The sequence below is a fragment of the Salvia splendens genome, chromosome 14 (genome assembly GCF_004379255.2).
Source record: "Salvia splendens isolate huo1 chromosome 14, SspV2, whole genome shotgun sequence".
Lineage (NCBI taxonomy): Eukaryota > Viridiplantae > Streptophyta > Magnoliopsida > Lamiales > Lamiaceae > Salvia > Salvia splendens.
Window position 1 is genome coordinate 28,737,734 of NC_056045.1, and position 72,089 is coordinate 28,809,822.

General features: G+C 39.0%; 2 protein-coding genes and 1 long non-coding RNA gene across 6 annotated transcripts; 1 reads left to right on the forward strand and 2 right to left on the reverse strand.

The window, feature by feature from the left end:
- Window positions 1-25,349: 25,349 nt before the first annotated feature.
- On the reverse strand, window positions 25,350-26,562 carry LOC121765134. 2 transcript variants are annotated; one of them, XR_006042735.1, is made up of 2 exons: window positions 26,424-26,562; window positions 25,350-25,793 (listed from the first exon to the last, which is right to left on the reverse strand). It is a non-coding gene; the product is annotated as an uncharacterized LOC121765134 (long non-coding RNA). The 2 variants fall into 2 exon arrangements; XR_006042736.1 differs by having other exon boundaries at window positions 25,350-25,796.
- Window positions 25,812-30,699, forward strand: LOC121765133 (receptor-like protein 35). 2 transcript variants are annotated; one of them, XM_042161168.1, is made up of 6 exons: window positions 25,813-27,058; window positions 27,944-28,087; window positions 28,180-28,323; window positions 28,405-28,620; window positions 28,695-28,838; window positions 28,916-30,699. In XM_042161168.1, the coding sequence occupies exons 1-6, from the start codon at window positions 26,452-26,454 to the stop codon at window positions 30,085-30,087; spliced, it is 2,427 nt and encodes an 808-aa protein (XP_042017102.1). In that variant the 5' UTR covers window positions 25,813-26,451; the 3' UTR covers window positions 30,088-30,699. The 2 variants fall into 2 exon arrangements, with proteins under 2 accessions (XP_042017101.1, XP_042017102.1); XM_042161167.1 differs by having other exon boundaries at window positions 25,812-27,058; window positions 28,180-28,620.
- Window positions 30,700-60,935: 30,236 nt separating this feature from the next.
- LOC121763979 (receptor-like protein 19) lies at window positions 60,936-64,749 on the reverse strand. Of its 2 annotated transcripts, XM_042160070.1 has the most exons (6): window positions 64,099-64,749; window positions 63,723-63,866; window positions 63,261-63,404; window positions 62,892-63,104; window positions 62,418-62,561; window positions 60,936-62,351 (listed from the first exon to the last, which is right to left on the reverse strand). In XM_042160070.1, exons 1-6 carry the CDS (start codon window positions 64,733-64,735, stop codon window positions 60,994-60,996), a joined length of 2,640 nt encoding a protein of 879 aa, XP_042016004.1. In that variant the 5' UTR covers window positions 64,736-64,749; the 3' UTR covers window positions 60,936-60,993. The 2 variants fall into 2 exon arrangements, with proteins under 2 accessions (XP_042016004.1, XP_042016005.1); XM_042160071.1 differs by lacking the exon at window positions 63,261-63,404.
- Window positions 64,750-72,089: the final 7,340 nt, after the last annotated feature.

Genomic DNA, 72,089 nt, shown 5'->3' on the forward strand with positions numbered 1-72,089 from the left:
ACAGTTATGTCATCCATACCAGTGACTCGAGTTTTACGTTTATTAAAGAAATATCACGAGTATCACCAAAAACAGTTTCATAGCCCGGCCAGGCAAAACAATCTCCCCACTTTCTCATCAATCAATCAATCACATCCTCTTACCATAGTGCGACGAAAGTGTGGCCACACTATTCGCCCACGAGACCGGCCGACTTGCAAGGACGGCTCCCGATCTTTCAGTGTACACAGCCTGATAGGGTTTGCGGCCCTACTCAGACCCGAATTCGTTTATCATAGCCCTATAGCCTAATGGAGCGAACTCACAAACTAGGCATCAAGCACAATCTCAACATAGCTCTATAGCCTAACGGAGCAAGCTCAAACGAACTAGGCATCAAGCGCAATCTCAACATCAAAACAATCATGGCATGACATAACACTTTAAACCACCCTTATAACACCACATCATATTTTTGAAAGCGTAAAAGAGTTTAGTAAAAGAAAGCCCACCTCGTTCGCTTAACAATTCACAATCCAACTTATGGCAACTCTCGTTCCTCGAGTTCACGAATACACAATCACCCTTGTCAACGACAACACAAGTCAGTCTTCCACAAAATCATATTACCATGCATGTCCTATCGTTTCTCTCTCATCGTTTTTCTCAATTTACCCAACCCAACGTTCGTCACAAAGATGGAAAAACACACCATAATATATTTCAACGTATCTCACGTGATCATATCATTAAACACGTTCGTTGGACATACATGCATCATATAATACTTTTAAACTTGAAAATAAGTGTCATTTTATCAAGGCAGAAAACTGGCAGAACTGCGCGACCGTGTTGTAAAAATCACTAAAAATTCACCCGACCTCAAAAGATGCTAAATTTTGGTCACAATACAGAGGACACATTCAAGTTCATCCATGAAAATTTTCACACCGAAATCACGTCATTTAGTCAGTCATATCACATATTGAACTCTCTGGTCGGAACATACAATTTCTGACAGTATTGCGCAGTTCATTTGAAAAATTCACCATAAATTCATACGATGCCCAAAAAGGCTGAAAATTTAACACAACTCAGAAGACACTTCAAATTTTCGTATAATTTAAGAATCACATCGATCGGAGGTCATTTGGTTAGTCAAACAGAAAACGAAACATTCATGGCGAGAACTCACGTTTCTGGCAGATTTGCGCAGTCAACTTCAAGAATTTATTAAAACTTCATTTTTCGATAAAACGGGCTGAAATTCACACGAGACACAGAAAACACCTTGAAGTTTACTCAGTAAAAATTTCATGTCAAAATTCGATCGTTTCATAGGTCAATTACACATCAGAAACCGCTGTTCGAACGTCACAGATTTCAGGCTCACAAATTCGAATTTAGGGTTTCTTCTTCATTCATCTAAGTACAAATTTTTCATGCTTATAATACACAATCATGCTTAAAAAGGTTCTCATAATCATGTTTGCACATAAACTCACATCATTCACCAAAGATTCAAAACAAACTTCACATAAACTCATTCAAAATCGCATATTCATCAAAGTTCTCATGCAAACACAAATTCCCACCGATTAATTTTGCGATCTATGATTCCTACACTCACTATATGCATGTAGGAAATCAAGAACAAGGTTTCAATGGAGAAGATGAGGAAAAGATTTTAGTTATACCTTCTTGAATCAAAAATCAAACGGTAGAAGCAAGTATTGACGCGATTCGTCGGGAACTCTTGAAAATCCAACTCCAATGGATGCAAGAACAAGGATGGAAGGAATTTTGGAGAGGATGAAGAGAGGGAGGAGAGGGAAAAGAGGCGTGTATTATAGGGAAAGAAAGAATCAAATCCTAATTAAAATAGGATATGGAGAGATTTGACAAGATATGGTTGGATTTATATAAGGAAGATAAACACAAAGATTTAATTAAATCCACAAAACAAATCCATCTCCTAATAAATAGAAGGGTTTCGAAAATTTCACAAGGAAAAAGGAAAGGGTCCGAAAAGAATTCGAATAAAGTGGCTGACACAAATATGCATGATCCTATTTAATTAAATTCACACACTGGAAATTTAATCACATTATTTCACATAACTGACAACAACTATTTCACATAATTAACTCAACACATAGAAATTAAATTTCATAAAAGCATTTCCCATTCAACATCCACATCAATAAAATAAAATAAGTCACAAATATTCGGGGTGTTACATCCTTCCCCTCTTAACAGAAATTTCGTCCCGAAATTTGGTCGTCTCACATAGCTAATTCGGGGTACTTTCACACATAACACATACCTAGGACATCATGCCAATCATGCTCATGTTCCACATAATCATACCATCACATTATCATATTCACACATAACTTTCATACACATGCATTCTCTTGCCAATACACCCTTACCATATCATCATCAATTTCATATTCTTTCAATAACTTAAAACATACCTCACTTTCTTGTGGTTGAGCGTGATGCTTCGGATGTTGAGCCTTCGTGACACTTTTAGTCTAGGGGTACAAATCTAGACTTAATCTGAAAGAAGACTCTCGGACCAGAGCGAAAGAACGAAGCTCTGATACCACTTTGTCACGACCGTCCTCACTAAGGATAGTAAAGACGGGGAAATCGTGACTAGGGAAGGGACGAAGGAGCAGGGAAGAAGAAAGGGAAAGCAATGAAATACAATATCTTAAACAAAGCTTCAAAAGAAGAGTTTTAATCAATTAAATAATGAAGCAGCGGGTTAATATCCCAAGGTAAATAATGTCAAAAGTAGTGTGGGGCAAAACGATAGACTTTAACAAGAACGATTTGAAACACGGCAGCGGAAAAACAAGTATCAAAGGAGAGTCAAGGATGACGCCCATGTATGAAGACACGACGCATCCGGAAATTCCTAAAGCTCACTCAACATCCGCCGCAACATCACCACTCAACCTGCACATAAAGAAAACATATGCAGGGCTGAGTACTTGTTGTACTCAATGGGCTCATGCCGAAAACATTTTATAACAGTTATGTCATCCATACCAGTGACTCGAGTTTTACGTTTATTAAAGAAATATCACGAGTATCACCAAAAACAGTTTCATAGCCCGGCCAGGCAAAACAATCTCCCCACTTTCTCATCAATCAATCAATCACATCCTCTTACCATAGTGCGACGAAAGTGTGGCCACACTATTCGCCCACGAGACCGGCCGACTTGCAAGGACGGCTCCCGATCTTTCAGTGTACACAGCCTGATAGGGTTTGCGGCCCTACTCAGACCCGAATTCGTTTATCATAGCCCTATAGCCTAATGGAGCGAACTCACAAACTAGGCATCAAGCACAATCTCAACATAGCTCTATAGCCTAACGGAGCAAGCTCAAACGAACTAGGCATCAAGCGCAATCTCAACATCAAAACAATCATGGCATGACATAACACTTTAAACCACCCTTATAACACCACATCATATTTTTGAAAGCGTAAAAGAGTTTAGTAAAAGAAAGCCCACCTCGTTCGCTTAACAATTCACAATCCAACTTATGGCAACTCTCGTTCCTCGAGTTCACGAATACACAATCACCCTTGTCAACGACAACACAAGTCAGTCTTCCACAAAATCATATTACCATGCATGTCCTATCGTTTCTCTCTCATCGTTTTTCTCAATTTACCCAACCCAACGTTCGTCACAAAGATGGAAAAACACACCATAATATATTTCAACGTATCTCACGTGATCATATCATTAAACACGTTCGTTGGACATACATGCATCATATAATACTTTTAAACTTGAAAATAAGTGTCATTTTATCAAGGCAGAAAACTGGCAGAACTGCGCGACCGTGTTGTAAAAATCACTAAAAATTCACCCGACCTCAAAAGATGCTAAATTTTGGTCACAATACAGAGGACACATTCAAGTTCATCCATGAAAATTTTCACACCGAAATCACGTCATTTAGTCAGTCATATCACATATTGAACTCTCTGGTCGGAACATACAATTTCTGACAGTATTGCGCAGTTCATTTGAAAAATTCACCATAAATTCATACGATGCCCAAAAAGGCTGAAAATTTAACACAACTCAGAAGACACTTCAAATTTTCGTATAATTTAAGAATCACATCGATCGGAGGTCATTTGGTTAGTCAAACAGAAAACGAAACATTCATGGCGAGAACTCACGTTTCTGGCAGATTTGCGCAGTCAACTTCAAGAATTTATTAAAACTTCATTTTTCGATAAAACGGGCTGAAATTCACACGAGACACAGAAAACACCTTGAAGTTTACTCAGTAAAAATTTCATGTCAAAATTCGATCGTTTCATAGGTCAATTACACATCAGAAACCGCTGTTCGAACGTCACAGATTTCAGGCTCACAAATTCGAATTTAGGGTTTCTTCTTCATTCATCTAAGTACAAATTTTTCATGCTTATAATACACAATCATGCTTAAAAAGGTTCTCATAATCATGTTTGCACATAAACTCACATCATTCACCAAAGATTCAAAACAAACTTCACATAAACTCATTCAAAATCGCATATTCATCAAAGTTCTCATGCAAACACAAATTCCCACCGATTAATTTTGCGATCTATGATTCCTACACTCACTATATGCATGTAGGAAATCAAGAACAAGGTTTCAATGGAGAAGATGAGGAAAAGATTTTAGTTATACCTTCTTGAATCAAAAATCAAACGGTAGAAGCAAGTATTGACGCGATTCGTCGGGAACTCTTGAAAATCCAACTCCAATGGATGCAAGAACAAGGATGGAAGGAATTTTGGAGAGGATGAAGAGAGGGAGGAGAGGGAAAAGAGGCGTGTATTATAGGGAAAGAAAGAATCAAATCCTAATTAAAATAGGATATGGAGAGATTTGACAAGATATGGTTGGATTTATATAAGGAAGATAAACACAAAGATTTAATTAAATCCACAAAACAAATCCATCTCCTAATAAATAGAAGGGTTTCGAAAATTTCACAAGGAAAAAGGAAAGGGTCCGAAAAGAATTCGAATAAAGTGGCTGACACAAATATGCATGATCCTATTTAATTAAATTCACACACTGGAAATTTAATCACATTATTTCACATAACTGACAACAACTATTTCACATAATTAACTCAACACATAGAAATTAAATTTCATAAAAGCATTTCCCATTCAACATCCACATCAATAAAATAAAATAAGTCACAAATATTCGGGGTGTTACAATGCAACACTATTTCAATCTTAAATTACCTGGAAATACTAATAGCCCTCAGTATTGGAAATATAAAAAAAGTCAGAGGATAGTTTTAAAATTTCCTATTGTAGTGTGACTTTAAATAACAAACCAAACATGTGTTATTAAGGGCTATAGATAACATACCATCAATTCAAACACCATAAATGAAAATGGAAAACCAAGAAAAGCATTATTACAAAATGATTGCGTTCTTATCTAAATGAAAGATAAATTCCAATTCAAACACACCCCCTACGTACATAATTGAATTGTTAGTTAATTTAATAAAGCAAGTTAAATAAACTTTTGGAGAGAAAAACTTACTATAAATAAGATAAAAATAATTTTTGGTAAACTATCAAAATCGACAAATATGACTATTATTTTTTGTGGATGGATGTAGTGCTTGAAAAATTTTAAGCTCTCCTAAACATGCGACTGAACCAACCTAAAAACAAGAACAAGTTGCATTCGAACAGTGGCGGAGCCAGGTGGTGCCAGCCCACCACCGTCCAGAGTGCCACCGGAAAGCTCCTTTCATCGGCCTTCAACCCCACAATATCCATGGCTGAGCAAGAAATGAGAAGTGAGGCAGCGGTGACATCTGAAATATGGCAGCGGAATGGAGGTGGCCACCGTGAATGAAGAGAGGGAAAAAAGAAGCTGCTCAGTTTTTTGTTTACCAAGATAAAAGAAATGGGATACTGGACAATGAGATAGAATGAGATACAACAAAGAAGAACTCACTTTGATACGAGATATATCTTTCATATCTCCCATATAGTAGTCGGTTAAGATTAGATATTATTGTTAAGATATGCGTATGATATTATTAGATATTATCGTATCCCACATATTATAAATATGTGTGGAACCTTTCATATTATTCATTCATGAAATAGAATATTATTCACGCAGCTTTTCTCTTCTTCTTCAATCTTCAATATCAAACCCTAGTTCTTGTCGTTGTTGATCGTCGGGCAAAAGATTCTCGCGACTTCACGGAGGAACCCTAATTCTTATCGTGTGCGATCGACGGGCAAATGATTCCCGCGACCTCACGGAGGAGTTAATCCGAAGTTAAGGAGATTATCCTTAACAACTGGTGCTTTCATTGAGAGCTCACTTTCTATTTTTCCTATATTTACCTAGTATTTTAAAGAACTTAGCTGCAACACCCTATTGTTAAAATAGCTGCATATCCTCATTATCTCTAATTTTAAAATAGACTTTTTATTTTTTTATTTGTATTAGTATCAAATTAGCCAAGCAAAAATTTGTTGATATCTATTTTAGTAAATTTAGATTTTGAACAATTGTATGTAAAATACTTTATTATATTTCAACAAATCAACTTGTACTTTTAGTTAAACACATACTTTAATAATGATAATATAAAGTAATATTTCTTGATTTTTTCTATATTTAGTTCTATAATTTAACATTCCAACGTTATTATTTATATCAGAATTATTTTTAAAATTTTTCCTCAAACTATTGAAATTATACTCTCTCGTGTCAATTCAGTTCAGCCGTATTACCTTTTGAACGTCCTAATTAAGCTTAGTTATTTTTTCTAGCAAAAAATAAAATATATATCTCTCCTATTAATTCTCATTTCGTCTTCTAATTTACTCTCTTATCTCTCATACTTTATTTTCTCTCTTATTTTATTTTATCTTTATTTAACACAACTTTATAATCTTCGCGCCCAGAAAAATGACTCAATCTAGTTGGGACCAAGGGAGTGATATATTTTTATTTTAATATTATAGTACTAGGGGAGCGTTATTCTCCTATTCATCCCTTAGATCCTTTATTCTTCTTAATATGAGCCGTTAGATCTCATTCATCAACGGTCCAGATGATCTGCATTATTACACTATAATGGTGCATTATTAGTCGGTGTGCATTATTCAACTGAAAATCTGCATTATTACACTATAATGGTGCATTATTAGTCGGTGTGCATTATTCAACGGAAAATCTGCATTATTAAATGACACGTGGCACCAATCTAACCGTCGGATGACAAAATCGTGGGGCTGAGATCAAGAAGGAAAAAGGAGGAAAGATACAAAAAGGAAATGAATACATCCCTATAGTACTATTTATATGTTTGGTTCGAGCCACGGTATTCAATTCTTTTATCAGTCATTACATTGAAAGGTTTAATTTCACTACATAAAAACTAGATCTTTTGTTACACCGAAAATATGACTACTAGAAAAATTACCAACACCCTTAACATGGGGTGCATAGTCCTAGAAAATGAGTGCATAGAGTTTTTATTCTTCTAGAGAAGAGAGAAAAATAGTGAGAAAGTGGTGCATGAATTGTTCACTAAAAAATAAATGGTAAGTGTCTTTTCTTCTTATTGTTAGCTAGACGTCTCCCCCATTCTAAGAAGAGTTGCGTTGCGTCCTTCCTTCGTCGTTCATACCAACAGGCAACAGACATGAGACACTGTTAAGGGTATTGATCCCTCAACAAGAATCAGCGATAGGAGAAGTCGCGAGGACGTAGAACCTCGACGATCAACCGGCGAATTGGGATACTTGAACGAAAAGAAAGCAAGAAAAATTAAGGCAAATTGGTTATTTCATAAATTGGCAAGAGCGAAATAACAAGCCTTTTTATACTAAGGACCCTAGGGTTGATTCGACCTACGATTCGGGAAAGAATCAACAAAGAAAACCCGAAAAGGAGCTTATAATTATGCTCGACCCAAAATAATAGTTAATTACCTAAACGTAATAATTCTAATTGCAAAAGGAAAGAAATAACATAACTAAATAACTAAACAAAATCAGCAAGGAAATCTGGCTTCTTCCGTTGACGTCGAGGCCGCGAAGGTCTCTCCTTCGCCGGCTGTTCCTGGCTCTCGGACTCTCGGGTGTCGAACGAGCCCACACCATCCTTCTCTAACTCTTCGGCTCGTCTAACTCTGCAGGTATCGTGGATCGCGTATCAACTCCCCCCCCCATAAGACGTTCCTTGCCCCCAAGGAGGTATGGAAAACGCCTCGTGATCACCTCCATTGGCTCCCAAGTTGGATTCTCTCCATTGTCGTCAGCCCATTGCAACAATCCTTCACCGATCGCCTCTCCATCACGCCACACGGTGCGCTGATCCAGCAAACGTTCCGGCCTGGCCACCGGTCTGCCCCTCGCAAAAACCGCCGGTAGTTCCACCCCCACGTAGGTAGTGTCCTCCACATAATTCCGCAGCAAACTAACGTGAAAAACATTGTGGACTCTACTCCCTGCCGGCAACGACAGTCGATATGCCACCGGGCCAATACGCTCCAGAATCTCAAACGGCCCGTAGTACCTCCGTGACAACTTAGAAGAGAGTGGCTTAGCCACCGAAAACTGGCGGTACAGCTGCAGCTTCAGCAAGACCCGCTCGCCAACTTCGAACTCCACATCCCTACGGTGTTTATTTGCTGACGCTCGCATCCGTTGCTGCGCCTTCTCCAAATTCTTTCGTAGGACCACCAACAGCTCCCCCCGTTGACGAATACTGATAGCCACATCCGGCGGGGTTCGCGCCGACGGCGGAGCAACAATCAATGGCGGCGGTTCACGCCCATACAAAGCCATGAAGGGGGACACTCCCAAACCTTCGTGATGGAAGCAGTTGAGGGCCAATTCCGCCCACGGCAAAAAATTTGCCCACTTATTGGGGCGATCAGTAGTAAACGCCCTTAGATATTGCTCTAATCCCCTGTTGCGAACCTCGGTTTGCCCATCCGATTGTGGATGATAAGCCGTTGTGAAGTGTAGCTTGGTGCCACTCAATCGTAACATTTCCTCCCAAACATCATTCAGAAACACGGAGTCACGATCAGACACCAAGGTCTTGGGGAACCAATGATGCTTCACGACCGTATCAATAAACAAATTCGCCACCCTCAAGGCGTTGAAGCTCGTTGGAAGAGGCGCAAAATGGGCATATTTAGACAGACGGTCGACAACCACCATAATAGTAGTGAAGCCATGAGACTGGGGGAGGCCAACAATAAAGTCCATAGAAACGTCCTCCCAAACCTGCGACGGAATTGGTAAAGGCTGTAGCAATCCCGCAGGCTCTTGCCTGGAGTATTTAGTCGTTTGGCATACAAAACAGGCCTCTACAAATAACTTCACATCCTTTCTCATCTCTTTCCAATAAAAAGCCGCCGCCAATCGACGGAACGTTCTCTCCACACCAGGATGACCCGCGGATGGACTACTATGATGTTCCCACAACAAAGTCGCCCGAATTTTAGGATCCGCGCCCACAAGGATACGGCGCTGAAAATAAATAAGCCCGTTCGCCAACGTATAGCGTCTATCCGCCGTGCCGGCCAAAATCTGCTCCTTGAGCTCCGTTAAATCCGACCCCGAGGCGGTGTCAACCCGCAATAAGTCGAGGATGTCGGGCATAGGGTGGCAAAGCGACAGTAAGCTCGCCGTGTCCGCCGCAGTCGCTGCCGCTGCCGGGTCCTCCCACGCCGCCGGAGCTTCGAAAACAGGCGACGCACCATCACCCTCCATATCCCGGCGCGATAAGGCATCGGCGACCTGGTTAGATGCACCGGTCTTGTATTCAATCCGAAACTTGTACCCCATTAACTTCCGGGCATACAATTGTTGGTTAGGAGTCTGAATGACTTGTTGTAGAAGCTCCTTAAGACTCTTCTGGTCACTTCGGATGACGAACTCCCGTCCCAAAAGGTATTGACGCCACTTCTGAACTGTTTCCACTATCGCATAAAGTTCCTTATGATACGTCGAAGTTATACGCCGACGAGGCCCCAATTTCTTACTAAAAAATGCCAGAGGGTGGTTATCCTGCAATAGTACCGCGCCCACCCCAAAGTCAGAGGCGTCCGTTTCAAGAAAAAATGTCTGGGTAAAGTCGGGCAACTGGAATACCGGGGCGGAAACCATTGCCGTCTTAAGGCGGGAGAAACTCTCGGTTGCTGCCTCCGACCAGGCAAAAGAATCTTTCTTTAGGAGGTTAGTCAGAGGGCTCGCGATGACGGCGTAATGAGCGATAAACCGGCGGTAGTACCCTGTGAGACCCAGAAATCCTCTCAACTGCTTGACTGTTGTCGGCGTGGGCCAAGCCATCATGGCCTCAATTTTACTCGGGTATGCCTTTAGTTGCCCGTCAGATATCAAGTGCCCCAGATAATCAACTGTAGAGCTGCAAAACGTACACTTCGACAACTTAACAAAGAATTGGTGAGTATGCAAGATAGATAGTACCTCGCGCAAGTGTTGGGCGTTGGCTTCCAGAGAGGGACTGTAAATAAGTATATCGTCAAAAAAGACAATGACGAACTTGCGCAAGATCGGGCGGAAAATAGCATTCATTGCTGAGTGAAAGGTCGAAGGCGCATTTGTCAACCCAAACGGCATCACCAAGAACTCAAAGTGGCCATCATGAGTACGGAAAGCCGTCTTGTAAACGTCGCCGGTATGCATTCGAATCTGATGGTACCCCGAACGTAAATCCAATTTTGTAAAACAACGCGCTGCCCCTAGCTCATCGAATAATTCGTCCGCAGTTGGAATCGGGAAGTGATCGGGTACAGTTGCAGTATTCAGGGCACGATAGTCTATACAGAAGCGGAAGGGTCCATCCTTCTTCCGTATCAGCAATACTGGCGAGGAAAAAGAACTCTGGCTCGGCCGGATAATGCCGGACTCTAACATCTCGCGAACCTGGCGCTCGATCTCGTTCTTTTGGAAGTATGGATACCGATATGGCCGCACATTCACCGGTTTTGAATCCGAACGGAGGTGGATCCGGTGGTCACAGAACCGCGGGGGGGGGGGCATCCCTGAAGGCAGAGAGAAAACCGAGGCATGGGCCTCCAACACCGCGTGGATGGAGTCCGGCAAATTCGCCGGAAAAATGGGCGGGTCAGCCGCCCCTGGCCGGTCAGAACCCGGAGGAATCCCCACCACCTCGAAGAGGTCAGCCTCCCCGTGTAAACGCATCAGAGCAGCAAAAGTCCGAACGGACACCTCGCGAGGCATCTGCGAATCAATCTTGAGGCACACCTGTTTCCCGTCACGGACAAATTCGAGCGTTCCGTGTTCAAAATCATTTGTAACCCGTCGCAGGGACCTCAACCAAGCCATCCCCAATATCACATCCGGTCCATGCACCGGCAAAATGTGTAAATCCACCAAGAAAACCTGGTTCTGAATGACCAACCGGGTATTAATGCTCGCGTGGGAGCAAATGATCGACTCCCCACTGCCTACATAAACTCTGAACGGCCGAACCTGCCTCAGAGGTAACGCCAATCTCTCCGCAATTCGGGGATGTAAAAAATCGTGGGTGCTCCCTGTGTGGACCAAGACCAACACTGGCGACGCCCCAATGGAACCATGTAACTCAATAGACTCAGCACGGTATTTACCGTCTAACGCATAAATATGGGAGATATCTGTGGTGATGATATCCGCTGCCTCGGGCGGCTCAGGCTGGCCGTCCTCGTCGTTCTCCGAATCCTCATCGACCCCCATGTATGCCAAAAAGGTTTTGTTGCACACGTGAGATGGGGTATACTTCTCTGGGCAGTACCAACATAAATTCTTCTTAGTGCGATCTGCTTTTTCCGCCGCAGACAGACGTATCACCGGAAGGCGGGCGTACGGCGAAGACTTCAATTGATTTGGTTTTGTTGCGCTGGTTGCATCAGGCTGCCCCACCGGGGTACTGCCTGTCACAAGGCGCTGTTCTCGCGGGACCCACTGGCGGCGCTGAAATCCGGGCGACTGCGTCGGGCGTTCACTACACCCATCATACTCCACTGCCAACGCCATCGCCGACGCCACCGAGGACGGGTATTGATGCTTGACTTGGTTCTTCACTGGCTGCTGCAAGCCCTCCACATAGATGGGTACAAGAGTCGATTCTGGCACCCCGCGCACGCGGTTCAACATGCTCTCAAACTTGTCGTTGTAGTCCGCAAGTGACCCAGTCTGTGTCAACTTCGCAATTAACCCAATGAAGTTCTGAAAGCATAGCGGGTCGAAGCGACGACGAACATCCTCCAGGAAATCAGGCCATAACACACAATTATTATTCGCTTGATAATTGAAGATCCAATCCGCGGCGGGAGGGTCAAAGAGCATCACGACATAATGTAAACGTTGATCAACGGGAAGCATCAAGTGGTCAAAATAGAACTGGACTCGAGAAATCCAGCTAGGCGCGTCCGTCCCATTAAAACGCGGGGGTTTCATCTTTATCAAACGGCTCGGGTCCGTTGACGACGAACCCTTGTTCTGTCGCAGCGTCGGATTGGACCAGCAAGACGGCATAGCGGGCTGGGCCATCGGTTGTTGAAACATCGGCTGTTGAGGCTGCTGATTGGGGAATTCCCAACACGATAACTGTCCCAATTGCGCTGGCGTCTGATGTGGAACAAAAATCCCCGGCATGGTCGGTTGGGTCGACGGCGATGAGATGAGCGGTTTGGGAGGGGTCGGTTCCCACGGTCTGCGCTGCTGCTTGGGCGCGGCGAACCCTGGTGGCTGCGAAAACCCTAGGGGTTGTGAAAACCCTAGCGGCTGAGACGCCGGTGGTGACGGTAACCAGGCGGTGCTGGGGGTCCCGGCAGTGAAGAGGAGCCACCCTGTGAATACTCCGATCGCCCATATGGCGGCGCGGCATCCGGCCGCAGCGGCGGCCCTTGCGGCGTGACCGCCTTGACCACCATATTCAAGCTCGTCTCTACCCGGCCCATCATGACGATCATAAGTTCCATGGCGATTGCCATAGGGTCCAGCGTGTCCGTCCTAGGCTGCGCAGTCGACGGCATCGCCTGCGTTGGCAGCGGCGGTGAGACAGGGACTCCCTCCGATCGAACCACAAATCCGGAAGTAGACATGAGTTCAGATGAAAGCACCAGTTGTTAAGGGTATTGATCCCTCAACAAGAATCAGCGATAGGAGAAGTCGCGAGGACGTAGAACCTCGACGATCAACCGGCGAATTGGGATACTTGAACGAAAAGAAAGCAAGAAAAATTAAGGCAAATTGGTTATTTCATAAATTGGCAAAAGCGAAATAACAAGCCTTTTTATACTAAGGACCCTAGGGTTGATTCGACCTACGATTCGGGAAAGAATCAACAAAGAAAACCCGAAAAGGAGCTTATAATTATGCTCGACCCAAAATAATAGTTAATTACCTAAACGTAATAATTCTAATTGCAAAAGGAAAGAAATAACATAACTAAATAACTAAACAAAATCAGCAAGGAAATCTGGCTTCTTCCGTTGACGTCGAGGCCGCGAAGGTCTCTCCTTCGCCGGCTGTTCCTGGCTCTCGGACTCTCGGGTGTCGAACGAGCCCACACCATCCTTCTCTAACTCCTTCGGCTCGTCTAACTCTGCAGGTATCGTGGATCGCGTATCAGACACCTATTCCCACTTTAAAATTTGGAGTATTGACCATAAAATTTAGTTTTTATTAACATTTCTATGCATTAATTTTAAAGTTAGTTATTAAAATTTGTATACTACCTTCACCCACTAAAAAGAGATTAAGTTGTAAATGACATAAATTTTAATGCATAATTGGTCAAATAAGAGAGATATAAAAAATATTGAAAATAATATTAGTGAATTGTGGAATCAACATTATTAATATTCACATATTTAATTAATTTAACTTTTCATATTTAGAAATTGGTCACTTTTATAGATGACCTAAAATTAGTGCGGTTCAAGTGGCGATGATGGTGATAAAGTTGAAAAGTTTGCTAATTGGTAATTTGGTGGTAGTCTTCCTTCAACAACTAGTTGTTAAAAATTGCATAAAATAGCTGGCTTTATTGACTAATATATGTAGAAAGTCTATGCAAATTAAGATTAGTGTGATAAAATAGCTTTCCGTGATTGAAGTATAAATCATATAAAAGCTTTGGTGGTCGGGTGGTCCAGCGCATGCCTTTCCCACGTGTAGGCCAGTGTTCGATTCCTCTCGGTAAGAGCATCTCCAGTGGTTCTGGACATGCAATAGCTCTCCCATAGCCTTGCCACAATCACATCATCAGCACTAAAATCCTCCTCCCACATCATCTGGACATGCAATAGCCCTCCCATAGTACTTCCCGGGCTCCGGGTAGGCTCTCTCCGCAATCCTCCTGCAGTCTTCCTCTGGCGTACAAACCCGAAAATCGAGAGACGGCAGGCCTGATTCGGTCCCAGCACTTCCGGCACTCCTCCCCGGTGCGCGGTCTCCCTTCAGGGCAAAATGCCCTGTAGGCTGCGGCTATCTTGGCCCACAAGTTGACGATCCTCTGGTTGTTCGAAACGAGAGGATCATCGCAGACACTCACCCACGCCTTGGCCAGCGCAACGTTCTCCGCGTCTGTCCACTTCCTCCGGACCTGCCTATCCTCACCCGGCTGCGACGACTCGCCGACCTTCTTGGCCTTGCCCTTCTTCTTAGAGGCGCTCCAACCCCGCTCTACTCCCCGGCCTTGAATGGGAGTTTCCGGAACCTCGTTAATACCAAAACCCAACTCCTCTAAGGAGAAGGTCTCATACTGCGTGTACTGTGCATCCGTTGGGGTCGATGTGTGCGAAGAACCGGTGGAAAAATCAAAAGCCGGCCGATAGACGTTTTAGACCCGGTCGTCACTGGAGTACCTTCGTAGTTGTTCTCCATTTCTCGTTGTTGATCTTGTACAGAAATTAAGATAGAGAGAGTACTCGTTAAAACAAGTGGTGCGAATGAAAATGACGTCCAAAGCGCGTATATATAGTGTTTCGAAAAAATTTTAAAAATAAATAAAAATCTGACGCCGATCCGGGGGCCTACAATGGCGCCGTGCGGATCGGCGTGAGAATCGGCGTCAGCCCAAGAATCGGCATGGGCACGCCGATTTCGCCGACGCCGCTCGCAATGGTTCGGCGTCAGCACCGGCGTCCGCGAAAAATCGGCGTGCCGGTGACGACGCCGCCATTGGAGATGCTCTAAAGCAATTAATTCACACAGCCGATTCCTTTTTTCTATTATTAGACATATAGGGGAGTAATATTATTTTATTTTATTTTATTTTATCCACTTTATCATTGGAGTTTTTTTCTATTTTATCTCAATTATTTATTGTAATTTTTTTATCTCTATGTAGTTTTTTTTTATTGTATTTTACTATAATCTGAAATATGTTCGTGATGTGATATAAAATTTGAAAATTCAATTAGTCTATTTTCTTTTTCAAAAATTAGGTATATATTGCATTTTTTATTTTAATTATATTCTTAGTAGTATAATAGGAGCATGAATTTGATTTTCTTTCTTTTTTCATTTTCGACAACAGATAGTTTGTAGTATATTTTTATATTTTATTTTTTATTTCAGTTATATTCTAATGATTGGTATGAATTTAAAAGGTCAAAATTAGATTAGTTTCCTATTTTTACTATTTTACTTTGTGCTTTTTTACTTATATAAACGGTTAGTTTCATTATGCTACTGTTTTTTATATTATTTTTAATATACTCCGTATGATATAATTATTTATCATATAATTTGTACCCTCAGATAAAAAATTCTGGATCCGACATTGAATAGGGGTGAATATTTTAATTGGACTAAGAAAAAATAGTTGAGCGTATTAATTGGAGAGAGAGTTTCTAAAAATAGAAATGTATCATCTTAGAAAAACGTGGCATCTTAGTTGAGACGAAGGGAGTATATAATATTCCCTCCGTCCCCAAAGAATATGCACTTTGGTTTTGGCACGAGTTTTAATGCAAAATTGGTAAAGTAAGAGAGAGGTAGAGAGAAAAAGTAAACAAACTATTGTTAGTGGGGAATGAGTCCCACCTCATTAAAGATAAAAGAGTTTCTAAAATATAGAAATTGCATATTCTTGTGGGACGGACTAAAAAGAAAATAGTGCATATTCTTGTGGGAAGGAGGGAGTAATAACGTAATAATAGGAGTTAAAGTATTATATTCACAGCTGATGTGGTGTATAGAAGAATTTTTAGCCGTAATATTATAAAACATTGGCTCCTTTATATGTATCTTCAACAAAGAGTGTTCAACATAATTGAAAAGGAGAAGAACCGAAGAAGGAACTGAAATTACAATGTCTACAAGTCTACAACTAAATTACACCGAAGCATTGAATTTTTTTTCATATTTTGAATAAGATCAATAATACTACTAGTTTTCTGTTTACCTACTATGATTCGAATCCGATTTCCTAAACTTGTTAGATAAATAAGAAGTGTTCTATCAAATGTATTCAACTCAATTGAATTTCCACGAAGTTCAATGGAAATTTTCAAAATGAACATTACTGTATATTGGATATCTTAGCTGGAAAGTGTAACCTTGCATCATCATCGTTTCGTCACCTCGCGGCATCATCGTTTCGTCATTAGTACTACTCACTCCGTCCCAATTAAGTTGAGTCGTATTCATTTTTAAGATATTCCAACTAAGTTTAATCATTTCATTTTTGACAAAAAATAAAACATCTAATCACTCATACTTTATTCCATCATTTATTGAACTCTTTCTTTACATTTCCTACTTTATTCATATCTCCTACTTTTCAAGACAATTTCTTATTCTCGTATTCAAAAGTTTTGACTCAACTTAGTTGTGACGGATGGAGTATAAAAACAAAAGTTTTGACTCAAAAGTTTTTAACACAAGTTACCTGAGCCATTTCTCTTTTTGGCTAAAAATAAAACATCTAACCACACCTAATTTATTATTTCTTTTACTTTATTATCTCTCCGTTCTCTTACTTTATTTTACTTTATTTAATTCACTAAATACAATTTTCTTAAATTAGGTGTAAAAAATAAACGCCCAATAACATGGAACAAGGAAGTATTTCTATATTTTGAATTGATTTTTGCACTGCTCGAGATCGACAACATCTAAGTGGATAGGATGCTAGCTAGGTGATACTAGTAGAAGTTGACAGTGGTTTAAAAGCGTACTCCATTAGAGCATCTCCAGTGGGCGGATGTCCCACACGGACATCCACTAGGACATCCCAAAAACACCTCCTGCCACGTCACTAGGACATCCCACCCCACTGCCACATCACTAGCACATCCCCTGCATATCCGCCCTTCCCATCGCCCTTCCCACTAGGACATCCCGCAATAAAAAAAATCACAATAATTTAATTTTAATCACAAAAAGTACGGGAAAGCAAAATACGGATAAATTACGGGAAAGCAAAAAAAGGGCAAACATACAAAGTCATAAAACATAAAAAAAAACAAATTTAGAAAAAAAGTAAAATACATAGTCATGAAAAAGAAGAAAAATACATAGTCCAACATCCCCGGCTCACTCCGCGCTGTCCTCGTCGCCCGTGCCGCCTCCGCTACCAGTGCCGCCCCCGTATATGAAATGAAGTTCAACGAGCCGTATATATAGAATTTAAAAAAAATATATATATATAATTATCGGACGTCCGACCGGGACGTCCGACCGTCGCCACAGTGGCGCCCGTCCACCCGCCCGTCGCCGGGACGTCCGAGGACACCCGACGTCCTCACGGGACGTCCGTATCCGACCTTCGACCTCCCAACGGCGGACGTCCCGGTCGCCCTTCCCGGTGTCCGACCGGACGTCCTACCGGAGGGGCGCCATAGGAGATGCTCTTAGTTTCACTTTCATCGAAAATTACTACCTCCATCCATAAAAAATATAAAAAATTGCAAATAACACGTATATTAATATGCAATTTGTAAAATAAGAAAAATTGAGAAAAAATATAATAAAAATAGTGATAATGGATTGTGATGTCCATATTTAGAATGATGGGTAAAGTTAGTATTTTTTGAAATTTTTCATATTTAGAATTATTCTAATTTTGGTGGACACCAAAATTGGTAAAATTAGTCTCTTTTTTTGTGGTCGGAGGTAGCACTTTTTTTTTGGAACGACATTTTATTTAATGCTATTCTGTAAATTACTCAATTAAGCCGCCATTTATAGTCTCATTTTGACTCGACATGGATTTTAGGAAATTGTTTGATTTGTGAAAAAAATAGAAAAATGAGTTAGTGAAAAGTGGACCTCACTTTTGTATATCGATTTTACGATAGAATGTGAGTGTAATGAGTTAGGTGAACGGTGGGTCCCCTAACCTAAAATGAAAAAAACAAAAACAAATGAGTCTTTAAATCACATCACGGACATCCCAATAAACAAAAAATATGATATTATTTCGCAGATGGAGGGATTAATTGAAAGGGCATAAGATAAAAGAAAAAAATAAAGTATATAAAATCATATTTAAATTTTGAAAAATATGTCATTTAGAGAAAAAATATTATGTCATTTAGATTGGACGGAGAGAGTCTAATAGAAGATTAGGCCACCCGCAACGCGTCACGCGGGTGGCTCGTAACCCTTCACGCCGGGACGAGACGGCGGCGAGACGCGTTGCAACGTCCCGTCTCGTCCCCAGCACGCCGAGCGCCCCGTCCCGCCGAGACGGATGGCGAGCCGTCTCACCACGCGCCAGCGCGACGTGGCGCGCTCCGGCGCCATGCGTGACGCCCATTCGCCGGCCCGCGAGTGGGCATCGTCACGCTGACGCAATAAATCATTTTTAAAAAATTGAATTTAAAAAAATATTTAAAAAATCCAAAAATTGAATTACCGTTAATATTACCATTTTTTCTTTTTTATTTTATTTTTTATTTTATTTTTTACTCTATAAATACTCCTAATTCATCCTCATTTCATACACAAATACACATCTATTCTTCCCAAATCATCTCCATTTCCTCTCCAATTTTCATCTAACCTCTTATCACAAAATGTCCGGCGACAGAAACTCTGGCGGTGGCGGCTACGGCGGGTTTGACATCAACGCATTCGGCGACTGGGGGGCATGTACAATGTCCTGGGTGGTGGTTCCGGTTCGTCGACGCCGGGCACCCAGGGTTCGTCGACGCCGGGGGGGTACCAACCACCCCATTTTGATGTGGATGCATACGCCCGTCCCTCCTCCCCGAGGTATTCGCAGGGATTATCCCAGATTCGGGAGGATTATTCGGCTGAACCCACTCCGGAAGGAGGCCGAGGTGGTGGAGGCAGCCGAGGCGGTGGAAGCTCCAGGGCGGAGGCGGAGGCGGACGAGGAGGAGGAGGAGGATCTAGGCCGGCATCCGTACAGCCCCAAGGAAACGCTGGTTATGTTCAACGCCTGGATCAACGTCTCGTACGATCCCATCGTCAAGAATCAACAATCTCGGAAGCGTTTCTGGGAAAAGGTCACCGAGGCCTACCACAAGATTAAGCCGAAGGGGTCCCGCCGCCGCACATTTAAGATGCTCCGCGCTCACTTTGACCGAGTCGACAGTGAGGTCAAAAAATTCTGCACCATCTACAAGAGTGAAGCGGCTCATTACCAAAGCGGAGCCACGGGAGCCGACATTCGAAGGTTTGCGAGTCTACTTCGACGACTCCGCCAAACAATTCAAACATGTCGATGTTTGGGAGGTCGTCAAAGACGAGGAAAGGTGGGCCGGCGGTGTCCAGTCCAGCTCGGGCTCGACCTCGAAGCGCACGAAGCACACGGCGGGTGGCCAATACTTGTCTATTGAGGGCGGTTCGGGCAGCGCCGCACAAGAGTTTGCCTCGCAGGAGGTTGAGGGCACGACAGACGATGTCGGGGGTCCTCCCGTGGGCGCCGTCGGGCGCAAGCTAGAGGGAGAAAGGGCCGAGCCGAATCAAGCCAGGCGAGCTCGGCGGCACACTCGAACTCCCTAATGTCCATGTACATGACCACCACAATGGCGGACACTTCCCGCATGACGCCTCCCCAATACCAAGCCTATCTTGCCGAATTGAGTTTATGGCAAGACAACTTGGTATTTCGCCTCCAGGTGGCTTCAGTGCACCTCCACCGCCTTCGGGGGATGATTCGCCGGCGGAGTAGTTTTTTTTATTTTCTATAAAATTGTATTTTAAATTATGTAATTTTTATTTTTTTAGGATTTTAATTATGTGTTTTTTTTTTATTTTTTTGAATTTTAAGTTGTATTTTTATTTTATGTTGTAATTTTATTTTATTTAATGAAGTGTGTTTTTATTAATTGAATTTGTTGGAAATAAAAATAAAAAATGAAATTGAATGAATAGTAATTTAAGAGACGGTTTAGGGACCGATAAGAGATGGAGGGTTGCAGGTTCCGTCCCTTAGTTAAGAGATGGAGTAAAAAAGTACAGTGGGGCCCAAGAATAGTAATTTAAGAGACGGTTAAGGGACGGATTAGAGACAGGGTTGCAGATGACCTTATTATTGTTTTAAATTATACTACCCCATAACCAAAATTTTGCCAACAAAGGCATGATCCGCGGACCGTTGATGGTTTCCGAGTTTTTTGGCATAGACCATTTGCCGAAATCCGTTAGAAATAATTCAGATGTCATTCATCGGTAATTACTAACTACTCTCTTCGTATGATATTAGGGAGTCCCGATTGGTAATTTTAGTTCATCAATGATTAGGAGTGGCAAGTACTCCCTCTGTCCCATAATAGGAGACACATTTTATGAGGGCACGGATTTTAAGAAATGTAAAGAGTAGTGGGTTGAAAAAGTTAGTAAAATATGATATCCATTTTTTTATATTGGTTTTATAATATAATGTGAGTGAAGTGAGTTAGTGGAATGTGAGATATATTTACCATTTATGATAAAAGTAAAATGTGACACTTATTGTGGGATAAACCGAATTAACAGAATGTGACTCGGATGGAGTGACTAATACTCTCTTTGACTAAAAAAATAAGGACATTTGAGACAACACATGATTAATACATTAATTCGTAAAGTAAGAGAGATGACGAGAATGGTAATTAAAATAGTGACAGTGGGAGTGTGGAACCCACATTATTATTAATGTTTAATATTAGGCCATAGTAGTATAAGTTGTAAATGAATTGATGTATATGATGAGTTTGGGAGAGCTTTCCATAAATGGAAATGTGATATTTTTATGGGACGGACGGAAAAAAAGAGTGTCATTATTCTTATGAGACGAGGGAGTACTACTATAAATGTTAAGTAGACATCACATTCCGATAACTCATTTCATCTACATTTCATCTTTTTCACTTATTTTCCTTTATAAAGTAGCAGTATATCTAAAAGCTCATACCAAACTCGACAGGCTCTTAAATGCTGAATGGAAAGACTAATTTTTGTAGTGAGGTAACAAAATGTTACAAATGTAAATTACTACTATTATATGATCCAATTTAACTTGCCACTTAATAACATAAACAGACATGGAAATAGTTAATTAAATTGTTACTCCCTTTATCCATTGTTAATTCAGTACAATAATTTTTATATTTTTCGGAATGTTTCACGCCAATTGAGTCATTTTCCTTTTTGACATATTCTCATATTTTTGTCTCTACTTTTTCATCCATCTTATTTTATTCTTTCCACTTAATTAATAAAACCTTATTTTTCTTAAATCTCGTGTCTAAAAGAAATATCTCATTTAATATGGGTGAAGGGAATAATACGTTATCTGTCTATAAAATAATATCCATATTTCTATTTAGGGTAAATAAATTTTAAAATTATTACAGGTACATTCTACTATAAAATTACAAAGTATTATTCATACTCTATAGAATTTTTCTATCCATTTGTTTCATGTATTTTAAAATTCATATTGATTAAAAGAAGACTTCAAATTTTAGACGAAATGACTAATTTACCAATGGACAATTGGATATGAATGCCATGTAGACTATAGACACGTTAGTCATTCATTATTGGGCAAATAATAAATAATATTGGGAAGACTTTATTTCTGGCAAGTCATTATTGGGGTCGTGGTCTCCTTTTTCTAGAGTTGCTATTCAAAAGCTTGGCCTATTCGATATAAACAAAATCCTAAAAATATAAGAATGCATAAATAGAGACTTTTATTAGGGCATTCTTAACTCTGGTTCGGATCCAGGACCCAAGTCTCATCCACATCATCATTTCCCTAATTTTTTGTGCTAGGTACAAAAAAAAAATTATTTAGGGGTTCGCGTCCAGCCTGAACACCCCTAACTGTAGGTCGGGCCGCAACCAAATGCGTCCAGAGAGCATCCAACGTCGGGCCAGGACGCAATCGGGAGAGGCCATGGGATGAACCTCCGCCCCAAGCGCGGCTCAGACCGCTACCTCCTCCCGTCCAACGCTGCAGGCCGCATGACGGGACCTAGGTGCGGTCCGGTCCGCTGCGTTAAGGATGCTCTTATGCCTCTCTAAAAAGGATAGAAATTTCCTGATCAAACCTGACAGCGAAGGGTTTTGAATAGTACTCACTCCACTCCACCCTATAATAGGGGTTTTGAACAATACTCACTCCGTCCTATAATAGATAACACATTTCATAATGTTATATTCCATTTCGATCCGTCGCACAATAAGAATCACATTTCACTTCTAGCATAACTGGTAAGTAGCTCTCACATTCCACTAACCCACTTCACTCACATTCTGTTATAAAATAAATATAAAAAATTCGACCCCATTTCCATTAGCTTTTCCAACCCACTATTCTTTATAATCTTAAAACTCGTGCCCACACAAAATGTGACTCCTATTGTGGGATGTAGGGAGTATTGTTTTATGTGTTAAATGGAGAGAGAAATAGTATATTTATATTAATGTGTGAGTGAACTTTTCTCGAAAAATGGTACATGACATATTTTATGAGAAACTAAAAAGAAAAAGTGCGACATCTATTATGAGCAGGAGAAAGTAATACTTGTCAACTACCAAAGTACGGATCTGGGGTAATATCTTCATCTGTTACCCTTATTTAACCCAAACCCAGTCAATTTTTAATTAAAATATTCATTTCTCATTCATTCACGTACACAGCTCCAAACTAAATATAATTCTCACTTTGATAAGGCTTATTTCATGCATTGGTTTATGGGTAAAATGTATGCTACTTGATCGGTTTATCGCGCAAAACGAGTGTTAATTGTGCAGAAATGCCGCTTGATCAAGGCAACAAGGCTAAGCTGATCAAGCAAGTATAATCGGCGAAAAATGCCAAATATCTGGGGAAGTTGATCAAGGGGAGTAATCAAGCAGTTAAGGAGGGGACCACTGGGTACCAGAAGAAGGACACGTGAGGAAATGAGATGGATGTGGCTCACCATTCTGTTATCAAGGACGACGTTCTAGAAGGGGACACGTGCTGATATATGAGACGCAAGGACGGAGCTGCGTCACGAATCTGTTACTGAAAAGCGTCGTCATTCTAGAAGGAAGCACGTAGCAATCAATGAATCGCTCACTCTCAGCATGAGCGAATATTCCCTGCCAAGATCGTTATCCAGCTGGAGATCCTGCCGAGCCTATAAATAGAGGATGTGCCACCACAAGAAGGGGATCCACTACTTTACTTTCCGTCTAGTTTAGCTTAGTTCAGTTCTCTAGCTTAGTTCAGTTTTCTAGATAGCTTAGCTTAGCTTAGATAAAGTGTTGCTTAGTTAGAAAGGGCGATTGACGAAGCACTGCATAATACTTGTTATCTGTCAGCGTATTCTCAAGTTTCCCGCCGAGATTCTTCTCGGTTTTACTTGCTTTCTTAATTTCCGAAGTGTTAGCTTAGTTTAAATTTCACTCTGTACTTAGTTTAATTTTAATCAAAGTTGTTTCGTTTTCATCCTCGCATTTACTATTTCGTTTTCGCCTGCAACTCACTTGACCCAGTAGTTAAATTTACCTTGATCAAGTTAGCTAGTTTAAATTCTGCCTAGAGTAAAATCAGTAGTTAAAAACTCCCAAGTTAAAACGTGGCAGCAGCCAACCCCCCTGTTCACTACTCACACACTCGACACACCAACTTCTCTGTGGGATCGACCCCTAACTTGCCGCTTTACTGTTAAAGTTGTGCAAAATTGGGAGTTATAAATTACTTTGGTGGGAAAACGAGCGAAAGCGAGAGATCGACTCGATCAAGTGGCAACGACATTTGCTAACTGATCCAACCGGTTCAGTTATCTTTCCATATAACTTGGTCCGAATTCGCGTTCGACTCTTTTCAAGACCTTCCACACTTCCACTAGGGATCCTAACCCAACTCTCTTTTTACATACTTATAAATATTTTTAATAAATATATAAAATAATATAAATTATAATACTCTTTACATATCATTGAAGATTCCATATCATTAAAGATGACTCACTCTCCTTTTTATTTTGTCCAAATCAAAATGACTTATTATTAAAAATACACACTTTTTTCTCTACTTTAGTCACTTTCTTACTTTACTCCATCCATTTAATACAGAATAAAATCACATAAAATCTCGTAAGGGGATAAATAAATAATTACTAATTCTTCATATAACTAAAGTACAATATAATATTACATTAAAAAAATAAAAAAGTTATTATACGGTAATATCAAAATAACAAATCAATTAATCTATAGATTAAAAGTTAAAAATAAAAGAGAACTAATTCAATAAAAAAAAATACACGGTATAAAAGAGCAAAAGCAAAATAAAAAATATTTAAATGGCAACCAGTAATATGGCGCCACATGTCTGACCCCTCATTTTACTGGATTTGGATCCCTCCGGTGGCAAAATGCATAGAAGGGGATATTGTGCACATCTCCAACATTGATTTGTGAATTAAAAAAAATTGTATAACTTCATACGGAGGGTGATGATGTGCACAGCATCCCTGCGGTACATTTTGTGCAATTTGTCCCAGCAGGGATCCAAGTCCCATTTTTCTTGGGGCGACACTCTCTCTCCGCAGAGGTCTAGAGAGTAGCTCTACTAGAGGGTCACAAACAAAATGTTAATTTTTGATTAAATTATTATAAAATGTTGGCTGTCTCACGTTTGACCGGAAGGGGGTTTCCATCCTTAACTAGCCCGAACTTAGGCCCCAAGTCCCCTCCATATCATCATTCCTTTAAATTTAAGTCATAGGCCAAAACTGGACTCCATCCCGGACCATAGCTATTAAATTGTACTATTCACAACTTCAATCTATTTTACTTGTGAAAATTAAAAACGTTGAACAATTATAATACGCATAAATTCATTTTTAATTCAAAAATAATAAATTATAAACTAAAATATTAAATTAGAACATTAAAAAATGCAAAAAAAATTGCTCTTCTTCTTCCTCTCGCCCCTCTTCAACCTTCTTCAAAATGCAAAACAAAAAAGAGAAAACTGGGTCCGTCGCCCCTCTTCCAAATGCAAAAAATCAGAAATTGAGGCTCCGTCGCCCTCTTCTTCCTCTTCCTTCCTCCCCCTCCTTCAAATGCAAAAGAAACCAGAAATTGGGGCCCGAGACCGGAAAAAGCTCACCTCCAACGCCGGCCAGGCCGGACCCCAGGCTCATCCCCAGGCTGCAACTGCGCTCCCGGGACTGGCCCAGGCCGGGAATTGCTCCCCACCATCGCTGCGTGACGCAGGCCGGGACCCAACTGCGGCCCGGCCCCATGCGTTAAGGATGCTCTAAGAGTCTACTGGTGCATACCCAAAATAAAGGATTACAAGACTTGATCTTGATTAGGATTTACACTTGATACATATCATCAATATCAATATCATCAAATAAAAGTTTGACTAAAGTATGTTTGTTCACTTATCCTATATTTATAGTACTCAAATTTAAACCACTTTCTTCTCAAAGTCGATGTGGGACTAATGATCAACATTAATGGACTCTTATGAAGTGGGTGAGTATATAAAGGAAGCATGATACTTTTGAAATTGAGGGTATTACATAAATCTACTCCAAATTAGTTAAGAATTTTTGCGATTTTTGCCCTGAAATTGGTAAAAAGTTTGGATATCTTATTGCCGGTATTTTGTGGAAGTTCCATTTGTATAAAAGATTTACAATATTTTTATCGAAATAAGGAGTATAAATCTTTGTCCCACATCGGTGATGGATGAGAGAATTCTTAACCACACTCTTCCTAAATATACTCTTTCTTTTCTTACGGCACACACGCAAATTCCCACACTCTTCTGGGATGTAAATATATATGGTGTATTTTCTGTTGTTTTTTTTCCACATACGTAGACAAATACTTTATTATACTACGGAGTATTATATATTGGTTATAGGGAATTCCACAATGACTTACTATTTGGCCATTCAGAAAATCAATTCTCATGGTGGAGCTTTTTACCCGTATTCTGTTACTTGCTCTTCTTTGGTGGGTTAATTGCTCAGCTAACACCGATCGTTCTGCACTTCTAGCCTTAAAAGCCCATATCTCGTCAGATCCCCACAATTTATTGTTGAAAAACTGGACTACCCAAACATCCTTTTGTAACTGGGTTGGAATCACCTGTGATCCACTCAATAGCCGTGTCACCGGGTTGAATCTTTCCAATGTGCAACTCGTTGGCACCATCCCTCCCGAAATTGGAAATCTTTCTTCTCTTATATCTCTGGATATGAATGAAAACTCCTTCTACGGCCCCATTCCTGCCTCCATCTTTAACTTGTCATCCATACAGGTAATCACTCTGAGAGGTAATGCTGCTTTGTCAAGTGAGCTACCAACCGACATGTGCAAACACAGCCTTCACAACCTCAGATTGCTGCGTATTTCCTTCACTAAGTTGTATGGACAAATACCATCGAGCCTGGGCCAATGTTCAAGCCTTGAAAAACTTTCGTTGTACAACAACAGCCTGGTTGGAGAGGTGCCTAAAGAGATTGGGAACTTGACACACCTCACACAGTTATTTCTTGGCTTCAACACTTTAACTGGTATGCATATCTCTGTTTTTTGTTCGAGTTATATGTAAAGTGTCTGCTTCATTATCTAATTCTTTTTGACAAATAAACCTCGGATGTTGGGCGTAGTGGCCATCGGTGGGTGAATGGTGATAAGGAATGGGCGGCTGAGTTTCGCTAGTGGGGTTATCTTTTAGGAATTAATTTGCATATAACATTACTTATTTTTTTTCTCATATATCATACTTTATCAATTTCTCATTAAAACTTAGGTCATCCACAAATTTGAGAGAGTATAAATTTTTATCGATCCATAAATAAACTAAACATTCATATTTTTACGATATTTGATTTGTGTAATAAATTCATATCATATTTAGATTTTGATTTATGAAAGATTGTATATTTCGTAGTATTAAACAACATACTATTAAGGTATCATAAGTATCAAGCGAATTCCTATTGGCCTCCATTGCTGGTGCTCTTATGGTTCTACTACCATAAAGGCATATGCCATAAAATAAAATAAATTACATATATATATTAATATTATTTATGTTTTTCGGTTTTTAGGATTTTTCGATTTTTCGGTTTTGTTCGGGTTTTTCGGTTTTTAAGTTCGGTTTTCGGTTTTTCGGGTTCGGTTCGGTTTGGGTTTTGAACTAAATTTGGCTTTTCGGTTTTGGTTCGGTTTTGGCAAAAAACCGAACCGAAACCCGAATGCTCACCCCTAGTGTCAAGTCAAAAACCAAAAATAAAATTGATTTTAGTGTATTATTGGGGCTAATAGGCTACTCCATTTAAAGTGTTAGTGTACAATTGGAAATAGTTAACATTTTAATTTAGGAAATAGGTGTGCTGACAATTATAGTTACACCTTATATTTTGATTAAGATAACTCAATTTGTTACTCCACAGGTGATATCCCAAAACAGATTTCTCATCTTCACATGTTACAATCATTGTGGATGGAATCAAACAAATTTACTGGACCTTTACCTCCAGACGTTGGGAATTTGACATCCCTTCGAGAGTTGATCCTTTACAATAATAATTTAACAGGTATGTTATATTTTTCTAAAACTTTTCAATCATTGTGGGCTACCATTCAAATATTATTCTTACTAAACTTCTATGAATTATTTATTTCACAGGTAATATTCCTAATCAGATTGGTCATCTTCGTAATTTAGAAACATTAAGCATGGCATCCACCGGGCTTAATGGATCGATTCCAAAAGAGATTGGGAACTTGACGGCCCTTCGTTCTCTATACCTCGATAACAATGTATTGAATGGTATGGATAGTCCTTTTTTTCTAATCATTAGTTGTAATTTTCTTGTTTTTATGTTTTATTCACGATTCTACATTTTTATAGGTGTTATTCCACATGAGATTGGGCAGCTTAACAATTTACTAATTTTGTCCATTGATTCGAACAAGTTGATTGGCACTTTACCGCCAACCTTTTCTAACATGTCTTCTCTGAAGTATATTTCACTAAGTCATAACACACTTAATGGGACATTGCTAAGAGAAATTGGAAACATGAAAGCACTCCAAGAATTATACCTCATCAACAATACTTTGACTGGTGAGATTGTGCAGTTATACACACATTTTTATCATGTTTGACTACTAAAATGACTATTTATTTTCATAATTCAGGTGTGATTCCGGAAGAGATTGGTGGCCTTGACAAATTAGTATCATTATACATGAATGGCAACAAGCTCATCGGCCCTCTGCCTCGAGTCATTTTGAACATGAAATCTCTTGTAGCATTATCTCTCAACAAGAATGCTTTGACTGGTAGGAGTATCTCTTCATATACAAGTGTCACAATGAGTGGAAATATCTAATTAATACCAACTTGATATAAATTTCAGGTATCATTCCAGGAGAATTGTTCACAGCCAATATTAAGAGTGTTGATCTCTCCGATAACCATTTTCAAGGTTCCATACCGCCAGCGATTGGAAGATCCCTCAACTTAACTTATCTCGACTTGGCGAATAACAATCTCTCCCGCCCTATACCTTCCACCATCTGCAATTTGAGATCCCTCCAATTTCTTAACCTATCAAACAACAACCTGCAGGGTGGGCTTCCAAAGTGTTTAGGAGAGCTGACTAAATCCTTGCACGTTCTGCATTTGAAGGAGAATAGCCTTGGTGGCCAAATTCCACCATCATTTTCAAAGGGCTGCGCTCTTGAGTCTCTCAACCTCAACAGCAATAACCTAGAAGGAACGTTGCCGCAAGCCCTTGGAAATTGTGAGAAGCTACAAGTTCTTGATGTTGGAAGCAATGGGATACACGGTGGGTTTCCCTTTTGGACGGAGGATCTTGTCGATCTCCGAGTCCTTATTTTGGAAGAGAATAGATTCAATGGTAGTATTGTTTCACCCATTGCTGATGTTGAGATTAGTAGTGATGCTCCATTTGGAAAGTTGGAAGTGTTTGATGTATCTCAAAATGAGTTCAGTGGGTCCCTACCGACTACATATTTGTCTACCTTCCCAGCCTTGATGAATGGCAAGGAAAATGCGTCGGAAAAGAGTAGCATGTATGAGGAATCAATGGTGTCTGTTTTGAAAGGCTCAGAGCAACCATTATTGGTCAGAATGTTGACTACATTCACCACCATTGACATGGCGGAGAACAAATTCTCCGGAAAGATTCCGGATTCCATAGGGAATCTTAATTCACTCAAGTGCTTGAATTTGTCTCATAACAATCTCACTGGGCAGATACCATCATCCATTGGAAATGTGAAAGCATTGGAATCATTAGACTTGTCTTCAAATCGATTGAATGGTGAGATTCCAAGGCAGTTGACAATGTTGAGTTTTCTTTCTAAGTTAAATCTTTCGATGAATGAGCTTGTTGGAGAGATTCCTCAATCAGGCTGGTTTCGGAAGTTTGATAATAGCTCCTTCATTGGGAATCCGGGGTTGTGTGGATTTCCGCTGACTAAAAAATGCGAGCAAGTTCCCAGGTCGCCTCCTCAAGAACGTGATGATGGTGATCATTCTAAGTTTTCGAATGGATTTAGGTAGCGACCCGTGGTGTTGGGATATGGATGGTTCGTAATAGGAGTTTTGATTGCTTGTTTAATAATGATATGAACCATATTTGTTGTATTAGTCTGTTTGTGTTGTGGATGCGGCAGAATAGTGTGGTAGAACGGTTGTTTTGTGGATGCGGCAGAATAGTGTGGTAGAACGGAGGAGGACATGGATCTTCCACATGAGGAGAAGGAGAAGCTCCATGCTTTGAAAAGAAGCTCGTCATGGAAAGCAATGGATGGAAAGTGGTAGATCCAGCATTCGGAAATGGAAGGGGTGGACATGGCTATTTTTTGGTCTTCGGGGCGACGTCGGAGGCAAACGGGATGAGGCAGACATGGATATTTTACTTTTGGATAAGGGCAAATTAGTCAACCTTTCCAACCCCCCCGATCCGCCACTGGGATACTCCAAATTGGAAAATGATATGCTACATACCTTATGTGAGCTCCTCATGAAAGCACCACTCTCATTTGAAGCACGTTTAGCATTGTTCGTTTCGATTTATATATTTAGTTTGATTCTAATAAGTTAAAAAATGTTATTGAAATTTTTAATTTCACAGAATTCATAAAAATCAAAGCTCGATTTGTTAGTTTATTACTCCCTCCGTCCATGAAAAATAGGGCATTTTCATTTTCTGCACTTATTTTGAAAAAAATGATAATAAATAGTTAAAGTGAAGAGAAAGTAAAGTACGAGAGAAAATAACGTAGAGAAGTCTCTTGTCTATATTATTCTCTCTCTTACATGTGCAGAAAATGAAAGTGCCAATTTTTCGTGGACGGAAGGAGTAATTTATTTGAAATTATAGAGAAAATGAGCAAATCGAGCTTTGATTTTCATGAATTTTGTGAAACTAAAATTTTCAATAACATTTTTATTGTATTAGAATCAAACTAAATATATAAATTGAAACGAACATCGTTAAACGTGCGTCAAACGAAAGTGGTGCTCATATGAGGAGCACACATAAGTTAAGGATAGTGATAAAATGCAAGGGTTTGCATTTGATCACATTCCCATACGATAACGTAGCATATCGCATTCCTCACTCCAAATAATGGAGGCGGAGTTAAAGGTAATTTGCGCTGATTTTTCTTTGCGTATTAGGATTTTGTTTGTTTTTGTGGTTTAAGTGTTGATAATATTTGTGGTTTAAGTGCAAGAGTTCAATGCAAATCCACCTAAAAATGCTAAATGTACAACCTTTAAGCTGGTCTAGACTTTCCTTGTGAAAAATGGAAAAGGGATATATTTTCTCTAGCCCCAATAGATGTCTCATATTTGATCGGGGCGAGTTTTTAAAAATTGCTTGATATTGTGAAGGAAAGTGGTAAAAAAAGTTAATGGAATATGGGTATATTAATTTTATAATAAATGTGAGTATAATGAGTTACTTACTAAAAATAGTAAGAGTAAAATGAAATATTTATTGAGGATCGTCCAAATAAGGAAATATGTGACATTTAATGGGGGCCAAGGGAAGCGACAATTGTTGTGAAGATGAAAGATCTTATGTGCTCTCTCGTTATTTTTAATGATCAAATAAATATAAATTTAAAGCATGTGCCACGGTGGACTCGGGTCATTCTTCGTTATTTTTAATGATCGAATAAATATAAATTTAAAGTCCACGTACCACAGTGGACTCGAACCCGAGACCTTTAGCCACAAACATTACTATTCTACTTCTTGGCCAACTTACTTTCTTCATTTATTGTATTCAATTACGATGTTTCTTGGCCAACTTACTTTCTTCATTTATTGTATTCAATTACGATGTTTCTCATGTCCACTCAAAGTCTAAGTTAAAGAGTTGGTACCTAAGTTATGATTAAAGGCCATCTCATTCTCATAGATAGTATATACAATTATGAACCAAAGACCAGAACTGAAATAAAGGAAAACTGAAGAATTTATCAAATCCACAATACATTGTAGGAGCAATGCAAATGATTTAGCCACACATGACACCAAAACACAATACAAACTATTTGCATCTCTGTTCACATGACCCCATTCTCTCTCAAATGCTTTTTGCATCCAATGGTTTTTTAGCTTTGAAGGCGGAAGGGGGTGGCTGATGAATGCCAACAACCACCCATTTGTGAATAAAAGAAAATAATCTAACTTGATAATTCAATAGATGCATGTGATTGGCACAACATCCTCTGTTATGTATTTTGCCACATTGGGGATCTAAGTCCCAGCCTTTCCTTGCTTTAGGCCGAGGAGATGCCAACCATGGTTGAAATACTGTCCACAGAGTAAATGTGGTCAATTTCACCATGCTTATACTTTTCTCTCTCTTTCTTTTTCATATTTTATTCAATTTCTTATTTATTCTTTCTCCATTTTAATCTTTAAACATAAAAATTCATCATGTATCTAATAAAAATATCCCGACTATTTTAGGGCAGAAGGAGTAAAATTAAAACACTTCACATAGAAGGTAATGGAGTCTAGCTAGTGTGTACAAAAACTAATTGAGGTGCGTCAGCATGGACATAGATCCTCTGTTGTGCCTTTTGGTACATCAGCAAATATTGTGCTTTAAAACACACTCTCCAAACCATACAACACAGCAGCGCATGTATTATTACTTTATGTTCTTTTCTTTTTCTTCTTATTTTCTTTTTTGTTATTTATTTCTCTTTATTTAATTGTTAGTTATGATTAATTATAATTATAATTCCTAAATCATAATTAACCGAGGGGTGTATATTTTTTAGTTATGATTAAGGGGAATAAAAACGTAAAGAATCATAACTAAAAATAAAAAATAAAGAGAAATAAAAAACATAAAGAAAATAATAATAAAAAGAAAAGAATATAAATAATCATACCGGTGCTGCTGCGTTTATAACTTTACAGCACAGTATTTGCTACTGTATCCAAGTGACCAAGTCCGCGTCACCATATATATAACTTTAATTGTTAAATATTTAATTCAATCTCCTCATACGGGATCCATCCACTACTTGTTTCAACAAATTGATCTAGAAATGAGAACTATGAACTTCTTTCCTATTTGTCTTTATCTTACTCACCTGGGTTGGTCGTCAATAATTGAATCTTGAAAATATTTAAGACAAGATAATGACATTGAAACGAAGACGATTACGTCGATCCGCTTTCTTTTCATTTCCTTTTTCTTTCTTGCGAATCGAAAAAGCAAAAGGTCGGCCAAAACCAGCAATACAAATTATCAAGACATTCTTGAAACAGGCCATTACAAAACCCGAATTATAAGATGGAGTAATGAGTATCACATCTAAGGGAATTGACACTGGAAAAAGGTGAAGCTTTGTATATTGATCATCTTCAATTTAAGTATACTTAAAATTATGATAGTGATTTTTAAATAATTTGGCTTATTGTGGAAATAAATAATTAGGAATACTTGTGATTTATTATTTACGTGAATTTGAGAATGACATTAATGTTTTTTTTGTTTATTATCCGATGTCTAGTAAATTTTACATAAGCCCTATATATATAATTAAATATTTTAATAAAATAAAATGATTATTTTCAATAAATTTCAGCCCCAGTGATGAAGCCGCGAATTTTTGATGATGATGAATGCTCGTAAAAATAAATTACGACACAGAGAATTTTACGTGGTTCGATTTACTGAGGTAAATCTACGTCCACGGGGAGAAATGGGGGCAGGTTTGTATTGCTTGATCTGTTTTCTACAGCTTACAATTACAAACTTGCTATTTTGTGTTTTATCTCTAGAGAGCGAGAGAGAGAGTTCCCTTCATCTATTTGATCTAAGTTCTATTTATACATTGAACTAAGATCGTGGCTTGCGTCATCACTAATGATGGTTGTGGATGTCGTGGAGGTCATGCGATCCTGCATGGGCCCACTATCCTGCATGAGTTAATGACTGCTTGACACCACTGAATAGATCGTGGGTGTAGTGGAGATCGTGGAGGTTCTGACATGAGTTGACTATCTCCCAGTTCGGTCGAATACTGAGACCGAACTGCTGAACTATTGCCGAGCAGCTTTTGCCGATCTGAGAGTAGAGCTTGATGCCGACCTGAGAGCAGAGCTTGATGAGTTGGCTTTCACCGAGCTGTAGGCTGGGGCCGAACTCTTTAGTCATGCCGGACTGATACTCTTTGGTTGTGCCGAACTGATACTCTTTCTTGGGCTTTACTGCTGTTGGGCTTGTTTAGTTCGTACTCCATCACTACCCCCCCCGAAAAAGCGAAGTGAATCACTTCGGCGAAGCGAGTCACTTCGGCGTTCTGGATAAAGGTACGGGGTAAGTTGAGGTCTGTCCTCGGTCTTAGTCCTTGGTCTTATGAAGTAAACTTCTGACATGAGTTGTCTTTGGTCTGATGAAATAAACATCTTTGACCGGACTCGTCTTTGGTCTGATGAAATAAACATCTTTGACCGGACTCGTCTTTGGTCTGATGAAATAAACATCTTTTGACCGGACTCGTCTTTGGTCTGATGAAAATAAACATCTTTGACCGGACTCGTCTTTGGTCTGATGAAATAAACATCTTTGACCGGACTCGTCTTTGGTCTGATGAAATAAACATCTTTTGACCGGACTCGTCTTTGGTCTGATGAAATAAACATCTTTTGACCGGACTCGTCTTTGGTCTGATGAAATAAACATCTTTGACCGGACTCGTCTTTGGTCTGATGAAATAAACATCTTTGACCGGACTCGTCTTTGGTCTGATGAAATAAACATCTTTTGACCGGACTCGTCTTTGGTCTGATGAAATAAACATCTTTTGACCGGACTCGTCTTTGGTCTGATGAAATAAACATCTTTGACCGGACTCGTCTTTGGTCTGATGAAATAAACATCTTTGACCGGACTCGTCTTTGGTCTGATGAAATAAACATCTTTTGACCGGACTCGTCTTTGGTCTGATGAAATAAACATCTTTTGACCGGACTCGTCTTGTGTTCTAATTTGGCGATTTTTGTCGCCGGGATCGAACTTTCCCTTGTCCTAATTTCGGGATCGGACTTTCCCTTGTCCTAATTTGGCGAGTTTTATCGCGTGGATCGGACTTTCCCAGTTAACCGAAGTGGTCTTATGCAGTAAACCTCTTTGACTAGACATGGTCGTCTTCGGTCTTATGAGGTAAACCGCTTTGACCGAACTTGGTCGTCCTAATTCGGCGAGTTTTATCGCGTGGATCGGACTTTCCCTAGTCGTAATTCAGGCAAGTTTTATCGCGAGAATCAGACTTTTGTTGCAGTTCGTTTCAGACGAACTGCTTGTTTAAGCTGAATTGTGGTCTTGTATCCTCTTTAGAAGCTTTGACTCACAATCGTTGGCTTGTATATGTTCTAAGAAGGGGATCAGCCTTCGAAGAACAAGATACCTCAGTAACATTTGTAAGAGACGACACTCACATAGACAGACACAACGCACGTAGAGACAAGAACAAGTAAAAAACAAAGAAAACACATAAGACTGACTGAACTGTCTCTTACAAATGGAACTTTTTGAGGTTGGAAATATGCCATGCTCGGGGCGTTTATTCTCCTGACTTCGTTGTTTCTCAAGACGAGATCTCCCACTTGAAATTGCAGCTTCTTCACCCTTTGGTTGTAATACCGGGCTACTTGCTCCTTGTACTTGGCTGCTTTTATGCATGCCAATTCTCTTCTTTCTTCGGCAAGATCTAGCTCGGCTCTCAGTCCGTCCTCCTTCAGTTCTGCTGAGAAGAAGTTTAGAGTTCGGAAACTGGGTATGCCGATCTCAACCGGAATTACGGCTTCAGGGACGATTTAGTCTTCCCGGCAGGGAAAGCATCAATGGTCAGGACTACTCCATCATATTGTTGCTCGTCATCGTCTTCGGGATCCTGTTGCCTTTTCGGATTCTGAGGAAAGCAGCTCGTACCCCTCTGCTTTTTGTTTTTTGTTTTTCGGCTGCTTGCTTTGGTATTTTTTTAGCGTTCCTGTTTTCACAAGGACATCAATATCTGCAGCCAAATTTCGGCACTCCTCGGTATCGTGACCGTGGGTTTGATGGAAAGAGCAATATGCATCAAGACTTCGGCGTGTGGCCGATTTCGTCATCCGTTTTGGTTTTTCGAACATTTCGGAATGTAGTTCGAAAATTTCCGCTCTCGACTTGTTCAATGGTACGAACTGAGCGGGTGGCGTCTCAGGATTGAGACGTGGTCCCAATCTACTTCGTACCGGTGCCCTCTGAATTCTTTCAAAAGGAGTTCGGCGAGGAAGAACATGTCGGGGGTGAGGATTCTCTCTCCTGGAGGACACGTCACTACTGCGGTAGTGACTTTCATGTCTGAAGGAGGAGGGAGAATCCCCCGTTTTCTTCTCCGGCTGTTGGCTTTTTTGCAGGAAGGCTAAGAACTCCTCCTGCTTCTCGGCCAAAAACAGCTTGACAACCTCATTTAAATCGGGATGCTGGGAAGATTCTGTGCGATGACTCCTGGAGTGGCTTGCTCCTTCGTGAGAACTGGAAGTAGATGTCTCCCGAGGCCGTTTTTCAGATCTGCGAGCTAGACTTACTTCCTCACGGTTGTCACGGACAGAGTTATGGGTGTTACGTGATCTGGAATGCATTTTTTTGGTGGAGGAGGATCAAAAACTCGCTTTATCACAAATTTTGTTCTGTTTCCCACAGACGGCGCCAGTGATGAAGCCGCGAATTTTTGATGATGATGAATGCTCGTAAAAATAAATTACGACACAGAGAATTTTACGTGGTTCGATTTACTGAGGTAAATCTACGTCCACGGGGAGAAATGGGGGCAGGTTTGTATTGCTTGATCTGTTTTCTACAGCTTACAATTACAAACTTGCTATTTTGTGTTTTATCTCTAGAGAGCGAGAGAGAGAGTTCCCCTCATCTATTTGATCTAAGTTCTATTTATACTGAACTAAGATCGTGGCTTGCGTCATCACTAATGATGGTTGTGGATGTCGTGGAGGTCATGCGATCCTGCATGGGCCCACTATCCTGCATGAGTTAATGACTGCTTGACACCACTGAATAGATCGTGGGTGTAGTGGAGATCGTGGAGGTTCTGACATGAGTTGACTATCTCCCAGTTCGGTCGAATACTGAGACCGAACTGCTGAACTATTGCCGAGCAGCTTTTGCCGATCTGAGAGTAGAGCTTGATGCCGACCTGAGAGCAGAGCTTGATGAGTTGGCTTTCACCGAGCTGTAGGCTGGGGCCGAACTCTTTGGTTGTGCCGGACTGATACTCTTTGGTTGTGCCGAACTGATACTCTTTCTTGGGCTTTACTGCTGTTGGGCTTGTTTAGTTCGTACTCCATCACCCAGCTTTATTAGAATTTTTAGTTCCGTCGCAGATCTGCCCCTAATGTGAAATATTTGTTCATTTTTGAACAAATTTTTATTTTATTTTATTATGAATTGATAATATTGTTTAATTTATAGTAGATGGTACTAAAGTGTATGTATGGTTTTTCGGCTTTCATACAGATAAATTCGTCATAAGATAATTAAGAACAAATTATAAATTTATTATTTTTCTGACTAATTTTTTAAAATCACAAGAATTTGACCAAAATTTTAAATTTTTTTCACACATTATTATATATAAAATCTATAATAATTACTACTAATAACATTACAAAACCATACCGATTAAGGAATCGATAGACCTAAAGGCAGCCACTATAAAGCAGATACATTTTAGCATTTCCTCATAGGGTTTGGAGAGAGAGGTACACTTTTGATACTGTTTCTTATTTATAAAGCTCTATCATGGTTGTGAGAATATCATTTCAAATAAGCTATCAACTTCTCTCTCAACCTCTCTTGACCAAACTATCTTCTCTTTTACTAGCTATCCAAATTAATACTCCCTCCGTCCCGTGCTACTCGCACGTTTGCTTTTCGGCTCATCACAAAGTCCTTACACTATTTATAATTTAAGTTAGAATTAATGCATTTAATTAATATGTTAGTTTAAGTTAAGAGCTCTTTTATTAAGTGATGTCTCATTACACCTAAAATTCTTTTTTAATTACACAAAAAAATCAATCCCAAATTTACGGCCTAAAATGAAATGTGCGAGTAGCATGGGATGGAGGGAGTATAAAAAATTGTTAGCTGCAATGTATTTGGTTTTGTTGTTGCTGATTTTGATGAACTCATCATTTTCTCTAACAAGACCATCACCTCAGAGAAGCACTCTCAACGACCCACGCTGCCCATCTTCGCCTCCGACTACTCTGCTTCCGCCACCACCACCGCTGCCTAAGACCAAGGGTGGCCCTCGTTGGCCAGCCCATCTTCGTCGAAAATCGGAGATTCGTTTCATGACCATGCAGAAAGTAGTTATACAAGAACTGGACACACCACCTAAACCAGCTCCAAAGTCTTGTATGCCTCGATGCAAATAGTCTTTTACGCTTTCTACATTTTCATCTTCATTATACTATTATAATTAAGAGATGGTTCGGAATATATATTGAGATTTAAGGTAGGTTTGAATGGGATTTAAGTTAAATTTGAAGGTGAACTGTGATTGTACTATAATAATTAAATGTAATGTGCTAAATATTTTATTTTATTCATATAGTGAATGGGAATGTCATTTGTATGTTTATGTCACTAGTGAAAATTAATATCACCAGGAGTATATGATGAAAGAGTTTATTACGGCATGAGCTTCTTTTTACTCTTTTTTTAGATGTTTTTATTAGTCATGAATAACTACGGAGTATACTTCTTTCTACAATAAAAAATAAAATGATTAGTGCAGTACTTGTTTCTACAATAAAAATTAAATCATTAGTGCAGTTGTTTCTGCAATTAAAATTAAATGATTAGTGCAGTTGTTTCTACAATAAAAATTAAATGATTAGTGCGTAAATCTACTGAGAGATATAAGAAAGATATTGAGAAAAAAAAAGTGTAATGACAGAGATAAATTATTTAGGTATATAATATAATCATAGAAGATATCTCATTTTTCTTTTTAGTTTATCTCACTTGAAATATCACATTTCTATTTTTTTAAAAAAATTCTACATTTATTTAAAAATTATATTTTCTCTCCATTTAGCACATAAAATAAAACCTTTTAAAATATTGTCTCATCCCATAAATAAGACATCTTTTATGGGAGTGGCAAATCTAGATAAGAAAAAGTAAATGCTAGTACTACTAAAAGATAAAAGTGTCCGAATAGTGAAAAGAAATATACCTTTTTAACTAAAGAATTCTATTGAAATTCATTTTCATGAGATATTTCAAATATGCAAGTGATATACACGTCATACTGTTTATAGTTTACTTATTTTAAATTTCCCCCAAACATAAGACCTAATTCAAATATTGGGGAAGCTAGAGCCAATTCTATATTGGTGGCAGCAATTAAAAGGGGTGGTTCTTTTTTATCTGATTAGTTGAGCAATTTTTATTTGGAATCGACACTTAGTTAGGTTAAGTTAATAAGCGTAGTTGAAATATTATCGGCGCTCAATAATAAACTCAAATAGACCAAATCTAGTCAGATATCGGCACTTAATTGAAGGCAAGCTAGTAAAATTTAATGGTCAAATAAACTTGGCCAGATTGATGCAAAACAATTTTGATATTACTATTAATAATACTATTCTTCTGTTTTAGGGATTTGCATGAATTTTATTTCTTAGTTAAATATATCAACAATAGGTATTGAGATGACAAAGTAATAAATTGTTTATGTACTCTTTAAAGGTTTTATGCGTTCTGCTAATGGTAGATAGTTAATGTCTGAGACTGAAGATCTTGGATCGAATCTAATGATGATTAAATATTTTTATTTATTTATTCATTAAAAAACAACTAGTGAAGGAGCGAAATATTTAATATTATATTTTGAATTTACGGGGTCTTAATATATTAGTAACACTTTAAAAAAATTAGTTTGGTCTTTAATTTTAAGACTCGTACTCTTGAATCCTGATGTCCCGCATATAACATTGACTTGAACTCCGGATCAATTGTTTATTGAAAAAATATTTTATCAATTAAGTTCTGTATTTCATTGTCACAAGTTGGTGAGATGGTAGTTGTATTCTAAAAATGAGATAGAAAAACTAAAACAAATAAAATGAACAATAAACTCTTAGGGAGAGTGACGCACTGGGGTATGTAATTGATCTTTTTTACATCATATCATATGTGGGATGATTCACATTTGCACGTCATCGCATGTAAGTCTTTCCTATTTTTTAATAGCGTGAACAACATAAAAAGTATCTGACGTTTCCATTTGTTACATAACAAACCCCTGACAAAAAAAAATATTGACACAAGACTCTGACCTTAAACATAATCAAATATCATATTTTTGTAGCCAATTTTCGGACCAAAATACCCAAATACCTTGCAGGGCATTTCAGTCATATAACCCTTTCTTGCCGGCCTACTCTGCACACGGCTGCACTTTTGCAGACATTAGCTCTGCACTTTTGTCAAATCAAAGTTGATGTTTCTCAAGAATGTGTACTTCCCTCTATATTTTAAGTGTTTGAAATTAAATTGGTGGGGTGAACCATTGTAGGTAGGACGTAAGGCCCAAGATATCATCAACTCATATTTGGCGTAAGAAATTTTAGTACATGGAGTATTTCAAAACAGAAAGTTTGAGTAATAATAATTCAGTAAATCTTGATTATATGTAAAAAATCTAAACTTAGATATCATATTCTTGAATTTAAATAAGTGAATAGGTAAATGCCTTTTCTGTTTTAATAAGTAAATTGTATATTCGGAGATTTTCCTTTTTATATTTTTGTCGCTAACGCTGAAAAATTTTAGTGCCATAACTCTAACAAATGTTTACAAGTTTTCATGCTAATAAGTTCAAAAAAGCTAATCAAAATGTGCTTTTGACAGCGGACTTATGGCGTTACCTAATGGCGTAGACCATTAATTTGACCCCAAGATTATTCTAACTTAATCAAATCTCAATATGTCGAAACACCCGTTTCTTCTTACATTATTTATTTTTTAGTAGTATAATATTTTCTTTGGAGATTATTAAAATAAAATCAATTTCTGAGTTTGTTACTCCACAACTTACACGAGCCCTATAATGATTTTTATTCTATACGACTATACATATTTATATAGGACTATACGTAATTATTTAATAATCTTGTGGGTTTAAGTCGAAATCATTGTTGCGAAGTTAAAAGCACCCAATAATTCTGAGCAAGGTTTGGTTACAATTTTTAATTATGTTATTTTGAAAGTATGGAATATTATTCCAACCATAGTAAAATCGAAGGGACATGGTTTAAATGTCCATGAAGACTAAGTCAAAGGTACATGCAATGCAGCTTGCAGGCCAACACGGCAGATTTCCATTTGATATACCCATAATGCTCTTTTAGGGCTAAAGGGTATTTTAGTCAAAATATGATATGTGATTATGTTTAAAGTTAGAGTCTTGTGGCGATATTTTTTTTGTCAGAGGTCTGCAGTGTAACAAATGGAAACGTGATAGACTTTTTATTTAGTTCACTCTTTTTAATATTTGAAGATAATCATCCCTGCCCCATCTAAACGGCACGATGTAATATTATGGACAAATACACGTTCGATCCCATAATAGGACGCTTCTAGGTGACAACTGCACACACAAATATTTACTCCATAAAGCTATAACTTTTATCCTCTACGTGTCTTACAAAAGGATAACGGTAAAGGCAGGGCTATCAACTTGTTTATAATTGGACATTATTAGTAGAAAATTGTAAAGCTGGCCATCTCGCGTGGAATAGATATACTATAAAATGTAGAATTATCAAACTCAAGTTATGGGCATATAAGACAACAGTGTATTGATGTTTGATAAACCAAGAAAATTAATTATTTGAATAATTTGCAACTTCGTAACTTTTTTTTATATAAATAAACCAAGAAATTTGATAATGATCAACAAAAATGGACCAAACGATAACACTTAATGAATTCTTTTCAACTATTGTGGTAATATAGAGCGAAGGGATGTATTAGTCCCCTATTTCATTTGGAATTGATGCAGTAAGTCGAGATGACCGCCAATCTTTTTTAATAATTTTACGTGTTCAAATTCATAAATATTTAGTACAATATGAATTATTTTAATATCAGAACTGGGAATGATGCATGCAAAAACACAGTAAGTTTCATTAGTAAGAAATCAGAGAATATATAATTCGCCACAAAAGCATTAATTCGAATCTAGTATTAAAATATACTCCATGTGTATATGATTGATGATTCGTTAACGAATTTTGCTACTAGTATTTTTTATTTATCCAGATTGTTCATTGAAACTCTAGCTCTTTTCAAAACAAATTTATGCATTTACCTATTCAAATAGAAACAATACCCATTTCAATAGCAAATTACTACCTAGCAAGACAATAATCAAATAACTCATCAATTTTTTTATTTTTATTTTTATTTTTAAAAGACAGTAGTCTAACAACATTTGGGCTAATGTTGTTAAGAGGCGAAGACGGTTCGATTAGGAATTTAGTTTTAGGGGCCGGAGTTGTAGGCTTGTAATTGGGTTTGGGTTTCAAAATTTCAATTAGTTGGGCTTAATTTGACATTTGGGATAATGGCTAATGGCCTGTTTTGGAATGGGCCAAATAGTTTGTAACACCCGGAAAAAAAAAGAGAAAAAAAAAAATTAATCTAATTAAATCTTTCCCTGTTGATTTGGTCACCAAGCTACATTAATTCAAATTTTAATTAAAGATTCTGCAGAGATTTTCTTCCTCCGTGATGAGATTTTCTTCCACCGTGATCTGCAAATAAATATCGAACAAATTCGATATAATCCAAAATAAAACAAAAGAAAAAGATTTCGAAATCCCCAATCTTCCTCACGTTTTCCAATCTCTCCCATAAATCTCTCCCCACTCCCTAAATCTCTCCCACATCAAAACAAATCACCTCTCTATAATATACGTTGCACCACCAATCAGTTTTTCTATAATGTTTCACATCTTTCACAAGAACAAGGCAACTCTCACTCAATCGAAACTGAAATGCAATTTTTAGAACTTATCTTTCGGAGTTGAGCGGAGCTGTTCGGGTTGGTTTCAGGACGTTTCGGGGTTGGTTCGGTGATGAACGATGGCCGCCCGAACACGTTCGGGGTGGTACAGCAATCAAGTGGTCACGGCGGACGGCTCTATGCGAGCTTTGACGGTACGACAGCGAACGACAGAGGGGCGTTGCTCTCCCAGCGACGCCGACGGAGTTCGTGAGGCAGTAAGACGATGGCGGCGTTTCCCCAACGGCGGTGGCTGGCGAAGGGCGATCCCGGCGACGTCCGTCATCTCTGTGTGGACCGTGGAGCAGCGGCTGCCGTCGATCTCGTTCATGGAGTAGCCGCAGGGATTGAATACATAGTCGCAGATGAGAGCGTTCCGGTTCACGCTCCTGACCCGGCGACTACGCCGACCGCACTGTGGCGGCGGCGTCGTATCTTCTGGCGAGCAGTGGCCAGCGACGTGAAGTGATTTTGAGAAGGCGACGAATTGTGGTTTCTGCAATATGGTATATTTCGAATTTTAATGTTTTAATATTACTGGCAAGTTGTAACTAATAATTGTTGGATCAAATCCTGTACACATAGGTCGCCTGCTGATGATTCAATTTCATAATTGTTGTATAATAAGTTAAGTGAATAAAACAAAATTGAGAACAAGTAAACTGACTAAAAGGAAATAAAATAACAGAATGAGATTCGAGTACAACTTAACTACTGTTGAAATAAATAAACTTGATTGATGTCTCCACCTTCTAGAAAAGCCAAGAGAAACAAAGAGGAATAGATATTTTGCTAGACATCTCTAGCTCATTCCACCGACCTAGGAAAAGTAATTAGGCATATTAAATATTGTAATAGGGTAAAAAAATCTAGTGCTAGAACACTCTAGCAAAATTTATGTCGGTAGAATAACCGACTTATTTTCTTATATATAGGCAAGGCCTTTGCTGGATGTAAGTGTAGTGTGTATAAAAAAGAGTATTCCCCACATAAACCATTTCCCATATATTCCACTTATTCTCTTCTCAAATATTTCCTCCAAACCAAATTAATCCTCCAATATATTTTCTATATTTCCAACAACTACAACCGGACTAAAAGTGAATTATTTGGGCCGATAATTAATAGTGACGAATTATTCAATTAATTCCAGAATATTTTGACGAATGACTAATTTTATCCTAAGTCTGAAATAAATATAGTTCGAGGGGAGATGGTTACGATAGTTTAATTATACACTTTTATAATTTTGGGGTTTTTATTTCGATATCATTGAGAAAAATACGAGGAGCTAACGGAGGAAATAGGGGTGTAAGCGGCCGCCGGATAATCGAAAATCGAGAAACGAGATAAACGATTTTAATTAGGGTGCATGCATCTTATTTATTTACTTGATTCATTGTGTTGATTTATGTGTTATTTAAATGCTAAAGGTGATTCCTTGCAAGCGAGACGTGATATCAAGGGAAAAGAAATAATTTCGGATTAAGAACTTGAGGTGGGCTTTCTTTTTAAATAAGGACTATGTCCTAAGTATATTTATTTTTGCGAAATATGTTTGTCATGCCATATTTTTGTGTTGCTATGAGACCTATCTGAAGTGGCTTTTGCCATGTATGGTTAATCGAATTCGGGTCTGACTAGGGAGTGAGTCCCTACTCAGGCTAGTGTACACCCCGTAGATCGTGCGCTATCTCTTTGAGTTGGCCGATCTAGTGGCTTGGAATGTGGCCACATTCCTTGTCATGTATGTTCAGATATGGTATGGTAATATTGATGATGTTGAGGTTGAGGATGATGATGATGATGTTGGTGAAATGTTTTAGTGACTCGGACCCCTTTCAAAGTTACAACCCCGAGGTCACTCGTTAATGGCATGATAAATATTTTTATTGAAAATGTTTTCGGCATGAGTCCACTGAGTGCATCAAGTACTCAGCCCTGTATGTGTTTTCCCTATGTGCAGGTTGAGCGGTGACGAGCGCGGTGGGTGTTGAGCAGAGCTGGTGAAGATTTGTGTTTGCTTTTAATGTTCCGAATATATTATGTCTTCATACATAATATTATTCTTCTCTCGAATGCTTCCGCTAAATATTGTTTCCTTTTGAGTTCGTGCTTTGTTGAGATAATATTTGTTTCGAGTTGTTGATTGTTGAGATACTCTGATTTTATTCAAGCTATTCTCATTTGCTTCGAGCTATGATCGAGTTGTGTTGTTTTCCCCTTTCATCCCCGCTTCTTTAATCCTCCCCTAGTCGCGATCAACCGTGTTTTCTATCCTTAGAAAATGCGGTCGTGACATAGTTGTTGCTTCGGGGCTTGCAGATTGACCCAGAAATTGTTTTCTTCTTCAAGCAACTGTTTCCATCATGAGATTCTAAGAATTAAGACTATCTCTAATATTGACACTGGAAAAAGGTGAAGCTTTGTATATTGATCATCTTCAATATTAGTCTCAAAATTTAAAATAAAGTAGGAATATAGTTCTAATATTATTTCAAAATCCATCCCTTATTTTGACTAATAAGTACCTATTTTTGAATGTACACTACAACATCTAAACACTTTATAAGATTTTGTGAGTATAAAAAATTTGTGGATAGCTAAAATTATTTTAAATTAGAGTTTAGTATATATACTTAATGTAAAATTACTATTTAATCTGACATTCACCTAAATAAATTTATGTCTTGTATAAATTGTTGAAGATGTCCCACTAAAATTACAAAGGCATATTTTTATGTTTAAAAATAAGTTTGGAAGAAAGTAGAGGCTATATGAAAACTACTAGCATTTAAAGAGTTACGGCTTTATAGGCCAGTCAATTCTTTTTTATTATAGTATATTATCCTAACCCAAATACTACTTGCTCAAGATGCCTTTCCATAACTGATTTATTTATAAATCAAAATAATAAATTAAGAGAGCAATAATCGGAAAGAGAATAAATTAAGAGACATAAAAGTTTTGGTTTTTGGAAAAAAAAGGAAATACATAACGTTAGTTGGGACGACCCAAAAATGAACACGAATCATTTAGGACGAGACGAAAGGTGTAAGTACAATGTAGTCCTAATGATTTTTTGCAGTGTTTTATTTTCTGCATTGATTTTTTCTTTCCTTCTTGGCCTCTCACGCTTGTTCGTCTCCCTTGGCGACGGTCTACCTTGTTCCAACGTCTCACAATTCAACTCCGGCACCATTATTCCCTCCGGTTCTCAGTCCTCGCGCGGAGACAGCTGCTGTTCTGCCTGAGCTGCCGACGTACCCGTATCATAAAATCAGTTGAAGAATAGAAATTTGTACCAAATTACAGTTCGGGCTAAACACTTGGGCAATGAGATTCAAAGTCCAGATTAGCTAAACTAACCTCACATTTCTGATGTTGAATTCTTTCTTATTGGACAAAGTAATCAAAGCAGAAATACTATAATTCTGAACTGAAGCAGCAGAATATAATTATATACTCCCTCCGTTTCGCCATAGTTGAGGCGAAACTTTTCGGCACGGAGTTTTAGAAATTAATGTTGGGTGTGTTAAATAAATAATAAAAAAAAGTAAGAGAGAGGAAAAGGTAGAGATAATAAAGTATAAAGTGAATAAAGTAGAGAGAATAAAGTAAGAGAAAGTAAAGTAAGAGAGAAAGAAAATGTACCATATGTGGAAATGACTCAACTATGAAGAAACTTCCCGAAATGGTAAAATGACTCAACTATGGCGAAACGGATGGAGTAATAAAAAGCAAAGAAATGACGAATCAATGAATTTTGCTTGAATACTTTTTCCCTTCGATGAAGGCATTCGACTTTTACTTCTTTCTAATAAGAGAAGAGACCAAGGAAAGGGTGTGAATTCAGACCAAAGTCAGACGGAACGAAAATGAGAACCAAGGAAAAGAATACTGCTTTGCATGGATGACAAAATAATGAGGAAAATAGCTATGTACCAAGTAGGATTCATTTTATTGAAGTAGTGAACCCTAATCCTATTTTGTGGATGTCTTGGATACAATTAAGTTTATGAAATTGTTCGAGAGAAGAAACGAAGAAGGCAAAGAATGGAAAACCCTAGGTACAAGTTAGGTCATGCGTTGTTGGTGGCACACGTCGGGTGCGAAGGGACCCACACACTATATGATAGGGACCTAGACTTTTATTTTATTCCGAAAGTGAGCTAATAATCACTTTGTGTAATTGTTCAGTTTATTTATGATTCAGTAATATTATTTAATTGTTATTGTTATACTTACATTTAAGGATTTGATTTGATTTCCTAGTTTATAGGAGTACTATATATTCACAATTCACGCCAATCTTCTCTCCGGCTCTCTTTTCTCCGATTATCACTATATTTTATTGGGGATGTGTTTTGATAACTTTGATACTAATATATCCCTAAATATAGTGGGATTTAGAAAATCTTGTTCGGATTGTCAAATGCAATAGTAATTTGATAGAAGTCCACACAGTTTTGTTTTTGGATCATTTTCAAAAAGCCTCACACTAATAGGGGTTGGACAGAAATACATATGCTTTCCAACAACCCTCAGACATCCGACGGGGATAAGATTTGTGAGTGGGATAAGGTTTGTGTGAGCACAAACCTTATCCCACATCGGGAACAGACAGACACAATCGACACATCGAGACACCCATGCAACCTGGGCTATGATACAACTTGTTCGAGAGCCCGACTCGAACTTGAGTCATCCTGGGCCCCACTCGATCATGGGTTATCCAGGCCCGACCCATGCAACCTGGGCTCTGATACCACTTGTTCGGATCGTCGACTGCAAAACAGTTTGATACTGCCCACTTTAGTTTAAGCCCGCACGAATTTGTTTATTGGTCACTCTCGAAAGGCCTCAAACTAATTAAGGTTGGACATGCATTATAATATTATATACACCTTCCAACTTTTCTCAGATACCGGATGTGGGATATGTTTGTGCTTAACCGGAAAATCCCTTTTATCCAAAGCAAATTATACTTTATCAAGATTTTCTTTAATTAGGATAAGCAAAATAAGTTACGGTCATCAACCCGATCCGCGGCATTTGTTTTGGAAGAAGATGTCAAACGACGTCATTTTAAGATTCTTTACGCTTGATTTGTAAATTCATGAGAAGAAACATAGGCGATTTTTGTTAAGAGCTCGATTCTCTTAACGAAGAAAAACCTGCGATTTCACTCGCAACACACCAATCCGACGCCCCGATCGTTGGGGTCGGCGGCTCAATTCGTGGCTGGCGCGGAGAACTTCCTCCGTCGGCAGTCTTCAAGGTTTGATAAGGAGTATTGCACAAGTAATGTGGGCAAATTATATCTTCATTAATTTCTTCAATGAATAAAAAGATAACAATCTACCCTATTTATAATAATAGAACTACTACCCTAACTTAATGAACAAGAAACAAATATAAGAAAAGAAGATATGCAAATTTCTAATATATCTAAACTAAATAATAAAAATAATAGGCTCGTAACAACTCCCCCACGGTTAAAATCCACCTTGTCCTCAAGGTGAGACCCACGGAGCACGATGACGGTTGAAAGCAACAACTTTGGCGAGGCTTCTTCTCCTGGATCAAACACATATCGAACAGCTGGATGTCTCCCTTTATCACCTCCATAAAAAATCAACGAAGGTAGACTAATGTGGTCGTCCAAATTCAACGCTAAAACGAAAAGCTCTGCCACACATTCCTGAATGCTTACACCCGGCGTGTTATTTCGCGGAGGAATCAACCTTGCGTCGGTGTCGAGCGATGTTGATCGTTGCTTCATACTTGTAACATCACCAACATTCAAATCCTTATAGATACAAGCAATTTCATGGAAAACAGTGTACTCACCACCTCCTTCCTTACCCCAACAATTTTGAACATCATGGGGTGACTCTCGAGCAACATTAAATGATACTATGACCTTCACTTCACCAATAGAACCCTCCTCCTCTTTACTACTATTGGGGTTGCACAGCTGCAAGATTGGGGCCGATTGGGGTGGCCCATCGTCTAACAACTCCTCTTCAACTCCAACTTGATCCCGGCTAGGCAATCGAACCCTCACAAAACTAGGATCAGATGTTATTGATCCATCATTATCTGGTTTTGCTGTCTCAATTGCTGACTTGTACTCAATTATAATATCCTCAATCTCCATTCGCTCTTCTCCTTCTTGTATATTCGTTTCTCGCTCTTCCTTCATGGAGCTCGGGATAATAGCTTGTGGTTGCAGATTAGAGGCCGCAAATGGTGTTGTCACGGGCAGCGGGTGCGAAGGCTGGAAGGGTCTCGGAGCGGCGCAGGGTAGCAGCTCCAAATGCAGTGGAGGATTGGGCTGTTGTGGCTGGCGATCTGATTGGGGCAGCGGTGGCGTCAGTGGGTAGTTTTGGCGGGGCTGCTTTGCGACAATGGTTGCTGATAGAGGTGGTTCGAAATCCGGCCTAGGATTTGTAGACTCAGTGGCGTGGTGTCGCGGTGGAGCCGATGAGACATTGGGGTATAAACCCGACTGCCCAAGAGAAGCCATAGTAGTTCTCGATTGAGGATATTCTAGCATCCGGCGCGACGAAGAAACATCTGGCTGATCGGGCTGCTGCCAGTAGTGGTCATCGGAGGGTGGAGAGGCTGTTTCCCTGCACAAGGTTTGTCGCGCTTGTGATGGGGCCCCACAAGAGGACTTGCGCAGCCGGGGCTGGTCGTAGCTCTGGAGACCGAGCTTCTGGTGCAGTACAGGGGGATCGTCCCACGGCTGACGGACTGCAGGCAGGTCCCAACATGTAGCTTGGCGTGCCAGGTGACCCGGCTGGTGATAGGCTGGCTGAGTATACGGGTCGGTGCGGGGGATAAACATGCCGCGGTTCCCTCTCTGAGGGCGCTCGTTAGGGAGCTGTTCGCAATACCCAGAATTGCGGTTTCGAAAACGCTGACCATAAATCGATGCGCGACAACACCGGTGATCGTCGTATTCTGTCCCATAAACGTCGGGAAAATCATAAGGTGGTTCTGGATTGGGCCGTGGTGGCGGCCGGAACTTCTCAAGTCTTCGGTCGTTTGCATCCAAAAGCGACTCCAATTTGTCGAACCGCGCCATGATCTTCTCAAGCCTTACGGAGGACATATCGCTCGCCCCCGTGATGTTGCGCGCAGAATTGCTCGATTCCTGTGGCCTCGAGCCCCTTAGCGGGGGAATCACTTCCCTGTTGGTGTGGTGTCCGCGGCGGCTCTCCTCCGGTGAACGCACCTCGGGGTCACTCATACGATGGGGCAGTCCCGGATCAAGTGGGCGCAACTCCCTGAATTGTCGTTGCCGTCGTGCTCGCTCCGATTGCAACAGCGGGGGTTCGCGCTCACGAGTGTAGATGTCAAGCAATCTCGACATTATATCAATTGAGGCAGAATTTATTGATCAATGCTAAAATTCCTTCAGAGCGAATGGTCACCTTTTTCTGCTTAAATCCTTTCACACGCCTTATGTCCAATGTATAACGTGACGTTGGTGGTTTATTTGGGGATATGGATGAACGCAGACGGAGGATGCTGAGCTCTGGATGAAAGCACCAGTTGTTAAGAGCTCGATTCTCTTAACGAAGAAAAACCTGCGATTTCACTCGCAACACACCAATCCGGCGCCCCGATCGTTGGGGTCGGCGGCTCAATTCGTGGCTGGCGCGGAGAACTTCCTCCGTCGGCAGTCTTCAAGGTTTGATAAGGAGTATTGCACAAGTAATGTGGGCAAATTATATCTTCATTAATTTCTTCAATGAATAAAAAGATAACAATCTACCCTATTTATAATAATAGAACTACTACCCTAACTTAATGAACAAGAAACAAATATAAGAAAAGAAGATATGCAAATTTCTAATATATCTAAACTAAATAATAAAAATAATAGGCTCGTAACAATTTTCCTTTTCCTTTTTACATTTACATCTTGGTATTGAAACGGTGTCATTTGTTTATTTGTCAGTTGTTGGAATGGAGAAATCAATTAATTGGAGAATAAGAAATCAAGAGATGAAGTTATGGTGAGAATAATGAAAGAAATTAATTAAAGATTATGAAAAATCAAATCAAGAAGATATTAGTATAATTAGAATATATTTTCCATGTATAGCTAGAATACAATGTAGCCCATAAAGCTTATCGTGTCTTTTATTTTCCGCATTTTAGTTTTCAACATTAGTCCCATTACATGTAATCAATCTAGTTTTTATTTTTTTACCAAAAAACAACATTTTTACTCTCTCTTCTTCTTTATCCTCTTTTTACTCCTATACTTTACTGCTTTCCCTTTATTCTCTATCAACTTAACTCAATAAATATAATTTTCTTAAATTTCATGCCGAAAAGAAGTTGATCTTTTAATGGGGACATGGGAGTAATAGTTTACATATGTCAACTTCCATAAGCGTATATAGGCATATCAATCTTTTCCAAATAAAATAAAATCACAGAGCGTTTATTACATATAGTTTATATCAAACATGACAACAACATAAGGAACGATATTACAAAATGAAGTAATAAGAACATGTTCTATGACAGTATAAAAGTGGACCACCATTTCACCTGCATGAATGCATATTCATGGTAGGCCTGGGTACATAGTAGTAGTATGGTTTGACACAACAGGATTAGAGCTACAACCAAATGGTCCACAAATGGGTGCAAGTGGCCGAGATGGTCGATTCGAGTTTGGTCCAAATCTCTGCATCCGACGTTTTTTGACTTCTGATGGCGGAGGAAGGGCTGGCCGACGACTGCCTCTCTTTGCTTTAGGCAAAGGTGGCGGCAGTGAGAGTGGTAGCTCAAGGGTCGGAGGCGGTGGTGGCGAGGGTACGTAGTCATGAAACACAAGAGTTGTGTGTGAAAACGAATTAGGGTTCCTTTCTAGGGTTTGACCCGAAAGAGAAATATCATTGGCAGAAAATGGATTTCTCACACATTGTGAGAAAATCACATGAAGCATAATCAGCAAAAATGTCAAAAAGAAATTCATTGAAACTCCTTCTATAGGTTTAGTTAGTATCAATTTGCATGCACATATTGAAGAAACAAGTGTAACGCCGCATATATATAGAAAATATTTGACATGGGAAATTTTGTTGAAAGCAAATTATAATCCGGGCTAAGGACTTTGGATTTGAGATTCAAAGTCCAAATTTGCTAAATTAACATTAAACTTCCGATGTTGATTGCCTTCTGTTTGAAGAAAATAATCAAAGTAGACAGACCCATTAGGTCAAGAAAAAATAACTGAAATGAATTTGTGGGATAACAAAATTATGGAAAAAATAACTAAGGTCCTAGTAGGATTCATTTTATTGAACTCTGTAATGATTCTCACTGCCTTAATTTAGGAGCTGCCTTAAAATTAATTGGATATTTATATTATAAATTTGACACCATTAACTCTATAATTGACGAAAACTTTCTAACTCAATTGATAAGATACATTCCATCCAATCAATAGGTGGATTATTTAAATTAGGGCGGATGATTTTTGACGCGGTACGAAAACTCAACACGAACACGGATGAAGCTAATGGATTTGAATCAAGACTTATTGGGTTTGGGTCCTTATCGGGTCGATCCAATAAGAACCCGATGATTTCAGGACGGGTTTGGGTTTCCGATAACGACCTACATGATTTTCCAGCACTAGTTTATATCATCTCTAATTGTGAGTTTAAGGTGTTGTGTGTGAATTATAATTTTGAAAAAAACTCTATATTGCCAATGATCCTAAGCAGGCAAAGGATTGAAAATGCAGGGAAAAGCAAGGATAAAGGAGCAAGATAGCCTCAGTATTAACTGAGCAGTTTGCCGAGTTCATCGAATTTTGGTTGCCATGTAGGGAGTCCGGCGATTTTTTGCCAACAACAACAAGCCAAATCTTGAGAATGTTTTCGAAGCATATTTGAATTAGTTTTAACTTTTAGTTCTTGTTAATTTATTGTGCTTGAAGTTTAGTTGTGTTGGTAGTTTTCTCCTAGTTTGCTTATGAGTTTAATTTTTTGATTTGTTCTAGTGTTTTTTTAAGAAGATTGACACTGGAAAAAGGTGAAGCTTTGTATATTGATCATCTTCAATATTAGTCTCAAAATTTAAAATAAAGTAGGAATATAGTTCTAATATTATTTCAAAATCCATCCCTTATTTTGACTAATAAGTACCTATTTTTGAATGTACACTACAACATCTAAACACTTTATAAGATTTTGTGAGTATAAAAAATGTGTGGATAGCTAAAATTATTTTAAATTAGAGTTTAGTATATATACTTAATGTAAAATTACTATTTAATTTGACATTCACCTAAATAAATTTATGTCTTGTATAAATTGTTGAAGATGTCCCACTAAAATTACAAAGGCATATTTTTATATTTAAAAATAAGTTTGGAAGAAAGCAGAGGCTATATGAAAACTACTAGCATTTAAAGAGTTACAGCTTTATAGGCTAGTCAATTCTTTTTTATTATAGTATATTATCCTAACCCAAATACTACTTGCTCAAGATGCCTTTCCATAACTGATTTATTTATAAATCAAAACAATAAATTAAGAGAGCAATAATCGGAAAGAGAATAAATTAAGAGAGACATAAAAGTTTTGGTTTTTGGAAAAAAAAGGAAATACATATCGTTAGTTGGGATGACCCAAAAATGAACACGAATCATTTAGGACGAGACGAAAGGTGTAAGTACAATGTAGTCCTTATGATTTTTTGCCGTGTTTTATTTTCTGCATTGATTTTTTCTTTTTTCCGTATTCTATTTTCTATCATGGTATTAGAACAGCTAACATTCCATCAGCAATCGTGTTTGTTAACTGTAATGTCCAAAGTTGATCCATGTTAATTAAATATCATTTTCTTAAATCTTGTGTCAAAAAGAAGTTGATCACTTGACGTGGGACGAAGGGAGAAGGGAGAAGGGAGTAATAGTTTACATATGTCAACTTCCATAAGCGAATATTGTCATATCAATCTTTTCCAAATAAAATCACAAAGATTTTTAATGCATATAGTTTAAATCAAACACGACAACAACATAAGAAACGATGTTACAGAATGAAATGATACGAACATGAGCTATGACAGTATGAAAATCAACCACCATTTCACAGGCATGACTGCACGTTCATGGTAGGTGTGTATGCATAGTAATAGTAGTAAGGTTTCACACATTAGTTATGTATGCTACCACCACTTTCTCGACAATCTGGTGGAGTTGGCGCAGATGGTCTTTCCGACTTTACTCCATATTCCTGCATCCGACGTTTTTTAATTTCTGATGGCGGAGGAAGGGCTGGCCGACAACTGCCTCTCTTTGCTTTTGGCCAAGGTGGCGGCAGTGGCAGCTGCAGCTCAAGGGTCGGAGGCGACGGTGGAGAGGTACGTAGCCATGAAATACAAGAGTTGTGTGTGAAAACGAATTAGGGTTTCTATCTAGGGTTTGACCCAAGAGAGAAATATCATTGGCAGAGAATGGATTTCTCACACATTGTGAGAAAATCACTTGAAGCATAATCACCAAAAATTTCAAAAAGAAATTCATTGAAACTCCTATTACTATAGATTTAGTCAGTATCAATTTGCATGCACATATTGAAGACAACAAGTCTTTAGCCACATGTATATAGAAAAATATTTGACATGAAAAATAGTAATAAAATCAGTTGAAGAATAGAAATTTGTACCAAATTACAGTTCGGGCTAAACACTTGGGCAATGAGGTTCAAAGTCCAGATTAGCTAAACTAACCTCAAATTTCTGATGTTGAATTATTTCTTATTGGACAAAGTAATCAAAGCAGAAATACTATAATTCTGAACTGAAGCAGCAGAATATAATTAGATAATAAAAAGCAAAGAAATGACGAATCAATGAATTTTGCTTGAATACTTTTTCCCGTCGGTGAAGGCTAACTTTTACTTCTTTCTAATAAGAGAAGAGACCAAGGAAAGGGTGTGAATTCAGACCAAAGTCAGACGGAACGAAAATGAGAACCAAGGAAAAGAATACAGCTTTGCATGGATGACAAAATAATGAGAAAAATAGCTAAGTTCCAAGTAGGATTCATTTTATTGAGGTAGTGAACCCTAATCCTATTTTGTGGATGTCTTGGATACAATTAAGTTCAAGAAATTGTTCGAGAGAAGAAACGAAGAAGGCGAAGAATGGAAAACCCTAGGTACAAGTTAGGTCATGTGTTGTTGGTGGCACACGTCGGGTGCGAAGGGGACCCACACACTTGGTGCTCTTGGCTGCAGATTGTGCTGCACTCGGTGGTCTAGTATGAGTAAACCAAGGCGGTTCTGAAAGATTAGGGTTAGGATTTTAATCATAATCCAAACCGTATATGATAGGGACCTAGACTTTTATTTTATTCTGAAAGTGAGCTAATAATCACTTTGTGCAGTTGTTTAGTTTATTTTATGATTTAGTAATATTATTTAATTGTTATGGTTATACTTACATTTAAGGATTTAATTTGATTTCCTAGTTTATAGGAGTACTATATATTTTCTATATGTGAAGTCTTTTATTATCATTAAAAAAATTGAATTAAATAAAATATTTATGATTTTCTTATTTCTCCGGACAGAGAAACCGATTTCTCTCTTCCCAAAAACACACGCCAGATTTCTCCCTCCCCAAAATTCACAATTCACGCCAATCTTCTCTTCGGCTCTCTTTTCTCCGATTATCACTATATTTTATTAGGGATGTGTTTTGATAACTTTGATACTAATATATCCCTAAATATAGTGGGATTTAGAAAATCTTGTTCGTATTGTCAAATGCAACAGTAAGTTGATAGAAGTCCACACAGTTTTGTTTTTGGATAATTTTCAAAAAGCCACACACTAATTGGGGTTGGAGAGAAATATATATGCTTTCCAACAACCCTCAGACATCCGACGTGGGATAAGGTTTGTGACTGGGATAAGATTTGTGCTCAACACAAACCTCATCCCACATCGGAAACAGACAGACACAATCGACACATCGAGACACCCATGCAACCTGGGCTCTGATACCACTTGTTCGAGAGCCCGACTCGAACTTGAGTCATCTTAGGCCCCACTCGATCAAGGGTTATCCAGGCCCGACCCATGCAACCCGGGCTCTGATACCACTTGTTCGGATCGTCGACTGCAAAACAGTTTGATACTGCCCACTTTAGTTTAAGCCCGCACGAATTTGTTTATTGGTCACTCTCAAAAGGCCTCAAACTAATTAAGGTTGGACATGAATTATTATATACACCTTCCAACTTTTCTCAGATACCGGATGTGGGATACGTTTGTGCTTAACCGGAAAATCCCTTTTATCCAAAGCAAATTATACTTTATCAAGATTTTCTTTAATTAGGATCAGCAAAATAAGTTACGGTCATCAACCCGATCCGCGGCATTTGTTTTGGAAGAAGATGTCAAACGACGTCATTTTAAGATTCTTTACGCTTGATTTGTAAATTCATGAGAAGAAAGATAGACGATTTTCCTTTTCCTTTTTACATTTACATCTTGGTATTGAAACGGTGTAATTTGTTTAGAAATCAACTAATTGGAGAATAAGAAATCAAGAAATGAAGTTAGGGTGAGAATAATGAAAGAAATTAATTAAAGATTATGGAAAATCAAATCAAGAAGATATTAGTATAATTAGAATATATTTTCCATGTATAGCTAGAATACAATGTAGCCCATAAAGATTATCGTCTTTTATTTTTCGCATTTTAGTTTTCAATATCAGTCCCATTACATGTAATCAATTTAGTTTTTATTTTTTTACCAAAAAACAACATTTTTACTCTCTCTTCTTCTTTATCCTCTTTTTATTTCTATACATCACTGCTTCCCCCCTTTATTCTCTTTCAACTTAACTCGATAAATATAATTTTCTTAAATTTCATGCCGAAAAGAATTGTTGATCTTTTAATAGGGGACATGGGAGTAATAGTTTACATATGTCAACTTCCATAAGCGTATATTGGCATATCAATCTTTTCCAAATAAAATAAAATCACAGAGCGTTTATTACATATAGTTTATATCAAACATGACAACAACATAAGGAACGATATTACAAAATGAAGTAATAAGAACATGTTTTATGACAGTATAAAAGTGGACCACCATTTCACCTGCATGAATGCATATTCATGGTAGGTCTGGGTACATAGTAGTAGTATGGTTTGACACAACAGGATTAGAGCTACAACCAAATGGCCCACATATTGGTGCACGTGGCCGAGATGGTCGATTCGAGTTTGGTCCAAATCTCTGCATCCGACGTTTTTTGACTTCTGATGGCGGAGGAAGGGCTGGCCGCCGACTGCCTCTCTTTGCTTTAGGCAAAGGTGGCGGCAGTGGCAGTGGCAGTGGCAGCTCAAGGGTCGGAGGCGGCGGTGGCGAGGGTACATAGTCATGAAACACAAGAGTTGTGTGTGAAAACGAATTAGGGTTCCTTTCTAGGGTTTGACCCGAAAGAGAAATATCATTGGCAGAAAATGGATTTCTCACACATTGTGAGAAAATCACATGATGCATAATCAGCAAAAATGTCAAAAAGAAATTCATTGAAACTCCTTCTATAGGTTTAGTCAGTATCAATTTGCATGCACATATTGAAGAAACAAGTGTAAAGCCACATATATATAGAAAATATTTGACATGGGAAATTTTGTTGAAAGCAAATTATAATCCGGGCTAAAGACTTTGGATTTGAGATTCAGTCCAAATTTGCTAAATTAACATTAAACTTCCGATGTTGATTGCTTTCTGTTTGAAGAAAATAATCAAAGTAGACAGACCCATTAGGTCAAGAAAAAATAACTGAAATGAATTTGTGGGATAGCAAAATTATGGAAAAAATAACTAAGGTCCTAGTAGGATTCATTTTATTGAACTCTGTAATGATTCTCACTGCCTTAATTTAGGAGCTGCCTTAAAATTAATTGGATATTTATATTATAAATTTGACACCATTAACTCTATAATTGACGAAAATTTTCTAACTCAATTGATAAGATACATTCCATCCAATCAATAGGTGGATGATTTAAATTAGGGCGGATGATATTTGACGCGCTACGAAAACTCAACACGAGCACGGACGAAGCTAATGAATTTGGATCAAGACTTATTGGGTTTGGGTCCTTATCGGACGGGTTTGGGTTTCCGATAACGACCTACATGATTTTCCAGCCCTAGTTCATATCATCTCTAATTGTGAGTGTAAGGTGTTGTGTGTGAATTATAATTTTGAAAAAAACCCTATATTGCCAATGATCCTAAGCAGGCAAAGGATTGAAAATGCAGAGAAAAGCAAGGATAAAGGAGCAAGATAGCCTCAGTATTAACTGAGCAGTTTGCCGAGTTCATCGAATTTTGGTTGCCATGTAGGGAGTCCGCCGATTTTTTGCCAACAACAACAAGCCAAATCTTGAGAATGTTTTCGAAGCATATTTGAATTAGTTATAGCTTTTAGTTCTTGTTAATTTATTGTGCTTGAAGTTTAGTTGTGTTGGTAGTTTTCTCCTAGTTTGCTTATGTGTTTAATTTTTTGATTTGTTCTAGTGGTTTTTTAAGAAGAGTGACAATGGTCCCCCATCTACTCCGTGATGACTCGAACCCCCGACCCCGACCAATTGTTGGAGGGGAAGCATTTTATCAATTAGGTTGTGCTTTTGTGTTATTTTAGTTGGTTTACTTGAGTTTAAATTGTACTATAATTTTAGCGCTTTGTTTAGTTTTCTTGCATTAGATTGGATTGGACGAGACGTAATTGAGATAGTCTTGTAAGCATGGATTTGTATACAAACAAATTAAAGTGCTGACAATAACATAGAATTAGATAGTGCTCCATTTAACAGATTACATGATCAAACAAGCTCAAACTTATTGAATACCGAAGATTTCTAGTAACCATTTAGGGCTTCCATATTCCATTATGAAACAACATATCGAAACTCCTATCACGAAACCACATCCATATCCCAAAGCACCGGTCGCCAACTAAATCCATCAATAAAATTGGAACCCTCACTTTCTTGAGCAGGCGGCGTGGGATCTTGCTTGCATTTTTTGGTCAGAGGAAGTCCGCATAATCCCGAGTTCCAAATGTAGGAGCTGTTATCAAATGTCCAAAACTGTCCGCCAGACCGAGGAATCTCTCCAACAAGATCATTCCCTGAAAGATTTAATGTAGAAAGAAAATTCAACATCGTCAGCTGCCTAGGAATCATACCATTCAGTCGGTTTGAAGACAAGTCTAATGATTCTAATGCTTTCACACTTCCAAGGGTCGGAGGCGGTGGTGGCGAGGGTACGTAGTCATGAAACACAAGAGTTGTGTGTGAAAACGAATTAGGGTTCCTTTCTAGGGTTTGACCCGAAAGAGAAATATCATTGGCAGAAAATGGATTTCTCACACATTGTGAGAAAATCACATGAAGCATAATCAGTAAAAATGTCAAAAAGAAATTCATTGAAACTCCTTCTATAGGTTTAGTTAGTATCAATTTGCATGCACATATTGAAGAAACAAGTGTAACGCCGCATATATATAGAAAATATTTGACATGGGAAATTTTGTTGAAAGCAAATTATAATCCGGGCTAAGGACTTTGGATTTGAGATTCAAAGTCCAAATTTGCTAAATTAACATTAAACTTCCGATGTTGATTGCTTTCTGTTTGAAGAAAACAATCAAAGTAGACAGACCCATTAGGTCAAGAAAAAATAACTGAAATGAATTTGTGGGATAACAAAATTATGGAAAAAGTAACTAAGGTCCTAGTAGGATTCATTTTATTGAACTCTGTAATGATTCTCACTGCCTTAATTTAGGAGCTGCCTTAAAATTAATTGGATATTTATATTATATATTTGACACCATTAACTATATAATTGACGAAAATTTTCTAACTCAATTAATAAGATACTTTCCATCGAATCAATAGGTGGATGATTTAAATTATGGCGGATGATTTTTGACGCGGTACAAAAACTCAACACGAACACGGATGAAGCTAATAGATTTGGATAAAGACTTATTGGGTTTGAGTCCTTATCGGGTCGATCCAATAAGAACCCGGTGATTTCAGGATGGGTTTGGGTTTTCGATAACGACCTAGATGATTTTCCAGCCCTAGTTCATATCATCTCTAATTGTGAGTGTAAGGTGTTGTGTGTGAATTATAATTTTGAAAAAAAAAACCCTATATTGCCAATGATCCTAAGCAGGCAAAGGATTGAAAATGCAGAGAAAAGCAAGGATAAAGGAGCAAGATAGCCTCAGTATTAACTGAGCAGTTTGCCGAGTTCATCGAATTTTGGTTGCCATGTAGGGAGTCCGACGATTTTTTTCCAACAACAACAAGCCAAATCTTGAGAGTGTTTTCGAAGCATATTTGAATTAGTTATAGCTTTTAGTTCTTGTTAATTTATTGTGCTTAAAGTTTAGTTGTGTTGGTAGTTTTCTCCTAGTTTGCTTATGAGTTTAATTTTTTGTGTTATTCTAGTGTTTTTTTAAGAAGATTGACAATGGTCCCCCATCTATTCCGTGATGACTCGAACCCCGACCAATTGGTTGGAGGGGAAGCATTTTATCAATTAGGTTGTGCTTTTGTGTTATTTTAGTTGGTTTACTTGAGCTTAGTTTTAGCGCTTTGTAAAGTTTTCTTGCATTAGATTGGATTGGACGAGACGTAATTGAGATAGTCTTGTAAGCATGGATTTGTATACAAACAAATTAAAGTGCTGACAATAACATAGAATTAGATAGTGCTCTATTTAACAGATTACACGATCAAACAAGCTCAAACTTATTGAATACCGAAGATTTCTAGTAACCATTTAGGGCTTCCATATTCCATTATGAAACAACATATCGAAACTCCTATAACGAAACCACATCCATATCCCAAAACCACCGGTCGCCAACTAAATCCATCAATAAAATTGGAACCCTCACTTTCTTGAGCAGGCGGCGTGGGATCTTGCTTGCATTTTTTGGTCAGAGGAAGTCCGCATAATCCCGAGTTCCAAATGTAGGAGCTGTTATCAAATGTCCAAAACTGTCCGCTAGACCGAGGAATCTCTCCAACAAGATCATTCACTGAAAGATTTAATGTAGAAAGAAAATTCAACATCGTCAGCTGCCTAGGAATCGTACCATTGAGTCGGTTTGAAGACAAGTCTAATGATTCCAATGCTTTCACATTTCCAAGGGATGATGGTATCTTCCCAGTGAGACTGTTGTGAGACAAATTCAAGTACATGAGGGAATTAAGATTCCCGATGGAATCCGGAATCTTCCCGGTGAATTTGTTCACGGACATGTCAATAGTGATGAATGTTTTCAAGATTCTGACTATTGGTCGATCTGTGCCTTTCAAAACAAACACCAATGAATCCTCATACTTGCTGAACCAGTTACTCTTTTCTGAATCATCTTCCTTGGCATTCACCATGGCTGGGAAGGTGGTTAAATATCTAGTTGGGAGGGGCCCACTGAATTCATTTTGATATACATCAAACACTTGCAACTTCACAAATGGAGCATCACTACTTATCTTACCATTAGCAATGGGTAGAAGCATACTGCCATTGAATCTGTTATCTCTCAAAACAAGGACTCGGAAATCAACGAGACCCTCCAACCAGAAGGGAAATCCACCTTGTATCGCATTGCTCCCAACATCAAGAACTTGCAGCTTCCCACAATTTCCTAGGGTTTGTGGCAGTGTTCCATCTAGGTTATTGCTGTTGAGGTTCAAAGACTCAAGAGCGCAGCCCTTTGGAAAGGATGGAGGAATGAGGCCATGAAAGTTATTCCCTTTCAAATTAAGAACCTGCAAGGATTTACTCAGCTTTCCTAAACACTTGGGAATTGATCCGTGCAAACTGTTGTCTGATAGATGGAGGAATTGGAGGGATCTCAATTTGCAAATGGATGGCGGAATCTCCCCAATGAAGCTGTTGGAGTAGAGCATTAAGGTTTTTAGGGAGATGAGATTTCCAATGGTGGAAGGTACAGAGCCCGAGAGACTGTTATTTGCCAAGTTGAGATAGGTTAAGGTGAGGGATGTTTCAATAGCTTGTGGTATGGAACCTTGAAATTGATTATTGGAGAGATCAATACTCTTCATATTGGCAGTGAACATCTCTCCAGGAATAATACCTGAAATATATATCAAGTTAGATACTCATTTTATTCTTGATACTTGTAAAATTTGTGATAGGATACCAGTCAAATCATTCTTGTCAAGAGATAATTCTGCAAGTGATTTCATGTTGAATATGACTGGAGGCAACTGGCCGATTAACTTGTTGGAACTCATGTATAGTGTACCTAAGTTATCAAGTCCACCAATCTCTTCTGGAATCACACCTTTGAAAACATATATAATCATTTAGTAGTCAATCATATACTCCCTCCGTTCACAAAAAATAGTCCCATTTACAGTTGACACGGGATATAATGAAAAATTGGTAAAGTATGAGAGAAAAAAAAAAGTAGGTATAATAAGAAAGATAGAGGAAAAAATAGATAAAATAAGAAAGAGGGGAGACAAAGTGGGTAAAGTATGAAAGATAAATTTTCCATTTTCAGAAATTTGACTATTTTCTGTGGATATCCCAAAATGGCAAAATGGGACTATTTTTCATGGACGGATGGAGTAAAAAAATAGTTACATATATAATATCAATACAATCTTACCTGTTAAAGTATTGTTAATGAGGTATAATCCTTGAAGAGCTTTCATGTTCCCAATTTCTCTTGGCAATGTCCCATTAAGTGTGTTATCACTTATTGAAATATAATTCACAGAAGACATGTTAGAAAAGGTCGGTAAAGTGCCCGTCAACTTGTTAAAGTCAATGGACAAAGTTACTAAATTATCAAGCTGCCCAATCTCTTGTGGAATACCACCTATAATAACGTAGAATAACCAAAAGTCAATTTATAGTTATCAAAGTAACAAGACAAATGTAAAATTTTGATCAATACACTTTAAACTCCCTACCATAAAATTGATAAAACAAGAAATATAATACTCCATGGTTTGCAAAAAGAGCAAAACCATACCACTTAATGCATTTCTGTCAAGGTATATCATACGAAGGGTCGCCATGTTTCCAATTTCTTTTGGAATTGATCCATTAAATCCGTTGGATTCCAGGTTTAACATCTCTAAATTATTTAGATAACCAATCTCTTTAGGAATGTTACCTGTGGAATAAATCATTCATATAAAATTAGTTTTAATAGTATTAGACAATATCTAGATATACATATATGTACACGGAAGGGAATGCTAGTACTCCCTCCATCCCACAAAAGTATACACTTTTGGTTAAGCACGAGTTTTAATGCACATTTCATAAAGTAAAAGCGATGCGGAAAGAAAAACTAATCAAAGCATTGTTAGTGGAGAATGAGTCTCACTGCACCTCATTAGAGAGAAATTTTTTTCCAAAATTAGAAAGTGATACAGACTAAAAAGAAAAGAGTACATACACTTGTGGGATTGAGGAATAAATTACTAACCTGTTAAAGTATTATTGTGGAGGTCTAATTGTCGAAGGGCAGTCAAATTCCCAATATCTTGAGGTAGTGGTCCAGTAAATATGTTGGAATCCATCCACAACGAATTTAACATATAAAGATGACCGATCTCTTTTGGAATATCACCTGTGGAATAATAAATTTATCAAACTATTTATTCGTTTTGTGTGGTTTCTAAACTACTATAAATGAACATGAATTTATGGCTCACACTAAGATAAAGGCAGTGATATATCAAAGTAATTATGTACAGATTCCCCTAGCTAGAAATTCTAACAACTCCGAACACTTGATTTTTTGCAAAGAAATTGAATTATTTCACCTATTTAAAAAACACATTATAAGAATATATGCATACCAGTTAAACTGTTGAGCCCAAGGAATAATCGAGTGAGCAGTGTCAAATTTCCAATTTCTTTTGGCACCTCTCCAACATGGCTGTTGTTGTACAAGGAAAGTCGGTCAAGGTTTGAACATTGGCCCAAGCTCGATGGTATTTTTCCATACAACTTGTTGAAAGATATACGAAGCGTTTTGAGGTTGTGAAGGCTGTGTTTGCACATGTCGATTGGCAGTTTACTTGACAAAGCATTACCTCCCAAATTAATTACTTGTATGGATGAGATGTTGAAGAGGGAGGCCGGAATGGGACCGTGGAAGGAGTTCTCATTTATATCTAGAGATATAAGAGAAGAAAGATTTCCGATTTCTGGTGGAATGGAGCCCGCGAGTTGCATATAAGAAATATTCAACTCGGTCACACGGTAATTGAGTGGATCACAAGTAATTCCGATCCAGTTACAAATAGGTGTTTGGGCAGTCCAATTCTTTCTCAATAAATTGAGAGGATCGGATGTGATATGAGATTTTAAGGCAAGAAGTGAAGAACGGTCGGTATTGGTATTGGTATTGGTTACAAAGGCTAAACTGTTGTACATTAAACAATGAACCAGCAAAAGAAGAGCAAGTGATAAAATATGTGAAAATATATCCATATTATGGACTTGTATTTTTTGAGAAATTAGGAAGTGAAGATACTTTAAATACCCTGTAAAGTTATTGGCTGGTATAAAGTGTCACCTTTATTTCCAACCCTAAGAAGTTGAGTGGAAATAGCATGTGAAAAAAAGTCAGTCCACAAAATGAAAAGAATCAAATTCGAACATCATGTATGGCATTACCATTAATCGTTCACTTTTCTCATTTTTATTTGTTTCCTAGTAAGGGCATTAGCAATGGGGCGCACTAAGGCGCGCCACGTCATCATTTTTTAATATTTACAAAATCGATACGAATTTTAAAAAATAATACATTAAAATACGAATTTCATAAACTTCATTTCATTTAATAAAAATTAATACATTACAATGCGAATTAAAAAAACGCAAACTCTGCGACGGCGGTTACGAGCCCACACTTCTTCAATCATGTCACTCATGAGCTGTGCATGCTCCTGTTGGAATAAATCATTCATATAAAATTAGTTTTAATAGTATTAGACAATATCTAGATATACATATATGTACACAGAAGGGAATGCTAGTACTCCCTCCATCCCACAAAAGTATACACTTTTGGTTGAGCACGAGTTTTAATGCACAATTCATAAAGTAAAAGCGATGCGGAAAGAAAAACTAATCAAAGCATTGTTAGTGGAGAATGAGTCACACTGCACCTCATTAGAGAGAAATTTTTTTCCAAAATTAGAAAGTGATACAGACTAAAAAGAAAAGAGTACATACACTTGTGGGATTGAGGAATAAATTACTAACCTGTTAAAGTATTATTGTGGAGGTCTAATTGTCGAAGGGCTGTCAAATTCCCAATATCTTGAGGTAGTGGTCCAGTAAATATGTTGGAATCCATCCACAATGAATTTAACATATAAAGATGACCGATCTCTTTTGGAATATCACCTGTGGAATAATAAATTTATCAAACTATTTATTCGTTTTGTGTGGTTTCTAAACTACTATAAATGAACATGAATTTATGGCTCACACTAAGATAAAGGCAGTGATATATCAAAGTAATTATGTACAGATTCCCTGTTACGATACCCATATCTTTCCATATCTTAGGTTTACCTAAATATTTAGTTATCTTTTTATTTCCCATATCTTTCTATATCTTTGTTTTCTTATTCAATAAGTTAGGGTAGTAGTATTCTAGTATTATAAATAGGAGATGATGTTATCATTTTAATCATTCAATGAATATATTATTTTGGCCAAGTCGCTTGCATATTAAGTTGAATCTTTAATCCCTACGCCACCTGCTGCCCGACGGAATCTCACCGCGCACAGCCGGGACGTATATCAGATCTGTAGTCGCTGCCCGACGGGTTGGAACCCGCGCACAGCCACCCAGATTCTTCCTCCGCCGACCCTCACGGGCGCCGGATTTATCTTGTTCTCCGTTCTACCGAACGTTAGGGATTTAGGTCCTTAACAACTGGTGCTTTCATTGAGAGCTCAGCATCCTGCGTCTGCGTTCATCCATATCCCCAAATAAACCACCAACGTCACGTTATACATTGGACATAAGGCGTGTGAAAGGATTTAAGCAGAAAAAGGTGACCATTCGCTCTGAAGGAATTTTAGCATTGATCAATAAATTCTGCCTCAATTTTTATAATGTCGAGATTGCTTGACATCTACACTCGTGAGCGCGAACCCCCGCTGTTGCAATCGGAGCGAGCACGACGGCAACGACAATTCAGGGAGTTGCGCCCACTTGATCCGGGACTGCCCCATCGTATGAGTGACCCCGAGGTGCGTTCACCGGAGGAGAGCCGCCGCGGACGCCACACCAACGGGGAAGTGATGCCCCCGCTAAGGGGCTCGAGGCCACAGGAATCGAGCAATTCTGCGCGCAACATCACGGGGGCGGGCGATATGTCCTCCGTAAGGCTTGAGAAGATCATGGCGCGGTTCGACAAATTGGAGTCGCTTTTGGATGCAAACGACCGAAGACTTGAGAAGTTCCGGCCGCCACCACGGCCCAATCCAGAACCACCTTATGATTTTCCCGACGTTTATGGGACAGAATACGACGATCACCGGTGTTGTCGCGCATCGATTTATGGTCAGCGTTTTCGAAACCGCAATTCTGGGTATTGCGAACAGCTCCCTAACGAGCGCCCTCAGAGAGGGAACCGCGGAATGTTTATCCCCCGCACCGACCCGTATACTCAGCCAGCCTATCACCAGCCGGGTCACCTGGCACGCCAAGCTACATGTTGGGACCTGCCTGCAGTCCGTCAGCCGTGGGACGATCCCCCTGTACTGCACCAGAAGCTCGGTCTCCAGAGCTACGACCAGCCCCGGCTGCTTAAGCCCTCTTGTGGGGCCCCATCACAAGCGCGACAAACCTTGTGCAGGGAAACAGCCTCTCCACCCTCCGACGACCACTACTGGCAGCAGCCCGATCAGCCAGATGTTTCTTCGTCGCGCCGGATGCTAGAATATCCTCAATCGAGAACTACTATGGCTTCTCTTGGGCAGTCGGGTTTATACCCCAATGTCTCATCGGCTCCACCGCGACACCACACCACTGAGTCTACAAATCCTAGGCCGGATTTCGAACCACCTCTATCAGCAACCATTGTTGCAAAGCAGCCCCGCCAAAACTACCCACCGACGCCACCGCTGCCCCAATCAGATCGCCAGCCACAACAGCCCAATCCTCCACTGCATTTGGAGCTGCTACCCTGCGCCGCTCCGAGACCCTTCCAGCCTTCGCACCCGCTGCCCGTGACAACACCATTTGCGGCCTCTAATCTGCAACCACAAGCTATTATCCCGAGCTCCATGAAGGAAGAGCGAGAAACGAATATACAAGAAGGAGAAGAGCGAATGGAGATTGAGGATATTATAATTGAGTACAAGTCAGCAATTGAGACAGCAAAACCAGATAATGATGGATCAATAACATCTGATCCTAGTTTTGTGAGGGTTCGATTGCCTAGCCGGGATCAAGTTGGAGTTGAAGAGGAGTTGTTAGACGATGGGCCACCCCAATCGGCCCCAATCTTGCAGCTGTGCAACCCCAATAGTAGTAAAGAGGAGGAGGGTTCTATTGGTGAAGTGAAGGTCATAGTATCATTTAATGTTGCTCGAGAGTCACCCCATGATGTTCAAAATTGTTGGGGTAAGGAAGGAGGTGGTGAGTACACTGTTTTCCACGAAATTGCTTGTATCTATAAGGATTTGAATGTTGGTGATGTTACAAGTATGAAGCAACGATCAACATCGCTCGACACCGACGCAAGGTTGATTCCTCCGCGAAATAACACGCCGGGTGTAAGCATTCAGGAATGTGTGGCAGAGCTTTTCGTTTTAGCGTTGAATTTGGACGACCACATTAGTCTACCTTCGTTGATTTTTTATGGAGGTGATAAAGGGAGACATCCAGCTGTTCGATATGTGTTTGATCCAGGAGAAGAAGCCTCGCCAAAGTTGTTGCTTTCAACCGTCATCGTGCTTCGTGGGTCTCACCTTGAGGACAAGGTGGATTTTAACCGTGGGGGAGTTGTTACGAGCCTATTATTTTTATTATTTAGTTTAGATATATTAGAAATTTGCCTATCTTCTTTTCTTATATTTCTTTCTTGTTCATTAAGTTAGGGTAGTAGTTCTATTATTATAAATAGGGTAGATTGTTATCTTTTTATTCATTGAAGAAATTAATGAAGATATAATTTGCCCACATTACTTGTGCAATACTCCTTATCAAACCTTGAAGACTGCCGACGGAGGAAGTTCTCCGCGCCAGCCACGAATTGAGCCGCCGACCCCAACGATCGGGGCGCCGGATTGGTGTGTTGCGAGTGAAATCGCAGGTTTTTCTTCGTTAAGAGAATCGAGCTCTTAACATTCCCCTAGCTAGAAATTCTAACAACTCCGAACACTGCAAAGAAATTGAATTATTTCACCTATTTGAAAAACACATTATAAGAATATATGCATACCAGTTAAACTGTTGAGCCCAAGGAATAATCGAGTGAGCAGTGTCAAATTTCCAATTTCTTTTGGCACCTCTCCAACAAGGCTGTTGTTGTACAAGGAAAGCCGGCCAAGGTTTGAACATTGGCCCAAGCTCGATGGTATTTTTCCATACAACTTGTTGAAAGATATACGAAGCGTTTTGAGGTTGTGAAGGCTGTGTTTGCACATGTCGATTGGCAGTTTACTTGACAAAGCATTATCTCCCAAATTAATTACTTGTATAGATGAGATGTTGAAGAGGGAGGCCGGAATGGGACCGTGGAAGGAGTTCTCATTTATATCTAGAGATATAAGAGAAGAAAGATTTCCGATTTCTGGTGGAATGGAGCCTGTCAAACAGAATCAATATCAGCATGATTGGAGGCTATCAAGACTAAATTAGCAATAGACATGCCCACGGTTCGTAAACCGGCGGTTCCGGTATCGAGAAATGTGGAACAGGTACCGAACCGTGAGGCTATTTCACGGTTCCGGTTTCGGTTCGAAAACCGGCGGTTCCGGTTCCGAACTGCCGGTTTTCCGATGGTTTTTTACGATTTTTCACGGTTCCGAACCACCGGTTTTCGGCGGTTTTTCGCGGTCTGGCTAGATTTTACGGTTTTCCAAAGGTTTTTCACGATTCCGGTTTGGAACAGTCCAAAACCGGCGGTTCCGGCACGGTTTCGGTTCGTAAAATTTGGAACCGGCCCGCGATTCAAAATATGACGGTTCCGGTTCAAGAAAAAAGTCACGGTTCCGGCTTGGAACCGGAACCGGCGGTTACGGTTCCGCGGTTAACCGTCGGAACCGAAAACCTTGGGCATCTCTAGTCCACAAAATGAAAAGAATCAAATTCGATGCCCGCATAAATGATTAATGTAGCATTTATGATTAAAAATTAAAAACGGTCAGTTTCCTTTTTTTATAATTTATTATTTACTCTATACATACTCCTATTTCATCCTCATTACACACAAACACACATCTATTCTTCTCAAATTACCTTCATTTCCTCTCCAATTATAATCTCAAATCATCTCTTTTATTCTTCTACCAAAGTTATTACATTCATGGATTCATTTGAGCAAATGCGTCGAATAATGGAAAAATCACTTGAAGAAGATCGACGTAGGGAGGTGGAGGAAGCCGCGCCTCCCCAAAGACGATCCCGGACTTACATCCATCGTAACCGGGAGGAAGCCGCCGCAAGTTTAGTACGCGACTACTTCTGTGATAACCCGGTATGGGGAGATACCTACTTCCGTCGATGTTTCCGCATGCGGCGACCGCTATTTCTTCGCATCGCAAATACATTGGCATCCCGGGAGGAGTTCTTCCAAGAAGGGTTCGACGCCGTTGGCCGTCCCAGCCACACGACGCTGCAGATGTACTGCAGCAATCCGTCAGCTTGCGACTGGACAAACGACGGATTTGTTCGACGAATACCTCAACATTGGAGAAGCACTGGGAGAATGTGCTTGATGCAATTCTGCGAAGGCGTCCGTGCAGCCTTCACCGAAAAATTTCTCTGGAAGCCAAGCAGGAAGATTGTCAGTTTTTGCTCCACCTTCACGAAGAAGTGCACAGATTCCCCGGGATGCTTGGCAGCGTCTATTGCATGCATTGGCAATGGAAGAATTGTCCTGTGGCGTGGAGGGGGTCATACACGAGCGGCCACAAAGGCACCCACCGTACCTTTATACTCGAGGTCGTTGCCGACTACCGGCTATGGATTATGCGTACTTGGGGGTCCCCGGATCGAACAACGATATAAATGTGCTAAACCAATCCTACCTCTTAGCCGAAGTTTTGGATGGTAAAGCGCCGGCCATCAACTTCATCGATAACAACCTGCGGTATAAAATGGGGTACTATCTTGCCGACGGCATCTACCCGAAGTGACCAACCTTCATGAAGACGTTCAACATGCCGGTGAACGAAAAACAGGCTCTTTTTGCGCAGAAGCAGGATGTTCGGGGTTCTCCAAGCGCGCTTCAATATTATCAAAGCCCCGGCTAGTACGTGGTTCATGGAGAGTATGGTCGACATCATGTATACGTGCATAATCGGTTTATCTTGCTTTTGCAATTGTTTGAATTATTCTTGTGTTTTTTCCTATCAATTGCTTGATCACCAATTGTGAGTGTTAGGTTTCTTAGAGTAATCGAGAGATGAAATATTTAATCCTGAAAGAGGAATAATTCACACCTTAATTCAATAGAACTCGGGAGAGTTGAGATTTTGAGTAAGATCATTAATCTAATCAAATTATTAGGAGTTAGGTCTAAGAATTAGAAGGGGATTTCAATTATTACACCTAACCTACGGATTTCTCACCTCGGTAGGGGGTTTAATCTACAACCGTGATTGATTCAATAATTCTGAAGACTTTAAATGGTAAATCTATTTCAATTGGGTTAGACTATGAGTTGTGCATCGGATCCTTGAATTCTGCATATTTCTCCATCATCTTATACAACTTGCTTAATTGCTTTCTTGTTTAAGTGTTTTAATTTGATCTCTGAATTTATATGCTTTTAGTAGTTGTTAGTTTCAAAACCCAAAATTTTCTTGTCTGGATAGTAGTTGAAATTTGTTTGTGGTACTTAGGTTTACACTTAATTGTCTCTGTGGGATACGATATACTCTTGCTTGCTAACCCCGTACACTTGCGGGTATTAATTGGGTAAAATAAAGATGCTCTAAATAAATATTGATTGAAAATAATAACTACACGAAGAATTATAATGTTAGTATTTGGCTAGCTGCTATAAAGTGTCACCTTTATTATGGAGTAATTTTTTCCAGTCTTGAGCAGAAGCTGAGTCGAAAAAACATGCAAAAAAAGTCAAGTCCAGAATTTGAAAAGAATTAACGTTCGAACGTTGGATACCCGCTTAATTAATGACTAATGTGGCCTTTAATTAAGCTAATTGCATTTATTACGCGATATATATAGGGATGTCAATGTAACCCGGAACCCGCGGACCGGCCCGAATAACCAGATAAAAATACAGGGTTAGGGTTTTAATTTCGCAGCCCGAATTTAAAATCGGGCCATTCGGGCTGACCCGTTCGTGTTGTCGGGTTAGGCGGGCTGACCCGTTCGTGTTATGGGTCGGCCCGTCGGGTTGAAGGCTTCTGCACAACGAGCATTTTTTGTAACGGTCATAACTTTCTCTACAAAGCTCCGATTGAAGCGTGAAATATATCCACGCGAAGCTATTTCGAAGACGAAGAGAATGATATGCATTAGAGGTTTATCAAACTTCAAAATCGCGAGAAACATTGACTCAAACAAGGCTGCTGCACATCCACATATTTTGTGTACATTTTCTAATCCATTTTCTATCATTTCTCA

Coding starts and splice junctions, on each gene's coding strand:
- LOC121765133 (XM_042161167.1), top strand. CDS start 26,452: ATGGTGGAGCTTTTTACCCGTATTCTGTTACTTGCTCTTCTTTGGTGG. Junction 27,059..27,943: donor TGGCTTCAACACTTTAACTG/GTATGCATATCT, acceptor GTTACTCCACAG/GTGATATCCCAAAACAGATT. Junction 28,088..28,179: donor TTACAATAATAATTTAACAG/GTATGTTATATT, acceptor TTTATTTCACAG/GTAATATTCCTAATCAGATT.
- LOC121763979 (XM_042160070.1), bottom strand. CDS start 64,735: ATGGATATATTTTCACATATTTTATCACTTGCTCTTCTTTTGCTGGTT. Junction 63,867..64,098: donor TGGGCTCAACAGTTTAACTG/GTATGCATATAT, acceptor ATTATTCCACAG/GTGATATTCCAAAAGAGATC. Junction 62,352..62,417: donor TGACAAGAATGATTTGACTG/GTATCCTATCAC, acceptor TATATATTTCAG/GTATTATTCCTGGAGAGATG.